The sequence below is a fragment of the Vicugna pacos genome, chromosome 4 (genome assembly GCF_048564905.1).
Source record: "Vicugna pacos chromosome 4, VicPac4, whole genome shotgun sequence".
In the NCBI taxonomy this organism is placed as follows: domain Eukaryota; kingdom Metazoa; phylum Chordata; class Mammalia; order Artiodactyla; family Camelidae; genus Vicugna; species Vicugna pacos.
The window spans coordinates 27,226,004-27,298,092 of record NC_132990.1 but is presented as its reverse complement, the minus strand read 5'-3'; the positions used below and the strand labels follow the sequence as shown (position 1 = coordinate 27,298,092).

Genomic DNA, 72,089 nt, shown 5'->3' with positions numbered 1-72,089 from the left:
TCCCACAACTGGTGACGAACCCACACATAGTATTGAAATTTTTTTCATAATAATTAATGTAATATAAATAATCACTCTAGCTATAGCACTTTGTCCTTTGCCTTCGTTTTAGTTTCAATGAATTAGCCATAAATTCTTGTATTAGGTCTTTGTGTGTTTAAGTGTGTGTGTGTGTCTTAGAAGTTTAAAAATGTAAAGAAAGTAAAAAATGAAGCTATATTGTTTTCTTCCTATAATATTCAGGCGTCAGATCAATAACTTGTACTTGATTTTATAGATTTTCCTATAGATCTCCTGAAAAAGGACAAATAATTCAACTTTTGACTTTTAAAAATATATAATCCGTTCTTAATAAATATGTAACATAGAATATATAAAAATTACTGTATAAAAATTATACTTACCTTTTTTGAGTATCTTTTTTCTCATCATATTTTAGGGTAATAATATTTACTTATCTATGTATCTATTCATTAATACACCTCTTTCATTTTTTCCAAAGTTTTATAATATACAGTATTGGCAGAATCTTTAGAGCGGTACCAATGCAGAGAAGTTAAAATGACAGGCTATATAATTTCATATAATCACTTTGAAGTTTCTAATAATATACTTCTGGAAAACAGATATTGAAATAAGTATTTGAATTTTAGTTGTTTTTAAATGTGTTATGTAAAAAGAAAACAAAGGTGGTTTATTTCCAGAGATTGGAATAAAATATTGCTGTACTAATAACTTTTTTCTTTTAGAATAATATTTTCATAATTAAATCAATATGGAGTATAGAAGGAGAATTGTTTCTTGGAAACTGGAATTTTTAAAGAAAAAAATACTCTCACTGGATATCAAAGTGAAAACACAAGAATTATATGATTTTTTAAAAATGTGTTGAATTTTTCTAAATTAGTTACAGACCCAAGGTATTCTTACAAAGAGTTGGGCACTGCAAATACTATATTCTCACCCAACTTAATAAAGAAAGTGTTTAGATCCTAAAATACTGAAAAGTATAGAATTTCAAATTTCTTTTTTTCATGTCTTTAATCCACCACCATCCGGTATTTCCTAGAGAAAGTACTTTATTGTTTAAAAGAATCTTAAAAGAGAACCCATGTCTACTTAATTTTATCTCTGTCTAACTGAGGAAAATGTGATTGTACAGAAACTATCCTTGGTTTTTGATTCTGTGGAAGTTAAAGTTGTTAACTCTGGTGATTGCCTTGGGGTGTCAGGACTGTGTTGCTCACTTCAGGAGCTAAGCATTAGGTGGTGGGCTTCCTGTCGCTCAGTGTTATGTCAGGTCAGATTCTCCCAGGAGAACACACTAGAGCCCATCAGATGAAAGTACTTTTAGATTTCTTCACTCAGGGAAGAAGAGTTCCTAGTGAGCCCACCCAAGCCTTGAGTCATTCAAATAAATTACTTTAATTCTCTCCCACCTCACAGGCACTATACCTAAATGCCTTGAATGAGAGCTATTAATACTGAAGCACTTGGTGACCAGGACACTATGCCCAGCCACGTATTCTGAGAACTAGGTCTCCAGGGGGCAATATGTATACAGACAATGATGGGAGTGGCATCGCTAGAGGTGTTTAATGGAGCAGTCTCACATTGCCTCTATGAGGCTTATCAAGAAGCATATGATAGAGGGACTTTTATTACTGATTTGTGTATAAAAATCACAACAGAATGCTGCTACCAACCTTATAACAAACTATATGAACAAAAAAAATCAGCTTTACAAATATCAGAGAGATGAAGATTAAATAAAAGAAAAAAATAATTTAAATTTCAGAAATTGGCATGCCCTTCCTAGGAGAAAAGAGACCCCCACGATGCTGATTTTATTCCTGGTAGTGTGTCCAAATGAGGAAAAATTCACTATACATGGGTAAAGGAGGAACAAGCTAAATTGTAATGAATGTTTAATGTCCATGCATGGGCAGGTATGAACAAATGATTCAAATCTCAATGAACCCCAGTCTAAAAAGAAGTCTGCAACCATTTGTCATCATTCCATGGGCTTTCCTCTTGTGCCTGAGAGTGGGATGCTGAAGCCCTTGAGGCCTATGGGAAATAGTTTCCATACCCCAGTGGCAATATTCTAATCAAGTGGAAGGCAAAACCTTCCTTGGCGAGCAAGCATGGGGGAAGGGCAGGACAAGCTATCAATCCAAAGTACATGACTATTCCCCAAACTGAAGGCAGAGAGCTTTTTTGAGTGCAAGGCAGCTGCCCACTGAATGCTGGAGAAGAGTAAGTGAGATGTCAGAAATACTACACCAATAGTTACAGAGGTCATCTTCTAATTAAAAGGCAATGACCAGCCAAAAGATGAGGATAGTGAAAGAAATCCAGATCTCTGCAGGACTGCAATGAGTGTCTTGTAGCCGTTCTCTGAAAGGTCTGTGTGTGGCAGGAAAGCTGAATGTTATGGCTTAAATTGTGCCCTTTCAGCAAATGCATATGTTGATGTCATAATCCCCAGGATCTCAGAATGTACACTAGTTTGGAAATAGAGTCATTGTAGATGTAGTTAGTTAACAGAATGAAACCATACCAGAGTAGAATGAGCCCCTAATCCAATATGACCAGCATCTTTATAAAAACGGGGAAATTGGACACACACACACACACAGAGGTATATGTATACTTGCACATACACAGAGAAGGCCATGTGAACACGACAAAGAGATTGTGGTGATGTGTCTACAAGCTAAGGAATGACAAAGATTGCCAGTAATCTGAGGGTAGCTGGAAGGGAGATGGAACACACTCTCCTTCACTGTCCTTAGAAAGAACTAACTCTGCTGCCACCTTGATCTCAGATTTCTAGCCTACGGACCTGTGAGACAATAATTTTTGGTTAAGTCATCTAGTTTGTGGGAAACGAATATGCTGAGATACATTCTTCTGGGGAACACTGGGTCTTTACTCAATGAATTGCAACTGTCATCCAAAGGACAAAATGAGTCTCCTAAAGTGCAGGAATTCAGGGAACACCTCAACAACTCAAGATGTAGATGTGTAGACTGTAAAGGAAGAGGGGGGAGAAAGAGAGAGAGAGAAGGAAAGAGAAAGAAGAAGGAGAAGGGGAAGAAGGAAAGAGAAAATAAAATAAATAGATCTTCTATTGTGAAGAAAGCTCTTTCTCAGATCCCACATTATTTTGGAGGCACACTTATGTTCTATCCCCCAAAGTATTTGAAGCTGATGATGAAATAACTCTTAGCTGAAACTAAGTGCAACTTTCTCTGTTACAGATTAGATTGACTCAGATGTCCTTACTAAACATGATATTTTATGAGGATAGCTATTTTTTAATTTTAATTTAAAAAATAAGTGATATTTAATTTATACTGTTCTTTTCAGCACAATATCCAATGTGCAATTATAAAATATATAAGATATTTGTAGATGCTTAATTATGGATGTCCGAATATTCAAGAAATGAAACATTGAAAAGAGAAGACCCAAAGATGACCCAGCTGTGAGAATTACTCAGTAAGGCCTTTAAAACAGCTCTAAAAATAGGCTACTAAAATATCTACTAAAATACTGGACAACATTCAGGAAGAGATGATGAAAATCAGTAGAGAAATTGAAATTATAAAAAAAGAGAATCTAATGAAAATATTATGAATGAAAAATTCACTTGAAGCATCTGATAGCAGAATTGACCAAGAAGAAAACAATATCAACAAATTTCAGAGAAATTCAACAGCAATTACCTCAATTGAAGCATACACACACACACATACACAAAGTGCCTGGAAGAAATGGAATAGAACAGGTAAGATCTCAGGGAAGTTATCAACTGATCTAATATTGGTATAATAGAGTACCAGAGGAGAAGAAAGAGAATGGGACAGAAGAAATATTTGAAATGATAATTACCATGATTTTTCTAAAATTAATATAAACCATTAACCAAGAGATCTAAGAAGTGCAGCAAACCCAAGCAGGATAAATACCAAAAATAGGGACAATATCGTTAAAATGCTGGTAGGAAAAAATGACCACATTATTCTAAGCACAACTGAAAAATCTTTAAAATTGAAGGCAAATTAAAAGTATTTTAGGCAGTTAAACTGGAGAAGCTGAGAAAATTCATATGCAGCAACCCTAGATGGCAAGAAGTATTTAAAGAATTTGTGCAGGTGAAGGTAAATGGCATCAGATAGGAATTCTCATCTTTATAAAGGAATGAAGGGCATGATAAAAAATAAATATAGACAATTATGTGATATATATACATTTATATTATACATACATGCATAACAATATACACATATATACAATATTATACTAATAACATTAGACATGCATGTACACAGATGTATATACATATACAATTATATGTTATATGTATATGGATAATATAGACATGAATACTATTATGCTAATATACCTGTATGCAAACATTCATATAGGTGGTTACCGATTAAAGCAAAAATTACAGCAGCGTATTGCAGAGGTTTGTAGGGTAAGTTACAGGGAAATATATAAATACAATAAAAGAACAAAGTTCATGGAAGTTATATGGTATTTACTGTTACAAGGTTCTTGCTTTGTGAAGTAATATATTATCATCTGAGTGTAAACTGTGAAAAATAATGGTTAAATAATGTAATCTCCAGAGCAATTACTTTAAATAACAGTAAGAACAAACGGTAAAAATTCATTCATAAAGTGGAATCACAAATTTTAAAAAGTATTATGGTAATAAGTGCCAAAAAACACTTAACAAAATTTAACATCTATTTAAGAAAAAAACACCTTAGAAAATTTGGAATAGAATGCCATGTTATCAATCTTATAAAGGGCATCTTTTTTTTTTCAGAAAGACTTATATAACATCATATTTAATAGGGAGAATTGAACACTTTCTCTTAAGATAAAACAGTACAAGGATGACCACTGTTACTCCTTCTATCCAACATTGTACTGACATCCTAGCTAGTGTTCAGGAAGTGAAATAACAAGCATAATATTAGAGAAAGAAGTGAAACTATTATTATTAGATTATATATCTTATCATTGCCTCACAAAAGACAGGGCTAACACCCCACCACAGATTTTGTTTGGATGTTGAGACTTATGATCCCATGCATGAAGCGTAGATTAATACATCAATTAAAATGTGTATTAATTACACAATGAGTCTTCCTGGGTGAAGAGAGAAGGCTTCCAAGTAGATCCATAAATGTTAGAAAACAGGTGGAAGACACTGGCTCTAGTTTTGATGCTGGTTGGGAGGTGGGATCAGGATTTCCATGCTCTGGCAGAAGCTTGTATGGCTTTGGCTTCTACTTCTAGCATGACTGAGGGAGTAGGAACTCTGAAACTTTCTTATCAGCTGTAGGCAAGGTGGAATGAAGGGGTAGGAGGCTCAAAAGCTATTAGAAAACTAGAAAAATTAACTCAGACTGTTACAGATACATTGAAAACAGTTGGAATTCAAAGAATTGACTAGAACTGATAAGTAAATTTGGCAAGTGCTACTCAGTATATATATAGCAAGTGGTCTTCAGGGACAGAATTATCTGACAAAAAATAGACTGAAAAGAAATGCAAGAGCATCCTCTATGGTGAGTATACCAATATCCGGAGTTTTTGCTTAGTGGACAAATAGTATACAGCTGTCCAAACTTACTGAACTAAATATTTACAATCAAGTCATTTTACTTCATGGAAATAATACCCTAAATACAGTACAAGAATATGGTATATGGACATATAGTCAAATCTCTGCATACAGTAGTTCTATTCTATTAACTTGCCTTGAACACTGAATTAGCAAATACTGAACTATTGATCCTAGGGGAATGGAGGGTTAGGTTCCTGTGAACTCTGGTCACATTTTGGTCAATGGATCAATGGACAACCTCACTGTATGTGTGTTTCTGTTAAAGGTAATTTATTTAATATATGTTGTTGATTCTTTCTGACCTGCACCTAGGACATTAGCCAGCACCTCAGCACTGAATGTTGGGGACATTTTACACAGCAGATCACCAATAAAAGCACAGAAATGTGGAAAACATGGTGCTAAAAAGACCATGAAAAGGACACTTGCTTAATTCATGAGTGCTGAAGCAAGAAGTCTCTTGTTCATTCTCAGCTGGAACACACACACTGAGCAACTCAAAAAATTTTTTTACCACTCTGTGCATATCCATGAATGACTGCAGAAGTGTCCATAAGTATTAATTTTGAAGTTACAAATACATTTTAGCAAGTAGGTGAATTTGCCTACTTGGGATCCATGAATAATGAGGATTGGCTGGTGACAAAAAACATACAAATGGAATATGTGACTACTGCATCTTTTCAATAGACTGTAAGAGAATTCTCAGTAGATGGCTCCATTTTGATTTGCCCTTGTTGAAGATGCAGACTGCATGAAGACTATTGTTTATGTTGAAATGGTACCAAAGTGGTTGGAAGTGAAAGTATAGTTTGTATGAAGGCTTTACCAATAGAATTTGGAACAGAAAGTTATCATGGTTCTCCAGGGACAACTTTCTTCCCCATATTTGCTCAGTTTGTCTCATTCTTATTAATAATGAGCTCAAAGTTCTTAAAAGATTTAAAAAATTTTTTGAAAATTTTTTTAATTTTATTTTTTATTGAAGTGTAGTTGATTTACAACATTACTTTCAGGTGTACAGCAAAGTGATTCAGTTATAAATATACATACATATATATATTTTTCAGATTTGCTTCCATTATATGTTATTGCAAGAAATTAAATATAGTCCCCTGTGCTATACAGCAGGTCCTTGCTGTTTTATATATAGTATCTATCTTATATTTAGTAATGTGTATCTGTTAATCCCAAACTCCTAATTTATCCCTCCCCCACCCTTTCCCCTTTGGTAAACATAGTTTATTTTCTATGTCCATGAATCTATTTTTGGTTGTGAATACATTTAAAAATTTTTTTATTTACAAAACAAATGTTATTTACAAGTCAAAGTGTGTTTTAGAAATCATCCCTCTCTTTCTCTTTTTTATCTACAAACAACATGTTGAGGTGAAATCTGAGCCCAGGATATAGAATAAGGCCTTCTTAGGCAATTAACCACTCAGACCACTGTTACAGTCTCTCCTTTCTTTCCATTAAATGATACTCTATCATAAAATCTGTTTATTATTGTTGTTATTTATCTGCTTGTTTTGTTCTTTGTGTGTGTGTGGTTTTTTGTTTGTGTGTCTGCCAGTTTAGTTGGGTTTGCCTCATCTTTCTAAAAACACGAAAGATCTGATTATATAACCTTCACCCAGAACAACCTGGGCTAATTACAACATCAGTTGCTTTTCTAAGGAATATTGTGATCTGTCAATCCAAAGTGAACATTCCAAGACAAATTGAATATTCAGAACAATTTCAAGATTTCCTATTCTCATTCCATTTTTTTAAGGGAAAATGTAATTTGATCTTCTAACAAAACTTGTTTAAAAAATAAAATTTAACCTTTAGTGGGGCATCTTTTCTGTTAAAACACTCAACTACTATGATAAAACTATTCAAACTACATTAAAGAATGAAACTTTATATTGATTGTTGCCATTATTTTAAAAGCTTCTGTTAAATAGATACATAATATATCATCATTTAAGCCTTGGTCATAACACAATAAATTGATTAGGAATTGGGATTAGTGGGCAATAGAAACTTGGAATCAAATAATGAAATAATCTGGCTCAAGGAAGCATTTACTCCCTATATTTCTACATTTATTGTCTTCTTTCCTGTGGTAAGGCTCCAATGCTATAACAGAAATAATAAACTTAGTTAGGAAATTATATGCATTTCTCATAGTATAAAGATGAATGCATCATGCAGAAGTAGTATAATATTATTTCATAGTCCTGATATATAGTCAAGTAAATTTAAGTGTTGTGCTTTTGGCTCTCTAAAATTCTAAAATAAAAAAGTTGAAATTACTCACATTAAGAAGGTCAAAATGTCTGGAGGATCATTATTTTCTTTCCTCTTAACTAAGCCTTCATATTAGTTTACTTTTTGGCCAGTGATGGAAATAGACTGTAGTGCTGCAAACTCCACTGAGGCCAGTGGATGAAATTGATTAGGAAGAGTATTGCAAATTCCACACTGGAAACCCTCTTAAGGAGTGTCATGGTGATAAATGCTAAAGCTTAAGCACCTTCAGGATTTTCCCTGGGGCTCAACAATTTACTTAAAATTCTGAGAGGTTAGATGAGTAAAGCAAATGTTTTTAATCTGTGATAAATTCTACATTCTCTCCGAAATGGTCCCTTGTTAATTGTCTTTTTTTCCTTGTCAGTATGTCTGTGCATTCTAGCTTTCCTTTAATGTGAACTTAATCTTTTCATCAGTCATAATATATGGGCTATTTCTCTTGGACTGCCTCAGTTTACTTCTAAAGGGGTTTCATGCTATTGAATCTTCCATATATTCTCTCACTCATTAAAAACAGCAATAGCAACAATAGAACAGCAACTAAAACAGAACAAAACACAGCAAAATTCCTATGATTCTTTATGTTTATTACCTAATGTATCTGTCTATTATCAAAAGAATGTTTGCTATCTGGTTATCATCTTCACTAAGGATTCCTATTGATATCAAAATATATGATCTCTTTATAAAGTGTTTAGCAATTTTGTTTAATCCTGTGCCATGTGAATCACAATAATTTAAAAGCAGTGCCACAGAAAGTAGCCTTACTAGGATTTCTTATGAAGCAACCAAGTACTAAGAATTTGAACATGGAGAAATTGCTAAATAATTTACTTTAAATCAATGCCTTGGAGTAGTATAGCTAAATATCAAAATTTGCAAGCCTTGGGACAATGTAATGTATGGATTTAGAATTTTCATGGATCTGGAATTTCTGACTAAGCAGAAAATCGTGGAATAGAAGCAGCAGCTGCAGCAGCAAGACCAACACATTTTTCACCCATTTCGTCTCTGGGAGACACTACTGAGTACCAACTCATGAAATCCACATAATGAATCACGAAGAAATTAGTACATTTTTGTACATGTTAGGGTTTGGCAATGACATTTTGCTATCTAAATGCAAAAACAGTAGTATAATATCTACTACTTTACAAGAGTTTTATCTCAAAAAAACCCCACAAATAACCTAGATACCCAAAAGTCTTCCAGAAATCTTGTTACCAGTAAGTAGTTTAAAGATGTTTGGGGATTTAGGTATTTAAGAATAGATGAATAATCAATTGCCAAACATGTCTGTGGCTTGGCTCCAGCAAGCTGTGAATGTGATGCTTTACAAGGCAAAGAGACTTTGCGGATGTAATAAAGGTTAAGGACCTTACAATAGGGAGAGTGGCCTGGATTATTCAAGGTGGGGGTGTCCAGTGTAATCACATGAGCACTCAAAAGCAGCTGGGAAAGGAGGAAATCAGTGAAACACAGCATGAGAGTAGTCTAGTGAGAAGCAGCAGGCAGGGACATCAAGGAGATTATACACAGAGATTGGTTCCAAATGTCATTGTTGGTTCTGAGATGAAGAGGGCTGCCTGCATGAACTGGGGAGAGGCCTCTGGAGCTGGAGTTGGCCCCTGACTGGCAACCAGAATGAAAATGAGGATCTGTCTTTTAACTTCAAGGAACTGAATGCTGTTAACCATCTGAATGAACTTGGAAGCACATTCTTCTCCAGATCTTGAAGAAAGGAATGCAGCCTAGCCAACATCTTGATTTTGATCTTATGAGAACCAGAGTAGAGGAACCAGGTGAGTCCCACTGTGCTGAGACTCTTCCATGTAAACTGTGAGATAATAAATGGGTATATTTTAAGCCTCAAAGTTTGAGACAGTTTGTTGTGGCAGCAATGGAAAACTATGAAAGCATAGAGATATTGCAAATATTTTATGTAAGGTGTTATAATGGACTAATGCTGCTGGTGGATGTAACTGGTGTTCCAGGTTCTTGTACCCTCCCAGAAAGAATTCAGAGACAAGAGGTGGTAGTTAAAAAAAGTAAAGTGAGGATTTATTAAAAGATGGATAGTACACGCTCAAGGGGAGAGCAGGCAGGCTCAGGTGAGCAGCTGCCCTGTGTTTCTTTGGCAAGTTAGTTACATAGGGTGTAAAAATGAATGGGCAGAATATTCACTGGGGAGGGAAGGGTTTGGGGTCATATCTCCTGATTATCCCAACTCCACCTTCCCAAAGGGAGGAGGGATTTTTGTCCTTATTTAGTCTGGAGCAGAAGTGTCATGGTGTCAGTGCATGATGGGTACTTCTAATCTGGAAGGCTAATTTTATTGAAATGAGGATAGAATGAGCAAAAGGTTGCATTCAGACACTGAAAATTTCTGCCTTTCCTCACTTTTCTTTGTCAGTCTCCAGGCCACTCATCACCCCAAAAGGTGTGACCACTTATCAGCCCGAAGGCTCCTGCTTTTCTTTCTCTGCCCAGGGCCCCCTGGTGCTTACATGATGTATAATTTGCTGCATTTGGCCTGCGCCCCTCCTTTCTGTCCAATTTCTGCAATTCGGTCTGTGTCTCCCTTTTCTCTGCTCATATTTAGCTATCTGCCTGCTGTAGCATTTTTCTCTCAAGGAGTCTGGACCCTTAAAAATCTTTTAAGGGGAAAAGGGACGATGGTCAGTCTTCTGTAACTACTTCAAGCTGAACATGGACGTATCCCTCTCTGTGGGCCTGTTATGGAAACGACAGGCCAGTCAAGAAACAAGCACCACTTGGAGGGTTGGAGTACTCAGATGTATTACGCCGGCGGGCTCAGAGGGGCTTCTGCTCTGAAGCTCTGAGCACCTTCAAGACGTGCGAATGAGCTTTTATAGGATAAAGTACAAGCTTGGGGTATTCGGCCAATAGGCATGGAACAGCTTTAGCAGCACTATCATCACAAAAGTGGAGGCGGGGAGGCAGCAAACCAACATTCCAAAGCCAGATATGTATCTTTGAAAACCCAGCTGGCTAGCAAAAAACATGAACAGCAAACCAACACTAATTAACCTAGATTTACAAGTTAGTCCAGCAGAACTCAGATCAGTATTCCAATACTTAGATTTGTGACTTATCTTGTTAGCCCAGCCCAGCCTCTCCTTCACATTCCTAGACTTGTGAGTTATCTTGTTAGACCAGCCCGGTTTTTCCTTCACAGGCCCAGATCTCCTTGCTGTCTGTCAGAGGTAGGGGTCTTGGGGTTGTTAGTAGTGGCAGGGATGGAGAGTGGGGAGTAGGAGGCAGAGGCCTTGTCTAGTGATGTAGATGGTCTTCATCTTCAGGTGGGATGGGTTGGAATCCTTGATGCATCATCATTTGAAGATGAAGTTGTTGTATTCTAGAGGGTAGAAATTTTACTAGGTAGTTAAAAATACAAGGACCAAAGAGAAAGATGAGAAATACAGTGGCTGCAGGGCCTAGAAATGGAAGAAGCCAGGTATATCCTGGAAACCATCCCTTAAGGGTCTCAGTCCATTTGTTTTCCTTGTTTGTACCTGTGGAGCCAGGAGGCCTGTCCGTAAATTTCTTTAACATTTACTTCTACTTCTTCTGAGACATTAATATATGTGCAGCATGTTTTATGACTGTACAAACCCCTCCTTCGCTTGTGTCAACTGAAGTAAAAGCACAGCTTAAAAGTTGAGAGATAGGTTTTATTTGGCGGACATTTCTGAGGATTCGAACCCCTTCGAGCCCGGGATGACAGCCTCTCAGATCGCTCTGAGGGACTGGTCTGAAGAGGTAGAGGAGGAGCTAGGATATATAGGAGCTTTACAACAAAGACCAGATAGTTGGAACGGTAAAAGATTACTTGTTAACTAAAGAAAACCAGGCATCTCAAATTAAAGAATTTAGCACTTTCTATGTATGGGAGGAAGCAAACATTTGGGCTCATTGAATTCATTCCTCTAACAAGCACCTAGCTATCTAGGACCAGTATCCTGTCCTTTCTTATTCTGAGTCCCCTCAGGGTGCACCATTGTGAGTGGCTGCAGAGACTGGGCTGCAGGCTTGTCTTCACAGTGGGGTGGCAGCAGCCGCTGATGATTTGATGGCTTCAGCATTCTTTACGATATGGTCTGCAGTATTTTTCATTCATACTTGTAAGTAGATAGTCTAGGGCTCAACGATTGTCAAAGACCACCCCTGCCAGAGAATCTAGGGACTTTAGTAAGAGTGTGAGACTGTCTCCAGTTTTTTTAAATGCGTTATCCAGGGAGGAGATCAGGTCCCTCAAGGTTGTCTCATTGTAGGCAAATCCTCTCCAAGGGGCAGCTGCATTCAGGTCCCTATAATTCCTGCTAGTACCAGACCAAAGGCCCTTTTTGACTCACGTGGGTCACATTGAGGATGGTTATTTGGGCTGGAGTGACAGTTCCCAAGGTGCAGTCCCCATAGTGAAGTGTGTTGTCTAGATGTGAGAGAGCAATGGCTTTGGTCATTGTAAGGTAGCTATCTGAGGTCCCACATAGCCATAATAACCCAGGTGGTGCTGGTAAAACTGTGTGATTGGTTTGGTTATAGAGCTGGACAAAAGTTTTGGGAGGTGGGAGACAGTTGCAGAGGGGTCCCATCTGTATGTGAATTTAATTTCTGGTTTGGAGTATCCAGGAGGGGGTCTGTAAAGTCAGGGAGGGCCATAGTAAGGGGATGTCTGATATAATAGCCAGCACAAGAAGCTCTGTTGACATTAGTTTGTGAATCGTCATTGCATACATGCGTGTTGTTAGGAGTGCAGGATGATGTGTAATGAGGCTGGCCCACTGTATCACTCTAGTTTATAGGCTTAAAGATATTCAGGGGCAGGCTTCTGTTAGAGAGAGCCTCTAGGACTGAAAAGGGGTCTATGTTTCCTCTGTGAGTATCACTGTAACAAGGGGTGTCGCCTAGAATTTGATTGCAAATAAGGGAAGTTTTGGTGATATTTATAGCCTCTGAGTAGGGAGGTGTGGTGTGGTAACAAAGCGGAGAGGGCCTCTCCCATGCAATAATTAAAGAGAAACCTTGTCTAGAGTAATTAAAAGAAGACTGGTTAAAAGTCAAGAATACTGTGTGGTTGTTGACTGGGTGGGCCTATTCCTAGCCCATCTTATTTCCTTGTCTGTGTACTGAGGTGAAAGTGGGCTGGGGGTTGGTATATGGGGGAACAAGCCAGCTTGGGTTGAAGAGGTTTTAAGAGCTGCTTTCTTTGCTGTTCTGTCTGCCAGGTTATTTCCTCTTACTATGTCTGAGTTTCCTTTCTGAGGTCCTTTGCAGTGGATCACTGCCACCTCCTCAGGGTCTTGTACTGCATCTAGGAGCTCTAAGATCTCCTGGCAGTGTTGGACTGGGAAGCCCCATGCAATCAGGAGTCCCCTTTGTTTCCAAATGGCAGCATGAGCATGTAACACCAAAACTGCATATTTAGAATCTGTATAGATATCAATCCTCTTGTCTTTTCCTAGTCTTAGAGCTCAAGCTAGGGCTATAAGCTCAGCTTTCTGTGCCGAGGTCTGAGGTGGCAGGGCATCCACCTCTATGATGTTATGTAAGTCCACTATAGCATACCCTGCTTTCCAGATGCCATCATGTATGTAGTTTTACCTCCATCAGTAAACCAGGCAGCATTGGGGTCCTCCAGGGGCTGGTGCCTAAGATCTGCTAGAATATACCTGCTCGATGGTCTCATTACAAGAATAAGCCAGTTCCTCTGAGCTTTCTGTTGGCATAAGGGTGGCTGGATTTAAGGTCTGACCTACTTTAAGAGTTATTTCAAGAGAGTCAAGAAGGAGGGCTTGATATCTGGTAAGGTGTCCCCCAGTCAGCTGTTGATGCCCTTTAATTTCTGATACTCCCTGTACCTGGTGTGGGGTGAGCACTTCTCAGGGCTGGCCCATGGTGAGCTTTGTGGCCTCTTCAACTAGCAGGGCTGTGGCTGCTACAGCTCTCAGACAGCATGGCCATCCTCAGGCCACTGGGTCCAATTGCCTGGAGAGATATGCCACTGGCTTAGGAATTGGCCCCACTTTTGGAGTGAGAACTCCCAGGGCTGTTCCCTAGGTTCCCTGTTTCTGAGGAAAACCAAGTAAAGGGCTTGTTTAGATCTGGAATCCCCAGGGCTGGGGCGCTAGTCAGGGCAGTCTTAATCTGATCAAATGCTCTTTGTAAATTTCCTGTCCACTCTAGAGGCTCCATGTCTGGTCCCTTTAAGGCCTTATACAATGGTTTTTCCTTGTGGCCAAACCCAGGGATCCAGATCCTACGAAACCCAGCTATTCCTAAGAAGGTTCTGAGCTGTTTTTTGTGTGTGTGGTGGCTGTAAGTGGAGGATTGCCTCCTTGTGCTGGGTCGTAAGGGCACGCTTTCCTGGGCTTAAAACCTGTCCCAGGTAGGTAACCCTAGGAGGAAATTTGGGCTTTTTGTGGGGATACTTTATATCCCCTGTATCCCAGGAAGTTGAGCACCTATACAGTGTTTTGGTTTGAAGCTTCCTTTGAGGGGCTGCAGATAAGGAGGTCATGTACATACTGTTATAATGCTCCCGTCTCCAATTTGAGTTCCCTTAGTTCCTTTGCTAAGGCATTGCCAAACAGGGGTGGGCTATCCCAGAATGCCTGAGGAAGGATAGTCCAGGCATATTGTTGGGTTTCATTAGTGTTTGGGTCTACATTAGTATACTTTCTGAGGGTGTCTTCCAACCGAGCCTGAAATAGGGCTGGATTTTCATCTAGGCCCTGGGTGATCTCTTTAATCTTATCATAGTTAACAGGTTTAATTATATACCATTTCATCCCCTCAATAAGCCAAAGGACCATGTGGTCCCTTCTAGTGATGCCGGGCTGGCCTGGCTGATAATCCCAATTGGAATCAATTAGAGGCACTGCTGTCATGCCCACAGGGTATTGATGAGGTTGGGTGATGTGTAATCCGTCAGCATATGTTTGAGCCTGTGCCCAGATACGGGTCTTCTCCTCAGTGGTGCAGCAGTGGGAAAGGACAATATTTAGGTCCTCTGTGTAAGATCAGTGCCTGGAATTTTTCAGTGAACAGACTGGGATCTTCTGAGAATTGGCCCAAGCAAGTGCAACACTGTTTGAGGTCAAAGAAAACGGGATGTGGACTCTGATAATTCCCTGAGGCCCACCTGCTACTTCCTGGAGGGGGCAAAGAAGTTCTGTTTGCCCTTTCGGTATGGAAGGGTAAAGAGGCTTATAGGGTGGAGGAGGGGCTGAAGATGGTGAAAGAGTATCTGGGCTTGGGTCTTCTGTCTGGGGCTTGTGTTCCTCCAGAGTTGCTATTATAGGGGGCTTTTGTGTAGCCTGAATGGGTCACAGCTGACAAGGTTCCCTTACATAGGACTTGCATAGCTCCGGGTTTTCTTTTAAGGCCATAAAGGCCTGAACATAAGGAACTTCTGTCCATTTTCCCTGTATTTTGCAAAAAGTGTCTTACTGCAAGATAATATAGTTGAGACTTGCATTTTTTGGCCAGGCCTCATTGTCCCTGAGTTTCTATTGGGGCCAGGCTGTGTTAGAAAAGAAAATGAGCTTTTTCCATTTTAAAGAATCTAGAGAAAATTGGTCTCAGTGACTCAGAATGCACCCGAGGAGTGTGCCCTCGGGGATCAGGGAGGTGTTTCCCATCAACCGTTCAGGGAGAGAGTGCTCCTGTAACAGAAAAGTAGCATTAATGTTAGGAGGTCCTGTGGGGACTCCATAAGACAGGACTGGTTCCAGGCGTCCCCGTCCACCTAGTCCCACTGACCCTGGCCAATGTGGGGATAGCAGTTCTCCACATGGCAACCTGCCGTGCTTGTCCCAGCGTCCTGGGAGCTCACTGTGTCCCATCCAGGGTCCGCGGAATCGGAGACGGGTGAGCTTCCTGAAGGCCCAGTGGGATAAGCTCTTTCTTTTCCCAGATCTCAGCACTCCAGTCCCCACTTCTCCCTCCTACATGCACTCCATCCAGCGGGCACAGGGCTGTGCATGGGGAAGGGGTATGGTGGCGCGAGGTGGAAGCATCACGCCTGTACTGAGGGGGGATGGAGGGCCTGGTATCCCAGTGGGTTTTTTTTTTTCTCTGTATGGGCCCCAGGTGGCAAACGCCAAGCACAGTGTCAGTGGGGCACAGCCAAGAGCATGGCCCTGGCGCCACAGTCCTGTCCCACCTCAAGAGTGAGAGGCAGAGTTGGAGCGGGCATAGACCCCAGACACATGAGGTACCATGGAGGGGTCTGTGAGATGCTGGGACCCTGTGTTGTGGCAGGCAGAAAATGGTGGCCCCAACCCCACCGCAAGGAATCATCCCCCACCGACACCAGGGACGTGGTCCCAGTGAGCAACTGTGGCAGGAGGGAGCTCCCATGGGGACTGTGGCCTCAGCCACTGTGTGAGCTCCCTTACAGTCTATTTACAGCTGTATTTATTTTCAAACCCAGAGGGCAAATATCCTATAGCTTGCTTGGGTCTTTAGCTGCCTGTGAAAGTTGCTGGGAACTTTCCTTAACAAGCCCTGTGCATATGTAACAATGAGAAATAAAAATCTGGTGGCAAGGTTTGGGAAGTGCTCGGTAAATTCCTCCTTCCCCCATCCCTTTTCACAGAGTAAGACATGGAAGTGCAGTGAGGAGACAGAAGCAAGGAGAGGAGACAAGGATAGTTAGGCAAAGGTGCACCAATAATAGTCCTACAAGGGTAGCCGCGTGGAGGGGTCAGTGCTATGCTTTTAAGTATGCACCTAGAGAATGCGGCATGGAAATTGTTTTTCGGTGGGCAGACAGAACTATCATCTCTTTGGTCTGATCCATCATCCCCTCACCCTCACAGGAGAGACTTTTTCAGTGGTGAGCACCCTAGAGGCTTTTATGTACTTGATTTTTGTTGACATTTTTGTGGCAAGAGATCAGAAAGAGGTGACACATGATAAGAAAGTAATGGAGAGAGACAGTTAAGTGCCTCACAAGTGTAAGGGAGGCAAGAGGCCTTGGCTTACCAAATCTCCTAATCTTCTGGCTGCAGCGCCAAAGATGTTGCTAGTGGATGTAACCAGAGTTCCAGGTTCTTGTCCCGTCCCAGAAAGGATTCAGAGATAAGACGTAGTGGTTAAAAAAGTAAAGTGAGAATTTATTAAAGGATGCATAATACACTTTCAAGGGGAGAGCGGGCAGGCTCAGGTGAGCAGCTGTCCTGTGTTTCTTTGGCAAGTTAGTTACATAGGGTGTAAAAATAAATGGGCAGAATATTCACTGGGGAGGAAAGGGTTTGGGGTCATATCCCCTGATTATCCCAACTCCACCTTCCCAAAGGGAGGAGGGATTTTTGTCCTTATTTAGTCTGGAGCAGAAGTGTCATGGCGTCAGTGCATGATGGGTACTTCTAATCTGCAAGGCTAATTTTATTGAAATGAGGATAGAATGAGCAAAAGGTTGCATTCAGACACTGAAAATTTCTGCCTTTCCTCACTTTTCTTTGTCAGTCTCCAGGCCACTCATCACCCCAAAAGGTGTGACCACTTATCAGCCTGAAGGCTCCTGCTTTTCTTTCTCTGCCCAGGGCCCCCTGGTGCTTACATGATGTATAATTTGCTGCATTTGGCCTGTGCCCCTCCTTTCTGTCCAATTCCTGCCATTAGGTCTGTGTCCCCTGTCTCCCTTTTCTCTGCTCATATCTAGCTATCTGCTGGCTCTAACACTAGTGCCATAAATATTAGCTATAAAAGGAGTAATACCATTAAGATAGTAAATGAAATAAAACATGTTCTTAATGTGCATTGAAATAAGCTAGCTGAAAAAGACTTAGAAAAGTAAGAAAGCTAATTAAACAATATAATAGAAGTTATTCAGAATAGCATTTTAGCTATATTCCTGTGGCTGTGCATTATTTGATAAATGCATATCAAATATTTATTGTTTTTATCAGTATCTGAATGATGTGGTCACAAAAGTGTAAAGGCTGATGTGAACAGGAATATGGAAATTCATGAGTACAAGTATAAACAGCAATCTGTATCCTATAATATAATGAGGCAGAGCTTTGAAATTCTATATATTTTTCCCAACTTATGAGCTGTTCCATTTTTTAAAATTTCCTTTGTATGTTTAATTCTCACTTATATACTTTGTCCTTGGAACTCATTTTTTGTTCCCAAAGGCTTTAGCGTTTCATGTGGATAGCATTCAGAAAAGAAGGCATTGTTTGTTCTGTCTATGGCTCAGTAATTTATTTTAAATGTCCTTCAGTTATACAAGAGAAAAAAATCATTTTGGGTCCTCCTTCCCAGGGCTGCTATTGTCACTCAAGAATGGTATTTCCTTCTTCAGAAGCAAAAAAAGAATGTTTAAGTAGCATGGTGCAGGTTTACAACTCCCTTCATGAAAACCTACACAGGAGGTCTCTTTAAGAAAGGGCTTGAAATGGATCAAAGACTTAAACATAAGACAAGATACAATAAACCTCCTAGAAAAAAATATAGGCAAAACATTATCTCACATACATCTCAGAAATGTTCTCCTAGGGCAGTCTACCCAAGCAATAGAAATAAAAACAAGAATAAACAAATGGGACCTAATGAAACTTACAGGCTTCTGCACAGCAAAGGAAACCAGAAGTAACACAAAACAACCACCTACGGAATGGGAGAAAATTTTTGCAAATGAAACCGACAAAGGCTTGATCTCCAGAATATAAGCAGCTCATATGACTTAATAAGAAAAAGCAAACAACCCAATCCAAGAATGGGCAGAAGACCTAAACAAGCAATTCTCCAAGGAAGACATACAAATGATCAATAGGCACATGAAAAAATGCTCAATGTCACTAATTATCAGAGAAATGCAAATCAAAACTGCAATGAGGTATCACCTCACACCAGTCAGAATGGGCATCATTCAAACGTCCACCAATGACAAATGCTGGCAAGGCTGTGGAGAAAAGGGAACCCTCCTACACTGCTGGTGGGAATGTAGTTTGGGGCAGCCACTGTGGAAAACAGTACGGAGATTCCTCAAAAGACTAGGAATAGACTTACCATATGATGCAGGAATCCCACTCCTGGGCATATATCCAGAAGGAACCCTACTTCAAAATGACACCTGCACCCCAATGTTCATACAGCACTATTTACAATAGCCAAGACATGGAAACAGGCTAAATGTCCATCAATGGATGACTGGATAAAGAAGTGGTATATTTATACAATGGAATACTATTCAGCCATAAAACTGGCAACATAATGCCATTTACAGCAACATGGATGCTCCTGGAGAATGTCATTCTAAGTGAAGTAAGCCAGAAAGAGAAAGAAAAATACCATATGAGATCGCTTATATGAGGAATCTAAAACAAACAAACAAACAAAAAACATAAATACAAAACAGAAATAGACTCATAGACATAGAATACAAACTTGTGGTTGCCAAGGGGGCAGGGGGTGGGAAGGGACAGACTGGGATTTAAAACGTAGAATAGATAAACAAGATTATAATGTATAGCACAGGGAAATATATACAAGATCTTGTGGTAGCTCACAGTGAAAAACAATGTGAGAATGAATATATATATGTTCATGTATAACTGAATAATTGCGCCCTATGCTGAAATTTGACACAACATTGTAAAATGACTATAACTCAATAAAAAAAAAAAAGAGCTTGACAAAATGTTGCAATCAAGCATTCCTGTAAGTTGCCTAGTTCAGTCATTTTTCTCAAACATAACACTCACCCGAAAGTTCTTATACTAAGATTACAAATGTCTATACCATTATGCTCTCCAACTGAGAAGTTATTCTCTCAAAGATGTGATTCACAGATTGAAAATATTTTTATAGGTCTGCTTCTACGTTGTCTAGAAACAAAGAATGCTCCTAAATACAGTACAATGATTAAAGTTGGAAAATTTAATGTTGGATAAAATAGTTCATTAGTGTTTATTTTTACTTCTTTTCTAATAGAAGCATTTTAGGATAAATATTTTTTTGATAAACTGGATCACCTTGGTCTTACAAATTTTGATATGAAGTGTTTAGCTTAAAGTTCAAATTATTTTCAAATATCCATTATGACTTCTTCTTTGGCCCATAAGTTCTTAATTATTTCCAGTTTTATGGCTGTGTTCATTACACACTTTTTCAAAAATTTTTGCTGTTTACATAGTGGCCAGAGTATCTTATATGTTATCAACTGCTCCAAATGTGTTACTGTTTGCTTTATGGTCTATAATGCACTACATATTTGTAAATGCCTATGTGTACTTGAAAAAAGTAAGTATGCATTTTTTTCCTAATTATTGAAGGAGGAGACTGTGTGTGTTAATTTGGTCTTGATGATTAATTGTATTATTTACATTTTATACATCTTTGGCAATAATTTTATCTTTGAAGTCTATTATTTTAAAGAGAGATGGTGCTGAATTATTAAATTACATTTATTGTTTATCAATAGCTCTTATGGGCTTGTAAATCTGTCACTATTTGCTTCGTATGATTTGAGGTTACATTATAAGCTTTATACAGGTTTGAATTTAATTGGACAAGATACCCTTTAACTTTAATGATTATTTTTGTCATCAAGTTTATTTAATCTGAGATTAATAGCTTCATTTGATTTTTATGTATTTTCCATATATATATATATATATGTACTCTCAAATTCTTTTGTTTGGGTCCCTTTGTCTATATATGAGTACTAGTCAAGGTTATCCAAAGAAACAGATCCAACAGGATGTAATTTGTCTATCTATCTATCTATCTCCCTATCTATCTATATCTATCTACCTATCTATTATGAGGAATATGGAGTCGAGAAGTTCCACATTAAGGAGGGAAATTTTCTTTAGTAAGCCCACCAGTTTAAATGTTAATCTCATCCAAAACAGACCCCTCGGAAATATACCCAGGATAATGTTTGACCAAATATCTGGGTACCCTGGGGCCCAATCAAGTTGACGCATAAAATTAACTATCACAGTGTGTCTCATAAGTAGTATATGGATGAACATTTTTATTCAGTTAATAAAATTAGTCTACTTATATCTATTTTATATTGATACAATTGGATTATTTCTATTCTCTTTTGTGTTGCCTTTGCTACACTTTTTTTTAATTCCATCTCTTCTTTTTTATTGATTAAACATTTTTAAAATTTTTATTCCATATCCTGTTACTGATTTCAAAGTTAAATACTCTGTGAGGTGTTATCTTCAAAAATTTATCCTAAGTACACTTAACTTTAATTAAAACTGATTAGTATAACTTTACCTTTGATTACAAATTATACAGATAACAGAAGTAGCGTTACTATCCATAGTTTACAAATAAAGAAGCTGAGACTGAAAGAGGTTTGGTGGCTTGCACAGTTCATAAATGACAGAGTTACAGTGTAAGTTCAAATTTGTTTCAGTTTTAAAGCACATAATTTGCATGTGTATGTCTTTCTTTTGTTTGTTGTTTAACTTCCTTGGCATTAGACCTGAGTTGTACTTTCCAGATTGATGCTGAAAATAATGTCTGCCCTACTTACTTCATAACTTGATATAGGAATAATTAGGTAGTGTATAATAACAAAAATTCTGCAAAATTTAAGATGTATGATATATATCACTACTCAGATTATCAGTGTTGCATTTCTCATGATGATTATTGTGAAATGTCTAAATTCAGTGGTTCAGTATTTGAATTTAGTTGGGAAGATAGCTTGTATATACTTCTACGAGAATGCCCAAGGATGCCCTGTTGGAGGTTCTAACTGAGATTTAAAGCACTCAGCCAGCTATGACAGGATAGTGGTTTCTAATATTGCATGGAAACCACTGGTATATTCACTGAATCGTAGCCACCAAAAGCACAAGTTCAGAAATGACTTTCATTGTCTTCATTGTTTGTTGGATAAAGCCACCCCTCATAAGGGACCAGGCTTATTTGTATGTAATTCATTTGCTTGACCCAAATGGTGACGTCTAAATGTAATTGCAAGATCAGCCTAAATTACCCCATGCTGTTGTGGGTGACTCACATGTGCTATACTATACACAGTTAACAAGAATAAAGCAATATTGAGTTCAAACATTTTCCGAAGAAGTGAGCACACAGGGCACAATTTGGATCTGGATTCACAGAGAATGATCATTAAAACCACTGAATATTTTGCACGAGTAAGGATTTTGGTATTGGGCCTGTGGTGTCCATGTTACTATGGCAATAACTATTATCACTAGAGCTAATGCATTTCTGACCTACAGTATTTAATAATACCCCTCCACCTCAAAGGGATGTAATCAACATTTATTAATTTTTATAAAGCATTGTCAACTTTAAAATGCAATGTAATGTCTAAGTATTAATATTTCTCAGTGTACCTTAAAAATAACTGTATGACAAAATTTCACATACCCCATAGCATCATTTAAAACTTAATATCTTAGATACTTGTGCTTTTTTTGGTCTTCCTTTTAAGCAAGCATCTTCAAAAAAGAGCTTTGCAATTTCTAGTCCTTTACTTATTTCAGCTTTGCATTCAATACCTTTTTATCCCCAGCTTTTCTTTATTAGGATAAAAATAAGAATACTCTTCTGAAAAAAATATAGGTGCTTAGTCTACTTTTGAAAAACAAAATAGAAAATGTAGCATTAAATAATAATGTCATTATACATTACAGTTTTGCTTTAATATGTAGGTGCCGTTCTTTATCCCAGAGAAAACAAATCCTCTTAATAAATTACTGATGACATTGGTAATTCATATATTAAAGAAGAGTGTGTTTGGAACCTAAATGAAATTCTACTTTAACTACCTTGTAGGAATTCATGGAAATTAAACTGTTACAGAGTCGAGCATTTGGTTAATTTCTGTAAGGTTTAATATACTTAAATGTATATTTGAAACCTGAGTAATGTCAATTTACGAGCATCTGTTTAAGGATTAGCTAAACTAGCAATGATCTTAGAAGTTTTCCTCATTGCCAATCGCTAGGCATTAAAGATATCAGCACCAGTTTCCAAATTTCTGGCCAGGAACCCAGAATAAATGTCAAGATTACTTTATAGCAGACCAAGATATTAGAGAATCCTAAAAGACCTACAGTTGTGAATAAGAATATCTCAGTTCTTAGCATTAACTCTGTGTCTAGCCAACACAATGCCTTTGGAGAAGTCACTTTGGATCTGTTTCTACCACTGTACAATGGAGTTCATCTTAGAAGGTACTCATTTGTACCTTGCAGCTCTAAATTCAAGGGATTGTGCTCATGGAATGAAGAACAGTAGGCAAAACCCAGAGACTGAAAGATAGAGGATAGCAAAGGAGTCTAGATTCAAAAGGACATTGACCCTTGACCCTGTGACCTAGCCACCACATCATCTGCAGGTGTTGCTGGCAATGCATTTCCAGTCGAGTAGGAGACTGAGAATACTACTGCTGTAGCTGTTCTAGCACTCATGGGATGCAAGACTAGGGAGCTAAGACTTATTTCAGTGGAACAGTAAGAACAGGTTGGAAGGATGGAGGTGATCAGCAGCCTTGAAGAAGCATATACTGGGTGATCTGACCATTCTGTAATTGGTTTTGCAAACTGTGGTTTCGTCACCAGTTGTGGGTTCTGGCCAGCAGAAGTCCCACCGAGACAGAATGAATTACTCAAGACTCTGGGGAAAAGTCAAGAGAGCGAGAGGGAGTCGGGAGCCAACTCCACGAGCCTCTCAAACCTCTCATATTTATTGAATACAGTTGAAGCAGGAATTTAGGGAAGGACAGGGTGGGATCACAATGAGTACAAAGGCTTTGTTCATTGTTGGTGTTTGGCTCAAGGTCAGAAGACCCTTTTTGGTGAATCATAATCGTGTTGAGCCTTTCAGCTTATCAGGGCGGAATGTATGAGAATCAGCTGCTTAACAAGATTTTTTTTGGACTCAAGCGGCTGTGCCTGTCTTAGGTTGCCCCCTCAGGGGATCTTACCCGTCATTGGCTAACCAGCCTTCTCACCTCTGAGTCTGCAGCTTTTTACCATTCCAGCCCAAGGCTGTTTTGGGGATAGAAGACTAACAGCAGGCACGCCCAACATTCATAGCCATAGCCCGGGGCCTGGGTCATTGCTAAAACCTCAAGGCAGTTACTAAGCACGTCTTCTTTAAGGAGATAAGCGGCTGGAATTGTTACAATTTGTTAACCCAATCATGGGCTCCCACAGCAAACTATAACTTTATATTTCGGATTGAATCATTAACAATTTTCACTACCATGACTTTTTGTTTTTCTTGTTTTACCAAGTTCATATTTGGTTCAATCATCTTAAATAAAAGAATGTGACTATAGGATGTGTTTCTGAAGTAAAGTACTTTATGCTTTATCATAGATATATGTAAGTATATAAGTATATATACATAAAACAGGCCACAGTATGATTAAGTATCAAACAATCACAAAATTTCAGCAATACACTGCGTATTAATATTAAATCATGTACTTTTAGATGAATTTATAGTTGGCTCAATTTACTAATCAGCAATCTATGCTTGGCCTAGTCTCACTTTTGTGAAAAACTGGATCTAGGTATGCTCAGCTAAGGGTGCCTTTGATTCACATGTGTCTAATCCCTATTCTTTGAATCAGTGGGCTAGTCTGGGCATATTCTTCTCATGGAATTGGCAGAGCACGTGGTATTTAATAGGTAGTATATGTCCTCAAACTTATTCATTTTTTCAGGATTGGCTTACGTTTTCTTCACCTTGTATTTCCCAATATAAACATAGGAATCAACTTGTTAATGTCCAGAAAACTCCTGTCTGGGTTGGTTTGAATTTTACTGAATCTCTCTGTCAGTATCAAGATATCCAGTGCATGAACATAGTATATATTTCCTCTTATTTATGTCTTCATTAATTTCTATAAGTAACACCTAGTAGTTTTAGAATACTGAATAATTATTTAATATTTCTAATGTTTTATTAATAGTATGTAAAATAGTTTCTCTATTTTGGAATTAACTAGTTCTTAGAGTGTGTACATTCTTTTTGAGTGTTTTTGCAAACAGCTATGTTCTAATAATTACCCTTTAATTTCTTTCTCTCCAGTTATTTTATCTTTATCTTTTATTTTTCCCTTTGTTGTTTTACATTGGCTAGGATCTCTGCTAAAATGATTAACAGAAGTGGAAATGACAGGTTCCATTCTCTTGTTTCAAGTCTCAAGGGGAATAGATTCAGTTAGTCAGAATTAAGTATGTTTCTGGTAATATTTTTGGAACTCTCGTATTACAACTGTATGTAAATATGAAATACATGTGGTAGAGTGAACAAATGTTATGTGTACATTATTAATTTTTACAAAGTGTACAGATTTATATAGTAGCCTAATAATTCACAATACCAAATATTTCTAAATCCCCAAAAGCTTTCATCCTACTTTTCAATTTTGCTAAATTTTATTTTTTATTGAAGTAGCGTTGATTTATAATGTTAGTTTCAGGTGTACAACAAAGTGATTCAGTTATACATATACAAACACATATTTTTTTCTTTTCAGATTATTTTCCTTTATATTTTATTACAAGAAATTGAACCTGGTTCCCTGTGCTGTACAGTATGTCCTTGGTGTTTATCTGTTTTATATATAGTAATGTGTATCTGTTAATCCCAAACTCCTAATTTATCTCTCCCCAGCCCTTTCCCCTTTGGTAACCATAGTTTGTTTTCTATATCTGTGAGTATGTTTTTGGTTTATAAATAGAATAGACTTTGGACTCTGATACATGAAGAGAAGAAGACAGGATGATCTCAGGATCCAAAAGAACAATACAATGATGAGTTCCCTGGTCTTTCTTTTTCATATATCCCAAAGTTGAAGATGAAGAAATTGGCAACCCAGAAACACTACAGACAAAAACGCCCAACAAAACTGCTCTCTCTAGCTAAAGATAAAGAAAGGGGTAGCTTAATAAGATAGAAAATCTTTAAATAAAAATTGCTCTACTTCAGCATAATATAAAACATTTAAAACAGCAATAACTCAATTATTTAACACTTAATGAACTCATTAGTGACTATGTTTGTTTGTAGTATACAGTGATCTTGTCCATTATCAAATACAAGTTGTGATTCCTTTTTGCACATCAATGATCATAAAAAAATTAATGATACTATAAATACTACCTTTGCTGGATGCAGACTGATGACATCCTTGGTGCCTAGCAGAAGTACAATCTGAAATCTAGGAAAGGCCAAGCCTCAGGGAAGAGGTGGGGAAGATGATAATAGCAATGCACAATATTTTTAAATGCCATGAACAGCAAATAGAAGGCTACTGGGAGGAGATAGTAACTGTGTTGCTATCTATATGCCCTTTTTGTGGACTTTAACAAAACATGCTTCCCTCCTAACATGCATGCAGGTTGATTTTAGCAGAGTTTTATTCAGACATTGAATTTTAGAAAAAAATATAGAAACTGTTTTGCTACTGTGAATTTCAATAGCAATAGTAAATGTATTTGGGGCGAGTGATTTTTATTATTATAATTTATTTCACCATCTTTGCCCAAAAGTATTAATTGTTCTTATATCCTAATTATGAACAAGTGAAAAATGGTTACTTAAACAGTTAATATAATCAAACACATTTGCATTTGTGCATCACTAATCCCTGGTTTAGATTCCCTGAATTAATTTTTGACGATGTAACTCAAACCAATCACTTATGAGTGGATGCCCTAATGAATTCAATATGCTTATGGTATATAAGTGAAAGAATTTTGAAACTAGAGTCAGAAAATGGAATTCATTTTGTGACACAAAACTTCCAAATTTGAAAAAGTCTTTAAAACTTTTGGAGCTTCTGTTTCTTTAGTATTGACCAAGTCATTTCTGGAAATTAGAGAATTTTCATGGCAATGAAATGAAATGAAGTAAAGTGTGTTTTATATTAGAAAATACTAGATGGTACAACATATTAATTAGAATGAAGACAATGTACTTCCAGTCATACATAAGGTGTGAATTTAATGCTTTTGTATGCCATTGACTCAGCTACTTTTTGTCTTAAGCCATACTGCACACCAGAGATGGACAATGAATTTTAAATGATTTAGAAAAATCATGCATTACCTACCATCTGTCTTGCTGGATGACCTAAGAGGTATTGCATTTATTTTACATGTTTTTATGAATTTGAACTCTAAAAGATTCAAATATTGGAAAGTTAACATCTTAGCACTGTGTTAGGCAGAGTTGCATAGAAAGAAGTATAATTTTAAAAATCAGAAGATTTTCTATTTTTATTTTTCACATTAACCTCAATAATTCTCAATCATGAGATGTTCTCTGACTAAATTACTACGTTTAAAATTTAATCAGATAACTATATATATATATATAAAGTTTTCTTAAAGAGATTTAAAAACATTCCCCATGAAATTTTCTTTTAATCATGCTTTAGTCATTCGGTTATTTTTTTATGTTTTTCTTAAAAGGCAAATAAATTTGTATTTGTAGTATTATCTCACACATATACTCAAAAATGAAAATTATGGAAATTCCAGTCAGTCAACTCTAAGAGATATGACTTGTCATAGCCCTGAAATCTCTTATAAAATTTATCCTGCGCTAGCAAGATGGAGATCATGTTTCAGTACCTGCATCTGATTTTAGAAGCCCATTCTCCCCTGGCTTTGAGCCTGATGACAGATATATGGAATCACATTTTTCAGGTATGGCTTTAAGAATGGAAGCAGAGGAAAGACTCTTAAATCCATCTACCTAACAGGTTCACTCTTAATTGAGAATGCCTCTGCTTTGAAATTCAGAAGTTTGGTTATTACTCCCGAGTCAACAGCAGCACAGATGCATTGTACTAGAATTTCCTCTGTTTCTTTTATCCAAAACAATCTTACTGTGCATTATTGTCCAGCACCACACTTCTGTAACTTAAAAGTGATTTACAGTTTTATATTTGAGAAACTAACAGACAACTGCTTTTAATAACCACTATCTATTGGAATGGTTATTATTTTCTTATTTAGATTGTTAAAGATAAGCTTATAATGACTATAGTTTTCATCTCAAGTAATGCTGATTTTGGCATTAGTGAAGTTTGTCTATTTTGTTGTTTTTTAAAAAGATTGGTTGACAATTAAATTTTGATAACAATGCACTTATCGTATTTTACTCATTTAGGGAAGAAAGTGGCAGAAGACAGACATAGTTATGTTGGTAACCATAAATATTGTTTTCCAGGCATTTTTATTATTCCGTTACTCCCAGTCATAGTGTAGAATTGTTTCATCAGCTGCCTTGTATTTGAGTTATGTATGTAGTTATAAGATTTGTTCTCGCCCATGGTTTGTGAGTACAGAGTGGTGCATGTAATTTTCAGGCTGGATACTGTAATTGTCAGTGTGAGACAGTCCAGAACTTTTTTCTTTTGGCCACTATACTTGCAACTCAGCTCCTCCCCTGTAACAGTGCTTTTTTGCAGATATGGCAAATGATTGGATTAGTAGGTTAGAGTTGTAATGTTTTCCTTTGTTTTTTGTCATTTGTTCATTAACTGATTATTTTTCACTTCTATTATATTTTATATGATACTACAGTTTGTGTTTTATAAAGTATCCAACCATTCAGTGTGGAAATTTCTGAAGTGAACTTACGAGATAGAAGAGGAGACTTCAAATTCTGGGACTCAGACAGTTCTGGTGAGGTGAGTGACAGATACATAATGAAGAAATAAAACTTACTATTGGTGTGTAAAATTAGGAAGAGTAAAATGCTAGAAAAAGCATTGAAAGGCTTCCTTTTCCAAAAAGTAAAAGAAATCAGTGTGTGAATAATATGTCACATATGCTGAAGAAGTTTTATACATTAAACTGAAAAACAGTAGGTCCTTTATCTGGGCTGATTAGTCAACAGATTTCACCAATAAATATTATGCTGTAACATTAACGAAATCTGTAAGTGATGGTGAAATTAAATTTTTCTGTTATAAAGAGCTGACTGAAATCGGCAAAGGCCAAGACATACTTAAAGTTTATCTTTATATCAGACAATAAATGTTCTGTCTTAGAGGAACTATGTTGACATTTATACTGATGTTATCGATCAATGGTTATTTCCATGAGAGTTTTTGCCTCTATTGAAAAAAAAAAAAAGAAAATTAGGAAATTCCGATGCATTCAAAACAAATTGTTTTCTTGACAGAGAAATGCCGTTGCATAAATGGTTAGAGGTAAAATGAAAACACATTCTGGAAGCTGCTGCAAAAATAATCATCTTTATTAAATCAAGATCCATTTATTTAGCAGTGTTTAAAATTCTGTGCAAAAACATAGGAAAAGAACCTCAAAAAATTCTTAGGACACAGAGAAATCCAGTATTAACAGGAAAAACTCAAAGGGTATGTTTTAGTAAAAAAAAGAAAAGTGATTAAGGGAGTACTTTCAAGGAAATGATACGTTAAAAAATGGACAGGTAGCATAAGTGAGGAAAGAACTTTTTTATTCTAAGCTAGTGAAATTGAAAGGCTGTTCATTACAACAGTATAATTTAGCTCACATGATATAATAAGGGAAAAAAAAAAAGAACAAATGTGACCAGATTATGTTTCTAGCAGAGCAGCACAATGGAAGGAACAGTCTTTCATATATAGGACAGTATGTTATTTTAAATAGAGGAGTGATGAAAATGTTAGAATAAAACCTGGGTCTTTACAACTAGTGACACCTCTAGTTTTCAAGTTTATTCTTAGACAAGTGAAAGAAGATTTTCATCAGTGACCTTAACATTAATTTGAAATTTCTCACATCATTTTATTTTTTAAATGTTTTGCCTTTGGGCTAAGGAAATACAATGAATTATAACATCCATGACATATTTCAAGTTCCAGAAGTAATTCAAATAAATAAATATTTAGAAACAAAAGCAGAGTGCTATCACCTAATATAACTTCTAATTTAGAAAAGTTTTCCCCAAGTTAAAAGCTACACATCTCTTTATTGAAATTCATAGGCAAGCATAAAGGGATATTGAACCATAGATCATAACAGAAAATGTGGAATTACAGAGAAGAAGGTGTGGTTGCGTTCAAACCTGTCTGGATGGTTAGATATGTTACTTTCAAAAATGAAGTATTACCTAGCTGTGATTAGTTTCACAAAGCCATCATGCTTAGTAAACCTTCATAAATTCTAAAATATACCACACCATTAAAAAAAAAATTTTTTTCCCCTCCTGCTTCTCCCAACCTACCCAATATATTCTTGGAATCTACAGTTTTTTTTTTTTAATTGAAGTATAGTCAATTTACAATATTGTGTTAATTTGTAGTGTACAGTACAGTGATTCATTTATACGTATATATCTATATTCCTTTTCATATTCTTTATCATTATATGCCATTATAAGGTATTGATTATAGTTCCCTGGGCTATATTTAAAATTTAATTTTAAATATAATTTAATTAAATTTTAAATTGCATGTATGTCTAAGAAAATTATGGGATATCAGAGAACAAGTATAGCTTTCATAGGTGGTGATACACATAGAGATTTAGAGTATTCCAAAGTGCTTTGATTACCTGAATATAGACACTGCTGAGAAGACATATTTCCAGTGCAACATATCAATAGATAAGTAATATAATGGTCACTTATTTTTTTTCTCTTGATTTCTATATTGAAATTTCCTTCTTGGTTTTTAGAAATGCTCATTTCATTAAAAATGAATACTATCTATCTTTTAATATATACCTTTGAAAATTGAAGAAAAGGAGACAAGATAGGGATCTTTTCTCTACAACTTCTGTGGGAACATTATTTAGATTTGGCCAAGTGTATCCCCTAATTGAGGTTCTGTTAAGCAAGTGATATAATGTGATTTTAAAAAATGGTGGTGATGGTGACATTAGATTCTCATTGATGGTATTATCATCAGATAATAATGCTGAGGTCCTGTCCAAACTTTTTTTGCTGCTTATCCTACTTTGGTTCCTACGCAGTAGTGGAGCCCAGTCCAGTTAACCAGTCACTCCTTTTGCTAACAACTAAGAAATCCAAACAATATAGTGCATATTTTAAAAATTCCTAATAAAAACGAATGCTAGAGCTGTGAAAAACAAAAAGTAATTCAGAAAGACAAAACATAAAAATAATAGATCTGAATATTCACACAAGCAGAATCCTTTAACCTCACTAATGGCTCCACAAAAATCTCTGACAACTAGTCTATAGAAGTACCATAAAAGCATATAGTTTACTATGTCACAGCTATAATTATACACTAAGTCACTCCACTTGTTTAAACCACCAGAGACCTACTGTTGTTTCCGCACAAAGACTGAAAAATCTTTAATTCTTTTCAGGATGCCAGCACATAATGGAGTTGGGCTCCGGCTTTATTTTTTAATTTTTAGTTATTATATCAGGTAGTAAATTTTAAATTACATGTAAATTATGTTAAGATAATGCTAGTTATTGTAAAAAACAAACTCAAGAATCTAGTATGGCTTAAATATGTTAGGAGTTAAGTTTTTACTGGTATATATTCTAAAATGTGTGTTCCTGAAACACTCCAAAGAGTGATTCAGGAACCCAGACTCTCTCCTTCCTGGGGCCCTCTCTTTTTCTACAATAAGTCAGGAGAGGGAAAAAAGAATTATATATATAACTGTGTGTCAAAGGCTTTTATACTCAGGCCTAGAAATAGCTCAGGCTCAATCTACTAGCCAGATTTCAGTAATATGATCACATCTAACTGCAAACAAGCTGGGAAATATAGTTTAGTTGTGTTTCTAGAAAGAAGAAAAAATTGGTTTGATGAATAGCCTGACAGTATACATCACACAGTAATCCTATTTCAATCAATCACACTATCTCCAGAATGGACATCGTAAAAATGCAAATCTACACATGTTAAGTCTCTAAACTTAAAAATTTTAATGTCATTCCACTGTCCTCCACATGAAGTCTAAACTCAATAACATTATATAGGAAGTCCATTAAGGTCTTCCTTTGATTCCATTAAGAATCTTCTAAGTTCTTTTGTTGTTGTTGTAATCATTCAGTTGTTTATTTTTTAGATTCTACATACAAGTGAAAACATACAAAGCAAAGATGGTTTAATGTCCACAAATAAATCAATGTGTTACACCGCATACACAGAGAAAGCATTTGACAAAATTCAAGCTTCATTCATTATAAAATCTCTCAACAAATTTGGTATTAGCTCAATAAAATAAAGGTCATTTATGACAAACACACAGTTAACATCATACTCAACAGAGAAAACTCAAAGCTATTCCTTTAAGATCAGGTATAAGACAAGGATGCCCCACTCTCACCATTTCTACTTAACAGAGCATTGGAATTTCTAGTCACACTGATTAGATAAGAAAAAGAAATAAAAAACATCCAAATTGGAAAGGAAGAAGTGAAACCATCACTATTTGCAGATGAAGTGGTACCATGTATAGATAGATAACCCCATAGATTCAACCAAAAACTTTAGAACTGTGATCTGTCCTGGAGAAAGTTCCATGTGCACTTGAAAAGAATGTGTATCCTTCTATTTCTGGATTGAATGTCCTGTAGATAACTATTCAGTCTATTTGGTCCAATGTGCCATTTAAGGTCACTATTTCCTTATTCATTTTCTTTCTGGATAATCTATTCATTGATTTAAGTAAGGTGTTAAATTCCCCTGCTATTATTGTATTATTGAAAATTTCTCCCTTTATGCTTATTAATATTTGTTTGTAGATTTAGGTGCTTCTATATTAGTCATATATAAGTATTATAGCATCTTGGATTGAACCCTTCATCATTATATAATGCTCCTCTTTGTCCTTTATTATAAACCCTCTTTATAATTCTACTTTGTCTGATGTAAGTATGCTACCCTATTTCATTTCCATTTGCATGGAATATCTTTTTCCATCCCCTCACTTTCAGTCTATGTGTTTCACTAGCTCTGAAGTGAGTCTCTTATAGGCAGTAAATGGATGGGTCTTGTTTTTTATCCTATTAGCTGCCCTGTATCTTTTGATTGGACCATTCAGCCAATTGACATTGACTTCTTTCTTTTTACTGCATGTATATTTTTAAATTTACATATATGTACTGTTCATTGTTTCTAAGAACGTTTAGAGCTTTAGCTTTTTAAACTTACATAGTTATCAAAGGAATAAAGCCAGCCACAAGATAAGAATTAATTCAAAAAGATACATACACCATGCTATTAACAGCAACATTGTTTGTAATTGCCAAGATACGGAAGCATCCTAAGTGCATATCAATAGTTGAATAGATAATGAACATGCAGCATATATATATATATACATATATATATATGTAATAAAATACAACTCACCCATAAAAAAGAAGGATATTTTGGCATTTGCGGCCCTTCATTCACTTTTTTTTCCACTTCAAAAACCAGAATTTTATAACCAGCATAAACATTTCCATTACATTAAAAACATCAAAATATCTAGAAATAAACTTAACCAAGTAGGTTACCTATACTACAAAAACTGAAATGACACAAAGAAATGGAAAGATTTCTTGTGCTCCTGGGTTAAAAGAATCAGCACTATCAGAATGGCCACACTGCCCAGAGCAATCCACAGATCCAGTGCAACCGCCATTAATACACTCACAGCGTTCATCACAGAACTAGAATAAACAATTCCAAAATTTCTAGGGAGCCACAAAAGACCCCAAACAGCCAAAGCAATCTTTTGTAGGTATTTTCCCCCCTTTCTTCTTTTTGTTCTCTTTTCTTATGGTTTGATGACTAGAGAAATTTCTTTTATATTTGTTGTAAAGCTGATTTGGTGGTGCTGAAATCTTTTAGCTTTTGTTTATCTGTGAAGCTTTTGATTTCTCCATCAAGTCTGAATGAGAGCCTTACTGGATAGAGTATGCTTGGTTGTAGGTTTTCCCCTTTCATCACTTTAAATATTAATCACACCACTCCCTTCTGATCTGTAGAGTTGCTGTTGAAAACTCAGCTGATAACCTTATGGGAGTTCCCTTGTATGTTATTTGTTGCTTTTCTCTTGCTAATTTTAATATTTTCTCCTTATCTGTAATTTTTATCAATTTGATGACTATGTGCCTTGGTGTGTTCCTCCTTGGGTTGATCCTGTGTGGAATTCTTTGTGCTTCCTGGACCTGGGTGACTGTTTCCTTTCCCAGGTTGGGGAAGTTTTTGGTTATTATCTCTCCAGAAATTTCCTCAGGTCCTTTCTCTACTCTTTCTGGGACCCGTATAATGCAAATATTAGTGTGCTTCATGTTGTCCCAGAGTTCTCTTAAACTATCCTCATTTCTTTTCCTTCTTTTTCTTTTTTCTATTCTGTGGTATTCATTTCTACTGATCTGTCTTTTAGCTCATTGATCCGTTCTTCTGCCTCATTTAGTCTATTCTTGTTTCCTTCTAGTGTGTTGTTCATTTCAGTGATTTTATTCTTTAACTCTGTTTGGGTATTTTTTATATTTCCCAACTCTTTGCTAAAAACTTCACTCTGTGCATCTATGCTCCTCCTGAGTTCTCTGAACAACCTGGCCATCATTACTTTAAACTCTTTCTCAGATAAATTACCTATCTCATCATCACTTATTTCTTCTGGGATTTTATCTTGTGCCTTGGCCTGGGAGATATTCCTTTGCTGCCTCTTATTGTCTATCTTTCTATGTGTTGTGGATTCCTTCCACAGGCTTTGGGATTGTTGTTTTCTTATTTCTAGTATCTGCCCCTGGTGCATGAGGCTGGACTAGAGGCTTATGCAGGGTTCTTTGCAGGAGGAGCCAGTGCCTGCCCACTGCTGGGTGATTCTTGGTCCTGGACCTCTGGTGGGTAGGGCTGTGTCTAGAGGCCTTTGTGGCTTAGGAAGTCTGCTGATGGGTGTGGCTGTTTTGGCCTGAGGCTTCCCTACAGGCTGTTGAGTGGGGCTAGGTCTTAGTGCTAGTGATCCAGTCAAGACGTCAGCCTCCAGGAAAGCTTATGTAGATGAACACTCCCAGAATGTCCACCACCAGCTTTTATGTCTCCTGGGTGAGCTGCAATCATCCACCATGTTCCCAGGAGACCCTCCAAATCCAGCAGGCAGGCTTGGCCCAGGTTCTTATGAAATCACTGCCTCTGTCCTTGTATCTGGTGCACATGGGTTTCCGTGTACGCTTCCCAAGTGAATGGAGTCTCCATTGCCCCCAGTCCCGCAGGGCTCCCGGAGCCAAGCCCCACTGGCCTTCAGAACTGGATGTGCTGGGGTCTCCTTCTCTTCCCAGTGCTATAACACAGGCTCAGGAGCCTGACGTGGGACTTAGAGCTCTCACTCCTGTGGGAGGGCCTCTGCAACTTGACTGTTCTTCAGCTTATGGGTGCCCGCCCCGGGGGTCTTGGCCCAGTTATAGCGTGAGCACTCCCCTCCTACCGTCCTGCTGTGATTCCCTCTTTATGTTTCCAGTTGCAGAAGATCTTTTTTGCTGGGTTCTAGTGTTTTATTCCAATGGTTGCTTAGCGTTCAGTTGTGGTTTTGTTCTAGTCATGAGGAGAGGCAAGCTTGTGGTCCTACCACTCCACCATCTTGACCAGAAATCTAAGTGATCTCTTCCAAGTTCTTTAACCTCATTTCCTCTGTGCACTAAGTTCCAGCTATACTAAACTAATTAACTAATCCACAAATTTGTAATCTACGTCCTCAAATCTGGCCTCTTGCCTATTATTTCTAGCTGAAATGACTTTACCCTCTACCTCACCTTACAAACTCCTATCTGTTGTTTACATTTTAATTCAGAATCACCTAATCTAGCAAACATGTACAGATTCTGTTTACACTGCATCACAGTTCTGTGTGTAATGAGACAGAAATGATCACTTTTAGAGTGTACTCCAGCTCTCTCTTCTTCCTGCCCACTAAAAAAATTCTAGGTTTACGGCTTCACTTACTTACCTGCTCTCCCCTTTGAGATAGAGTTTCATCAACCAAGAATGGGTCTATGGGCTTATGTGAATGAAATCAGAAATATGTATGAAGGTTGAACATGGAAAAATGATAGTTAGGCAGATTCTCCCAAGAATATCAGAGAGAAAGAGAGACAATTTCATTACCCAAGTACTAGTAGATGATAGATTCATGCCATGTAATGAAAGCAGCAAATTTGGAAAGGTAGGGAGAATATGGCAGAGAGATGGCAATAATGAACCTGCTGCATGAGGCATGAGAAACCCTGACGAGACTAGGGTATTTGAAAAGAGATTGTTGTTACCTGTGTTCTTGGAAGTTTCTTCAATGGTAGGAAGGAAAGTAAATATCAGAATTAATGTTGATATTACACTTGTTTGGAAGGAAAACCACTTTGCAACTGATCAACACAGGTCACAATTTCATTCAAGCTGGACTTGGTAACTCGTCTTTCTCATTAGACAACAGGGTAGTTGAATTCTAGGGCAGTGCCTACTTGAAACTCATAAATCTCTCTGATTCAAAATAACAGCCTTTAAAGGAGAACTACTATCATAGGTAAAAGAAGAATGCAAATATATACATGATGGTCTTAAAGCTAGGCAGAGGTAGAACTACATGTACAAAGAAAAATATAAAGACTGACAACTATTCATGCAGTATGTGGGAAGCTTATATTCCTTTATTCCTCTTTTCATAGAGGGGTGGGAAATTGCTCCCTCTCTCTAGACGGGAGTATTGGAAGAACAGTATAGTGTTCTACTGGAATACTATCAGAAGAATAGAATAGTATTGGAAGATTACCTGTAGTCTGGCCTTCTTTGCTCTTCACCACAGAAAGATTGACACATAATTGTTGAAACTGAGCCAAGGCTCAGCTTGCCTAGTTAAGCCATGACTACTCTCCGACTGGAAAATCTGTCTGCAAATGATACGATTTTCTTCCTGCCCATGTTCTCCATGCAGTAAGCGCTGCGAAAGATTCAGGGAGAAATTCCAAAATACTATTTTGCTTTTCTTGAGGCATTAAGAAGAAAGAATAGAAAAGTTAGTTTTCTTTGGATGGATATGGGCTACTAGACTGAGAACAATGTGGCTGAATTGTAATTCTCATTCTTGCAGGCAAAGTTCCTCTCTCTCGTATAAATAGAATTTGTAGTTATGATTAGCAATGTTTTGTTGTAATAGAGTCTACTATGTTAATTCTAATCCTCAGCAACTTTGTTTATATCATATGGAAGAATAAATGTTTTAAAAATAAGTAGCATGACATTCTGCTTATGAAAGAAGATAGCTAGCTGTTTCCCCATCTTGCCTTGTAGACTACCACACCCCCAATTCTCAATAACTTAAGCATTAAAAGTGTCTTTCATCTCCTGTATCACATAAAATGAGAAATTGTCCAGCTACTCCTCACTTCTTTCCAATTTCTGATTTTTCCATCTAAGAACTGAAACAGTATCTAGAGTGTGAATTGAAATAAAATTGAAAAAGAAACAAGTGCTCTTTTTTCCCATATTGAGGCTCACAATTTTTTATGTAATATAATTTTATTGCCCTAAACCCAAAGTCAATATTCAAAAACTCAAGATTTATTGAGATAACTTGCTAAATAGTTATGATGATTATCTAACAAAAAATAAGAAATATAACCAAACTTATTGATATTAACTATTGACTTGTCTGAAAAGCATTATGAGAAAAGTACTACTTTGGCACTAATCATATTATCAGAGCTTGATCTAAGAATATAATGATGAAATTATTTGATACTATTATCTGATAAGAGCAGAATTTCACATATTGTTTTTTTTTACAGTAACCTCACCTATATGAGATATTTGCAAATATTCCAAAATTGCTTGCATTCCTATTCCCTCTAATATGTGTGGATATGTATCATATAATTGCAGATAACTGAAATCATATAATTGAAAATAAATAAAATATTTATTTTCTATTAATTATATATCTGTTAAAATTTACATAGTGCATAGTACATTTAGTTATCCCCACTCAAAAATATCAAAACGTATTTTGTAGTAACTAAATTCTTTTATTGGCTGTAGTCTGACTTATTTTAATTTGTTAAATTCTTTTCATATGTATTATTATGGTATGCTACATCACCAAAAAAATTAACTAAAAGGATCATGATATATTCAAAGGTATTCAGAATGTATTTGTACAGAATTTAATAACACATGCCATCCTCTCCAAATGCAGTCCCACTTTTAAAAAGAACTACAAATTTTTATACCACAGCAAAGGTAAATTATCACCAGTGTAACAGAATTGTGAAATAGTCAATAAAATTCAAAGGTTAATTTTAAAAAAGATGAAAGTACCCTCTATTATTTGTGATAACACTGCTAATGCAGAATGAGGCTGTTAAATACAAAGTTGAGTACACCCTAGACTGAGACTTGTTAGAAAAAAAGATGATGTGCAAAATGACAGAGTTTAAAACTACTTAATATTCTTATATGCTCTCCCATATATAAGAGCTACACCCAGTGTTTTGAGAGGAAAGGTAAAATTTTGAAGTATCTCTAGGCTTCGGAATCAGACAAACCTGAGACTGAATGCTGACTGTGCCTTATTGCTTAATTTTCATTAACTTAACAAATAGTTCCCATCCACCTTCTATACCTCAGAAGCCTGTAATAGATGCCAGTAAAAGAAATGTGAGCAAATCCAAGGAAATTTTGTTATTTATGCTCTCTAAATGTCATTTCCTCATAAACATTTAAATTATAATAATTAAACTAAAATTCTCTAATACTTTAGTGTAAAATAATATAATAAAATACCTATAGCTCTCTATGACTACTCTATTAACATATACAAAATTTTACAAGTAAAAATAATGCTTCAGAAAAGGATTTCACACATCCTAGACATCAAAGACTTGCACAGAGTCAAAGTTAGATTGTAAGTACACTGTGATCGCCTCAGTTAACCCTCTGTTAAAAATGAGAAGTTAAAAAGGAATTGCAGTAAAAAAAAAATAATAATAATAATTTACTCAAGTCTCACAGTGATTTGACAGGTAGTAAAAATAGTAGCTTGAGATGTGTGAATATGTGTATTTTGCATGTATGTGTGTATATATATACATGTATAGTTGTCTGTATACATTGAACACATCTCCTCCATCTCTGTTGTTTGGCCCATGCTCATCATTATGTATGGAAGGCTCAAAAGAAAATGTCATCCTAAATCTCAGAAAAGTTAAGAAGTTTGACCAAGATGAAACAAAACACACAGTAAATTACAGAGCCAGTAGTTGAAGCTAATTCTAATCCAACTCAAAAGTGCTTGACTTTTTCTGCTACGCCACTGAACACTAATGACAGTTTTGGCATTAGTTGACTCTCAAATGCTTCTATCACATGGATCGCACACTTTTGGATTATCACTAATGACTATAAGGAAAGTAAGCAACTGGGAATTAGTTGAGGGATATAGACAAAAAAAAATTAGAAAGAGGATAGTGTGAAAAACTGCAATATACCTTTATTTAGTTAACTCTTGTTTTTTCTATTGCCAAACAGTCCTATCACGAAGGAATAGTGGGCTGCCAGAAGTTTCCCCACCTTATCTTCTGCATACATCTCTGAGATGCTCATTACATCATATTTGTCTTTTCAAGATAGTCTTTCAGATTCATGTTAAGCAGAGGGCAAACTGGTAAAAGACATTTTGACTCATTCAACAGATAAAAATCTAGCATGTGCAAAGCCCTGCAATATGACAGAGAACCATAATCCAGAATTTAAAGCTTGTGGGATGTTAGATATTAAATAAGAAATTTAAAATAAAATTCAATGACCAGTAAAAAAGAAAGAAATGTAATAGAATGAGTGCATAAACGGAGAGATTTAATCTAGACTGGGTAGAAAGGTTTCCCAAAAAAGGAGAACGTGTAATTAACAAATGAGGAACATGGTAGTGGGAAGGAAGTCTTCAAACAAAGACATGCATGCTCAAAGGCTCCGTGTAAGGAGGAAGCTTGACGCCACTCAGGATCTAATTCTCTGAGACAGAAGCACAGAGAATGAAGGTAAGTGTGTGCACTTGCAGAAAAAGAAATGAGCTAGGTTGTTCAAGGCCTTGAGGCTATGCTGAAGATTTTGCTCTTAAGAATCAAAGGAAAGTGTTTGAAGGGTTTAAGATTGTATCAATGTACTTTTGTTTTTAAAACACTATTCTGGTAAATAGTTCAGAGAAATTAATGGTGGATGTGATGGGATGGGATGCTTCTTAACTCTTTGGAAGAGAAATAGTTTTGTGAGGTTTGAATTAAAGCAACGAACATGGAGAAGACTATGTATTTAAAATACATATAGAAGGTAAGATTGATAGGACAAGTTTATGTATTATACAGAGAGCATAGACAAGAGTGTAGTGTTAATGGTGAGTCCTAGGTTTCTGCCTAAGGAGTATATTTAAAGTATCATGAGTTTGTATTTAGATATATTTGAGACCCTTGAGACAGAGTTTCAAATTTAATTCCAGGGAGCCAATGATGAGATGGAGATTAATATGCAGATTCATATCTGGGATGCACTTGGAATCATAACCTTTGGGAAGGAAGGGAGCAGGGCTAGATAGAGGGGAAAACTGGCCTGTGGAAGTGCATTCTTAATGAAGGCCTCAGGACACACCACAGGGAACTTGAAACTAGGATATATGTTTAGTTTTGTCCTGTGTTGGGGGGCAATGGGAAGGGCTTTATATCAGTTCCACAGGTTTCCGTGGCTGTCTGTCATTTTACCTCCCTTAGAGTTGGACATTTTGTTTCCTCCTGCTTCTACAGGCCGTCTTGCATAGCATATTTGCACCACCTCCCAGGATTGTCATTGCATTAAATCTTATATCTTAGGCAGTGCTCCCATATTAATAAATCCTTCCTAATCCAACCTTCTGTCCTGCTCTACTTTCATCTCACCTCCTCAGAATCTGGTCCCAGGGGTGCTCACTGGGGCCTTGCTGGTACATGCTGTTTAGGAAGTACAGCTCTTCTGGTATACGGTCCCCTTCCTTCTCTTTTGGGCTTGGTTACTCCTGGATGGGTGATGACACCCACAAGATCTTAGTGATTGGTATCCACTGCATCACATTCAAGCGAGGGGTGATGTAGGGAAAATGGAGGCTCTCAGGCTCCCTCACCAGACATCTGGTGCCCAGTGACTCAGCTATGTTATCCCACATGCACAGAACCCATGTAGTGTTATATAAGCATGATTTGCACTGTGCATGTGCATTGGTTAGCTCCCAGGTAATACTTGACCGTGTGGCCTTATGAGTCCTCTGTTATTGCACATTGAACCTGCAGAAGCCTCTCTTTTGGCTAAGCGAGTGTGGTATGCCCATCCTGGAAGGCCGCTGCTCCCGGCCGCTGCTCCCAGCCGGTGGGTTATCAGCTGACAAGACATTGGCATGTATCTTACCTGAGGGATGGGACATGCCACTAGAAGCTAGCTTTGCAAATCTGTATGGCACTTGATATTTCAACAGCCTCCGGGGCGGGGTGTGCATCGTTGTGCGATCTGATTGCTGTGTTTACATTTGAGATACTCACCATAATGTCAGCCAGGCTCTGATGGCCTTGGGAAAAACGACAGCTATTAAACTCCTGACTGGAGACACACTCCAAAAATGGTGGGGATCACTGACGTCTGAATGGCGCTTGGTAATAGCCATTTTGAGAGGATCTGCTTATATATTAGTGGCCTGCTATTGCAGTCTCTATTGTTGCTGTGGGTTATGAATGCAGGGATCCACCTTCCTCACGAAGGGACCATCGCGGAAGACAACACACATACTGTGAGGCTAGTGACCCTGAAAGGGTGGAGTGTAGGGAAAACCGAGTCACTTAGACTCCCTCTCTGGACATCGGGTGCCCAGTGACTCGGCTGTGTTATCCCGCATGCGCAGTACCCGCAGTAGCGTTACAGAAACGTGGTTTGCACTACGCAAGCGCACTGGTTCGCTCCCAGGTGATAGCTGGCTAGGCGCCGGCTTTGTTTGCTTTGCTACATGAGGCGGCCGGGCCTTGCCGCCACCCCCGCCATTTTCTCCTACATACTCCTTCCTCCTCAATACAGGCCTGTCAGAGATACCCACGGCTCCGAGAGTGTTCCTCCGTCTGCCCGAATCGCGAGTGAACCTGCGAGGCTGTGAGCACTTGCGATACAGGTGGGTGTACTGCTAGTCTTTAAGAGGGAGGAGTGGAAATTCTCCTCAGGGTCAGAGTTCAGGGGAATCTGGGAATCAGGATTTTCAGGCACATCAACCCTGATACTCTCATCCCTATGTTAGGGTCACATTTTTTCCATTCCAGTTCCCTAATTATGGCATAGCAACCCAGCTATGCTTTCTTTGACTTCCTTTGTGTTTTCAGTTATGATTAAGCCGGAAACTTCGCCTTCAGCTTTCTGTATCTTCAGTCTGCAAGAGATGATGGCCTCTTTACAAGCTACCACGGAGGTTTTCTAGTGTCATTTTTAGCTTTTAATTGCTGACGAATCACTCCTACTCTTTATCTGTTACCAAAGCCTTTGATATCATTAAAACTAAGTAACGGCCGTTAAATTCTTCTCTCCTAAGTATTGTTTTCTGATATTTCACAAACACTTGCCACACCAAGCAGCTAGTGTCTTCTCCTTCAACAGAGCATTATCCTAGTTCATCACGGGGGAATGTTTTAGCAATTGCCCACATCTTGTGTCAGACACTAAGCTTGCTCAAGGCAAAAAAGCTATCTTCGTGCCAGCTGGGTGAGGTGGGATTCAGCTTCAGCATCTGATCTTAGTATCGGTTTTACTGGGCCACACCAGGTGCCAAGTGCCACAGACTGCTCCACTGGAAGCAAGCTCTGAGATGGCAAACCACCAGTGGAAGATAAAGGAAAGAAGCAGGACTGGGCAGAAAGAAAGGTGGCCTTGTGTTGTAGTCTGTGCAGAAAAACTCAGCCAACCCCTCCGCTGCTGGATAGGCTTTCACTGTTACCTCCATACAGGGTGAGAGGGCTGGGCCCTTACGCCCTCATACAACAAGGGATTTTTCATGAGCTGCCCTGGGTAGATGGAAAGGTCTCGGGCATGATGACTCCTTTCAGCTGAATGAGTTCTTTAAAAGACTGACAGCTGAGGCTTGTCTGCTGCTTGGCTTCCTGGGAGTCTCTCCTTCCTGGAGAATCCCGCAGAACCTCATCGTGCCCTTCCTAGCAACTCAGCTAAGTAGGATAAGACAACTGGCTGTTTTGATTTGAAATATCAGGAGGAGTATCTGTTCTGGAGATCAGTGTAAGTGAATTATTTGTGTACATATGATCAGTAAAGCCATGACCTGGTTAAACTACCTAGGGAAGGAGTATACTCTGAGAAAGAAGGGTCTCAGACTAGGACTCAGAAAATCCGACAAACCCAGGAGGGCAAATTTGCAAAGTAGAGCAAGAGGGAGATTCCAAGAGAGAAATTTAAAGTTATTCCCCTTGAATTCAGAGATTTTTCGTTTAGATATCCTTTCCTTATGCTAATATTGTTAACTCCTGTGAGATATGTGGGTGGGCACTTAATAATTTGGGGTTCACAAAACTTCAGAAACAGAAAAATAAAAGAAAGAAATACTTTATTTACCTCAGGGGAAAATAAGGCTTCATTTGAAAGAATATGAATAAGTTTAAAAGGTGGAATAATCATATAAATACAGAATAAGTATAGTACCTTTCAGTGACTTGGAACTCGAAAGTCCAGATCTTTATTTGAACAGATGAGAGGGGAAAAAAAAGATTAATATTAATATAAAACAGATTATATTGTTGCTTGAAATAGACATTCTTAAAATTCTATTTGACTGCAAGTTAAATATTTTCCCAGCATTTTTAGAACAAATGGATTCAAGTCTTAGAGAATTCAGGAAAAAAAATGGATTCACTATTGGTGTGTCTTCAGATTTCAGTAAAAATATAAATGAGGAATTCCAGTTTAAAGCAAATGAATGCATTTTTATCTCACAATCTAATACAGCTACTTTTAGAATTAAGGGAGGGATATGCTTACCAAATGGATGGGATACTTTTGATGGACAATGTAGACGGTTTTTATTTTTTATTTTTGCATTATCTGTTATCTGTATGTCAGATATATATTTTACATAATTTTTAACTTTATTTTGATCTTGTATACAATACCTTTTATACATGAATATGACTTGTAACTTTTATTTTGTGATCACTGTAGTTTCACGTATAGTTTTATGGAACAGTACAGAGAGATTACATAGCTGTAATACAGTATCACAATTAGGCATTTGAGTACAACGCACTCAGTTTATTTAGATTTCAGCAGTATCACTTGCACTCGTGTGTGTGCTGTGCATGCATGCATTTAGTTCTATGCAATTTTATACTAAGTTTTTTAACATCACTATTTCTACAAGTATATGTAAATGGATTTTGTATTGACCTTTGAAGCTGAGTTGAATTTCTTTTTGAAGAAAAGATATATAGAAATAAACTCTATTTAAATTTGATGTAATCCTATAATTATAAAAAGTAACTTAAAGAGGACTTACTGAGAAAAAGGGAAAAATGTCAATTTATAATAGGTAGAGATATTATTCCAGGATGTCTCCCTTCAACTTTTTATGAGACATCTGTGCAAAAAATATAGTATTTTAAAGAAAGGATGTATTTATGATGAATGCCTATATTTCAGTATCATTTTAGCATTTGTTATCATTTTAGTCATTGCTGTTAGGTAAAGATGCTCTGATTTTTTAGTTTTCTAAGTCTTATATCACTGCTTATGTAAGGAGCATACATAAATCCACTCTAGATTGTTCAAACAGGTATCTTACATATTGTTTTAGTTTTCTCAGGAAAAAATGAAAATGTAAAATTTATTTCTTGATACATTTCTCACTGCACATTTTGAAGGACAGAAATAAACATTCCTACTTTTGTGTGTGTGTGTGTATGTATGTTTGTATGTATGTTGTGTGTATTCACATATACATATGCACATAGACCACCTACACATAAAGTTTAGTAAATTGTTTCTTTATTTCAAGTGGAAGTCACTGTGTATGTGTAAGTACAGGGTATAATTTTCTGATCAGAGTGCATGTGCTGAGTCTTGTTACTTAGATTCTATTTAACTACTTTCAAGCAACCAAAATATTTTACATATATCTCACAATACATTCTCTTTCCTTTGTTCATATATGACTGCTACTTTTCCTGTTCTTAATTCTTTGGAAAAACACAATTTTTTAGACAAAAATGAGGTCTGTAGATTTTATGTCAAAATAATAGAACTTCGATTATTGAGAGCTTAGTCTACTAAGAAACTTGCATCAAAATGTTTTACCATCTTACTTCCCACCTAAACCACAGGTAAAAACCGAACACACTTTTGTGCTTACCTTACCCACCATGTAAAAATGTAAGGTAAGAAGTAGAGAAAAATAATTCTATTTCTAGTGAATGTTTTCAAGACTTAAAAACTAAATGAACTAAAGAATGGCTGTAGATTAATAATACTAATCTAAATTCTTCTTAATTCACAAGTAAATTAAAGTTACAAAATTGTGAAGAAAATCCTTAACTGCATTCAACTTAGATTCTTTTCAGTTGATACATATGGAAAATATTTATTCATAGTATTTTTTTGTTCAATATCTCTAGTGATGCTGTGTAATTTTGATATGGTAGGTAGTTTATTGTATCTTTGAGATGAGATGGAAAAGGAAAACATTCAGAAGGTGATTATTTTACCTTCCTTTTTAAACTGGCTTATATGAACATTACTACCATCAGAACTTGGAAAACATTTTAAGAGTTGAGAATCTTCATACAATATCAGGATATCATCGTAAGGAGGTTGTGCATAACTTTAAATTATTTCCCATCTTCTATAACTGCACATTGTTTTAAATATCCAATAGGATATTTCTTAATGTAGTCCATAAAAATCATTAATACACAGATGAAGGGTCAGGTTGATATATATTTGGAAAGAATTTTGGCTACCATTCATGTTTACATAATCTCCTTTCCAATATCCAGGCTCTGTTACATGTCAGTGAACTAAAATCTTTTTCAGAACAAGACCCCCTAGCAACTAAATATTTTGGAAGTGTTTTTCTGCGTTATTGACATTGTACTTGTTTATACATTGTTAGTAATCATGTGTTGCTTACAGAGGAGATTATATAGGATATAAATACAGATTTTTATTCAAAATTATTGGGGAAAAATCCATATGATTCAAAAGGAAAAGCAATTTAAACATTACTGAGTTATGAAAGGGCTTTACAAGTAAGATTTAAAAGAACACGAAAACATAATATAAACCAGAAAAAAGATATTATTCACTACTACTGTAATTATTTTGGATAATGCTGATTAAGTGTTTGCTAAGTTTTAATTAGCTTACTAGAATAAAAATGCTCTCTTAAAAAAACATAATAGAATGTAATAGGACTGAGCTTTTGTCCTATTGATTTTTGCAAAGGAGTAGATGCTTTTGCTACTGCTGGGCTGAAGCTAAAAGTAGATCTGAAAATAGTATGAAATTCCACTGTTCATGTGGATGAAATCTGAGTTTTAATTTTAATAACTTCAAATTAAGAAAATGGCATACTATTAAATCATGATATTATTAGGGTTTTTTTTTTTTGTAATTTGTATGTCTTCCTACTCTTGTGAATAGCTGGCAGGAAAACAAATGTAAAATTTAGCACAAACTGTATTTAACTGTGTGAGTTCTGATGAATTCATATTGGCATGTTTTATTTTAACAAATAAATACTACAATAAATACTGTATCTTTGATTGTAATTTAATTCTTATGAACATGCAATGCTGGGAACTCTGTTTCTCCTTTTCAGTATTGTGCTAGCCATTTCTCTTTCACCGTTGCTGTGCTTTTGTTTGGTTTGGTTTTTGGGGTCTTTTGTGGGGGCAAAGGAGGAGGAGGGTTCTGAGTACTCAAGAACCTTAATAAAAATTATTTAAAATTAATAGAGCCTTAAATGGAAAAATAGGGTAAAACTGAAGTAAGGTGAAGGGAGCTCTTTCTAGCTGGGGAGTCCCCTCTGGGCTCAGAGAAATGCTGGCATCAGTGCTGGGATGATGTGGGCAAAATAAAGGTATTTTTTGCTTTTTTTTAGGTAGTTATTCTCAAGTTTTTGGTTCTACAGCACTGCTGAAGTTTAAGTGGATTCCAAGTTTAAGTTCTTGTTTGTGGTTAGCTAATTGTTGATGTTTGTGTGGAGATGGAGGCTGGAGTCTACTACTCCACTGTCTTGGTGATGTCAGTCTTCAAATTTCCTTTTTCTAATCATCCTACCTTCCTCCCATCCCCAATCCATCATAAATCCTGACAACCAGCAATCTGTTCTCAATCTGCATAATTTCGTCCCTTCAATAATGTGAAATCATAAAGTATGTTTGGAGATTTTGAGATTTTTTTTTTCATTCAGCATAATTCTTTAGAAATTCATCTAAGTTGTTGAGTACATCAATAGTTTATTCTTTTCTATTGCTGAGTAATACAGATGTATTACAGTTGGCTGAACTGCTTGCTCATTAAATAATGTATGGGGTGTCTACCGTTTGTGGCTTTTATGGAAAGCTTCTTTGAACATTTGTGTACAGGTTTTTGTGTGAACATAAGTTCTCATTTCTCTGAGATACATACCCAAGACTGCAACCGCTGGGCTGTATGTTAACTGTGTGCTTAGTTTTATAAGAAACTGCCTGTTTTCCAGTGTGCCTGTGCCATTTTTCCTTTCCACCGGTGATGTATGAGATATTCAGTTTTTCTATATACTTGCCAGCATCTGGTATTGTCATTCTGATAGGTGTATATGGATGGTTCATATCTCTAATGGCTAATGATATTGAACATTTTCTTATTCATGTGTTTGCCATGTGTATACACACTTGGGGGGAAATGTTGGTTTGTGTTCTTTGCTTATTTTCTCAATTATTTTTTTGTTAATCTTCTATTTCCTGTGTTTCTCACTTTTTTCCCTGAGAATTACAACACTGTTTTTTAGGATTCTGCGATGATTGATTTGTGCTATTTTTTTCAAACTATTAAACTGCTCTGTATCATTCTCCTAGTGTGTGTGTGTGCGCACACATATACACACTTATGACAGCCTACTGCTATCCCTTTACCACTTCTAGTGAAGTATAAAAACTTTAATTCCATTATGGTCCATCTACATTAGCCACTTTTTAAGGATCATTGCTTTGAATATCAGCCGTTATTTTAATTTTTATTTCTATTGTCAAGTATTATTTAGAAATCTGTTGGAAGTGTAGTCTATTATATTTACTCATACCTACACTCTTTCTATTATTCTTTCCCTCTGCTCCTCTGAGAGTTCATATTTCATCATTTTCTTTCTGTTTGGAGAACTTCCTTAGCCATCCTTTAACTATCCTTCACCTGAGAATGACTTTATTTCCTTTGAGAGACTGAAGATCCAAACAGACTGAATATCGAAACGAACAACAGCCAAATCATATTTTAAAACAGAACTCTCCCCACAACCTCCGATGATGAGTACAAGAAGCCAAACTACAATCTCGGTAGCAGACAGCCCGTGTCAGGACTTGATGAATAAATAAGAGCTTGTATTTTGTTTTTTGTTTTTTTGTTTTGTCGCTGCTTCCAATGTAGGACCAAGAGGTGAAAGCCAAATGTGTTCCTCTGCGATCAGTTAGCTTTCCTCCAGCTTCCCCATTTCAACTGCCTCTAACAGCAAACCTGAAGGCTTGCCTTTTTACCATCATGCAGTTTTTCATTTCCTCTGCTTGCCCCGGAGTTTCGCCACATGTAGTGACGGTGTCTGACTCCCTTGCTATAGCAAACTGCAAACAAATAGCTTTGCTCGTTCATTTGAGTGGTCGTCATGTATTTAAACATCTTCATTTCTGAAGAGTAGTCCTGATGGAATTAGCAATTCTCATTTCTTTGCTTTCAGTAACTGAAAAATATTGTGTCACTTACTCCATGGTTTCAGATGAGAAATTTGCTGTAATTTGAACTATGATTTTCCTATAGGTAATATCTTACCTCTCTGGTTGCCTTCAAGGTTATTTTTATTTAGTTTCAGAATAAATTTTGCTGTGTCTCAGTATGGATTTATTTGAATCTATCCCATTTGTGGTATTTCTCAGTTTCTGAAATCAGTAGGTTTATATATTTCACAAAATTTGAGAAGCTCAGCCATTACTTCTGCCAATCTATTTCCTCTCCTTCTGAGACCGTAATGATATGAATATGGTTTATTGCTGTCCTATTAGTTCTAGAGGATATATTTTTAAATTCTTTATTCTCTCTGATGTTCCAATTGGGTGTATTCTACTGATCTGTCCTCAAGTTCACAAATTATATCATATGTCATCTCTACTACTGAACAGACCCAGTGAGGTTTTTCTTTTCCAGTTACAGTGTTTTTCAGTTTTATAATTTTCTTTTTATTCTTGTAACTTCTACTTATTCACTGAAATTTAAACATTTTCTTTATTGGTCCCAATGTGTTGCAATTTCTTATTGAAACAATTGAGATTGTAATTTCTTGTTGAAACATTGTTAGGACGGCAGCCCTAAAGTCCTTGTTGAATAATTCCACCATCTGATTATTCTCAGTGTTGATGTAAATTGTCTTTTCTCATTCTAGTTGTGTATTTTAAATTTTTTTTCCTGGTTATTTTATTTATTATGTTAGGAGACTCTGGATCTTACTGAAGTCTTGTATTTCAGCAGTCAGTCACTCTGTTTAGGTTTAGCATACAGGATCTGGCATATTTTTATGAGGTGTTTTTGTTTTGTATTGTTTTCTTTCTTTTTTTTTTTTTAAAGAAGTATAATTGATTTACAATGTTATTAGTTTAAGGTATACAACATAGTGATTTAAAATTTTACACTTACTCAAAGTTATTATAAAATATTGCTTATATTCCTTGTGCTGTACATTATATCCTTTAATCTTATTTATTTTATACCTAGTAGTTTGTGCCTCTCCCTTTCTTCTGTCTTACACCTCCCCCTACCTATCTCCCCTCTAATAATGGTTAGTTCTCAACATCTGTGAATCTGATTCTGCTTTGTTACATTAATTTGTTTTTTTTCTTTAATTTTTTTTTTGATGCCACATATAAGTGAAAGCCTATAGGATTTGTCTTTCTCCTTTTGACTTACTTCAGTAAGCATAATACCTTCCAGGTCCATCCTTATTGCAAATGACAAAATTTCATTTTAAATTTTTTATGACTGAGTAATATTTCATTGTATATGTGTGTGTATATATTTGTATACATTATCATGTATCACATCTTCTTGATCCATTTGTTGGTGACTAGGTTCTTGTCCCATCAAAGAAAGAATTCAGAGATGAGATATGGAGGTTAAGAAAGTCAAGTAGAGATTTATTAAGGGATGGATAGTATACTCTCAAGGGGAGAGCAGGCAGGCTCAGGTGAGTGACTGCCCTGAGTTTCTTTGGCAAGTTGGTTACATAGAGTGTAAAAATGAATTGGTGGAATACTCATTGGAGAGGAAAGGGTTTGAGATCATATTCCCAGATTTTCTTCCCAACTGTACCTTCCTGAAGGGGGGCGGGGTTCAGCAGTTGTTTGTTTGTTTGTTCCCTATAGGTGACTTATAGTCTAATAGTGCTGTGGTCAGAAAAGATGCTTGATATGATTTCAGTTTTCTTAAATTTACTGAGATGTGCTTTGTGGCCCAGCACCAGCATATGATCTCTCCTGGAGAGTTCCATGTGCACTTGAAAAGAATATGTATAATGCTGCTTTTGGATGCAATGTCCTATATATATATTAAATCTATCTGGTTTCCATATTGATTTTTTTTTTCTGGATGATCTATCCATTGATGTAAGTAGGGTAATAAATTCCCCTACTATTGGGTTACTGTCAGTTTCTCAGTTTGTCTCTTAGTTGTTTTATGTATTTTGTTGTTCCTATACTGGGTGCATATGTATTTATAATGGTTATATTTTCTTCTTGGATTGATCCCTTGATCATTATATAATGTCCTTTGTTGTCTCTTATTACAGTCTTTGTTTTGAAGTCTATTTTGTCTGATAAAAGTACTGCTACCCTGGCTTTATTTTCATTTCCATGTGCATGAAATACAGTTTCCCATCCTCTCACTTTGTTTTTGGATCTGAAGTGAGTCTTCTAGGCAGCATATGAATAGGTCTTGTTTTTTGTATTTATTCAGCCACTTGATGTCTTTTTATTGGAGCACTTAGTCCATTTATATTTAAAGTAATTGGTAGGTATGTACTTATGTCATTTTGTTAATTGGTTTGAGGTTTTGGTAGGTGTTTTTATTCCTCTCTTCTTTGTTCTCTTCCTTTATGATTTGATGATTATCTTTAGTATTATGTCTGGATTCCTTTCTTGTTTTGTTGCGTATAGTTATTAAAGATTTTTACTACTTTTGTCTTTTAACCTTCCATGTAGCTTTACCATCTTGATTTACCTGACCACAGGTCACCTAGGAAACGTGGAAACCAGTGAGTTATATATAAGACATAGAACACTTATTCCCACCTCTCTGGACAACATATATAATACGTAATAGTACATTCAAATCTTAGTTTACACTCTTACATATGTTACCAAATCAATTCTACTTTGAAAATGTAATCTCCAGTAGAATTTTCTGGAAATTTCAAGGAAAATTTTATCATCCAATAAAATCTCTGAAAGTTAACATTAAAACCTATGTGACTGTACCCAGTGTTTGCATTGGAGGAAAAAACCCACAAATATTGCTCTGGAAAATTAATCGTTCAGCTTGTGGCCTAAGCCTTTGTTTTCTAATGATATAGCCCCTATTTAAATAGCATCATTCTTCTATTGACATATTAATCTTTAAATGATGTGTTCTTACTGAGAGCTTTCAGTACCACATAGTTGAGCTGTTGTCACAATTCATTTAAAATCATGCTCTCAGTAGCCTTAGGGAAACGCCATTTCCCAACATTCTAATTGACATGGTTTTCTAAGTATATTTATGCATTGAACTGAACATCCCATTACACAGTTTAAGTATGTTATTAAAAAATGCATGTTCTTAATAAATGAAGTATAATATCCAGGAAGAGGGAGGTAAAGAAGAAAAAAAAAGTTAATATTTGGTATTTCTAAGTCTTGCTGCGTCTGTGTTTCTTAATGTTTTTAGTGGAAATATATTATTAGAATATAGAATTATCCTGCCTTTTAGTTGTTGAGGGGGTCAAAATGGTGGGGGGGGGGAGAAGAAGGAAAGAAATATTTCCTTACGACTGATAGAATGGTAACAAAAACATAAAGGATGTTTTCATTTGATAGCCTGAGAATTTGCTCTGCCTGTCAAATTTATGTCAAGTTACTATATTTTTGATGTGATTCTCTAAAATGCAAAAGGTAAGCATAGCCTATTTACTTTTGGAAAATTTGAAGGAATTTAATAAATGCCATTTGGAGTTTCAGAATTATGTAAAACAACTGTTTACAATTAGTCTGCAATAGAAAGTGTTCATTATATTGTGATGAGGTATAAAGTAAAATAAAGTTGTTCATTTTAATGCCATTTACCACAGGAATGAATTGTTGACATCTAAAAATAAACTTACTTCCTAAACACAAATCTCCCTCATACCACATTCCCATAACCTTAGTTGGTATTACTGAAAGATGCTGAAGCTGAGGTTTTAATAGTGCTGGTAAGATGTAGCTTGTGTTTACTCTCTTTTAAATATTCTTTCATTTTATCTAAGTACTCTGCAAAAAAAATGAAACTGGCAAGGTTCATTTCTTAACGGGGAGCATTCAGCAATCTAAAACAAGTGGGAGCAGTGGTGTATAAAATGAATTAAAAGGCATTTCTGGCTCCATAATTCAGCAGAATCATTTACTTCTTGAACATCCTTAGTATTTCAGCCTAAGTTAGTGAAATACGAAGCCTCTGGAGGTTTTACAGTTTCCATCTCTTGGTTGCTAAGTTTATAGTTCTTTAAAATTTGGAAAAATACAGAGTAGTTTTAAAACTAGAAAAGCAAAATTACATGTGGAAACAAATGCTTTATGTATCTATACCTCATATATCTCGAGTTGAAGAATATATCTCCTATACTAATTTTATGCAAATTCTAAGGAACTAAAGAAGTAAAAAAAATTATCTATCCATGATTAAATACATGCAGCCAACATCAGATTACTTAGATATATAAAGCACACATGAACAAATCTAAAAAGAGAAAATGACAGCAATACAATAATAGTAGGAAACTGAATACCTTACTTTCAGTAATGGATAGAACATCCAGACAGAAAATCCATAAAGAAACAGGAGACTTGAACAGCACTAAATAGACCTGGCAGGCATGTAAGGAACTTTCCACCCAAGAAGAGGATAATACACATTCTTCTCAATCACACAAGGAGCATTCTCCAGGCTAGATCACATATTAGATCATAAAACAAATTTATTAAAGCATAAACTGTGATTGACATTTATCTACTTTAACACTCCAAGCCTAAAATTTACCTGTATAAACTACCAACTTACTTTTGTAAGCATCTCTGCAAAAATTCCAAAATATATTGGAAAGGAATAAATAAAACATAATTTAGTCAATTTTTAAATGAATGTTTCATAGAATACAATAATAGAATATTTTGTATCATGCTAATGATTTTTGTCAGTGTTAGGCATGCTGTGAAAATGCTGTACATTTCTACAGAATTGTTCTTGTTGTACCTTTTATTTAGTACTTAAATTTCATAGCAGGAAATATGTTGTGCTCAGTAAATGTCCAATTAATTATTGAATGTTATACCAAAAAGTTGAATGTATTCTAATCTTGCACATGCACATTTGGGGACTCCTACCCTTGATATCCATAATAACTAAGTGCTGCTAGTGGTTTCATTGAGGATACTGCTCTACAACTATTAGAGAAAGTTCAGTGAAAATACAGAACATCTATAGCTAGCACTGAATCTGTCATGTAGGACATTTATGCCAAATACATAGAGAAGCTAGTGTAATTCAGAATGTCATGAACAAAACTACTGAATGGTATGCATAAGAATTAAAAGGAGAGATGGAAAGAGGATGCATGTAGTTCAAGGTACTGTCAGCCTAAGCAGTTCAACTGGCCAACTTCTGTCTTAAAGGTAGATAGATTGCTTCTAAGGAAAGGAAAATGCTACATGAGAGCCACTGTAGGCAATATTTTATCTATCAGTTCTTAATAATTACCACTTCTTAGAGTTTATAATCCTTTAAAATTTGGAAAAGTATGGAGTAGTTTTCAAATTAGAAAAGCAACATTATGTTATGCTATATATTTTTAAAAGTGGTTTCTGTCCATCTGTTTTCATATCTGAAGTCCAGATTAGAAAATTAATTGGGATGCTTGTGGAAACAAATAGTTGATCATCTAAGGGCAAAGATTCATATTGCATCTCTGTCACTGAGGTTTCCTGAGCAAACTTATCATGATGTAATGAGCCAGAACTAATTCCATAAGCAAGATAAATTCTCTTGGTTAACCTGTATTTTTTACAGCCACCAAAGTTAACGTCATGAGCTCATGCACTTCACAGCTGTAATTTTTCTTATAAAGGTACTTACAGTATTTAAGCAGATAGTATAATATATCCAATATCTAATAAAATGTGTGTTTTAATGTAAAAAGTCAGTGGGTAATAAATAGGATATTTTTGTAAATACTTTGCTTAACTTCATTATCTTCCATCTATATGGAATAAAACGGGAACTGCTAATAGCATCTGAACAGATGTGCAGGGTACAGATGTTCAAACTGTTTTTAAAGTTGTTCAAACACCACGGTAACCAAAATACTTACCAATAAAGGACTGTAAAGTCAATTTAGTCAAATTGCTAAATTTGACTTTAAAAATCAGTGAGCTGAAATCCAGGGAAGATAGGGGCCTTCCTCAGATACGTAGTGGAATTGTAATACCAGAATACAGGTTTCCCGATGGATAGGCCAGATCCTTTTAAATTTTATCATTCTCACAGGATTGCTTGGAAAGTAATATTAATTGAATAAATCCCTTATTACATGCATTTTAAAGTTAGATTTCTTCATATTTAGTAAACTTTATTAAATCATACTGGTAGATGGATTAAAAGAAAAAAATCCTTTGTCTTAATGGAGAAATCATGCCTATTAATACTAAAATAAGGCTTGAAAAATCTCCTTGTGTGCTTTCACTAAGTAGGTTTAGTCACTTTCTCTAGGTAAAAAATTTCTATGTAAAATAAAACCATAATTTTCCACTCTTCAGAAGCAAATTCTCAACCTTTTGATATTCATAGACTTGCTGGATGAATTTCTTTGCTTATTTTATTATTTTTCCTTTTTTTTTTTTTGCTAGTTTTTAAACATCTTTGAAGAGTTTCCTATTGGATTATGAAAGGTTGAAGATTACCACTGTGCTCTAACTAGAGGTTTTTGAATTTTTTCCTGGAATTTTTCATACACTGTTGTTTTTTTTTTTTCCACTTTTTATTCCCTTTGTTCTAACCTGTTACTTCATAAATCTCCACTAACAAATAGATAAACAGCAACTTAAAAATACTCCAGCATAGATGTGATTTTATGTCAACTCTAATTTCACTGAAACATAATTTCCCAAAGTGCTGACATGGAGCTGGTTTCACTACATTAATTTAATAGAAATGAGTAAAAAACAGCTTGAGAGGTGTATTTTACTAGATACTATTTTTTGATAAATTACAGGCTGGTTATACTTTTATTTCTGAGAGTATAGTTATATTTTTCCATTTTTAATATCTTTAATTATCAACCCACAGAGGGTAAAGAAACTAATGTTTATTGACTCAATATATACAAGTTGTGTTACATGTTTAGCAGTATGATTTCATCAAATCCCACAAAAACCTACTGAAGTCATGTGTATATGAGAGAACTGATTTAAGAATACAAATCTAGTGAATATTTACTAGATGAGAAAACAAATTGTCAAAGATAAATTGTACTGCCTAATAACAGACTTAACCACCTGTGAAGAGCTTAATTCACTAAAATTCAGCATTAAGTTTAGATTTGTCATGAAGCCTGACAAAGGCTTAACTAGAGGTGAGAATCAATAGGTTGATAAAAGGTAAACTTTGTATGCTAAGAAACAAATACTTTATGTATTTAAATGGTGAATCAAGTTAAATTACTATCTTTATCAGGTAGGGATAGATAAGTTAAAGGCCGAAGCATGAAGCCTCACGGGGAGGGCATATTTATTGATTTTAGTTAAGAACACAGGTTTTGAGAATCAAGACAGGGAACAGCATTCACAGGAACTTAGCATGAGTTTCCTTAATAGAAGAAACATTGGACTAACCACATATTCTTTGCAAAGAATACAAAGTGATGTAGTTTCAATAGACTTACAAGGTCTGTCATCGCAGCTTTCTGTAAAGTAGGGGGAAAAATGGACTGATTGAGAAAAGTTACATAATCTGGTAACCAGTTGAGTTAATATAATTAAAGGATACTGAGTAATAAATTATGGACAACTTTTTGGGATAAATCTGCAGAGAACTATGTTTTTAGTCCTTCCTTTTTCAAGTTTTAAAATAAATTACATAAACAAATACATATCTCATTAAATGCATGGAAGAAATATAATTGAGAAAGAAAAAGGTTATTGCATAATATAATTAAGATAAATAATCAGTCATAAGTAATTGATACAGTAATGGAACATAAATATTTAAACTTATATAAAGGTTCATTTCTGAACCCTTGCCTTAATAACATTTATATAAAAGCTGACCTGAGTCTTCACGCCATCCATATTTCTCTGTTCTAAACCAGTTTGTGTTAAATTGTCTCAATTTTTTTCCCTAACATATCAGAATTCATCAGTTTTTTAACATTTTATTGACTTATAATCATTTTACAATGTTGTATCAAATTCCAGTGTAGAGCACAATTTTTCAGTTATACATGAACATATATATATTCATTCTCACATTGTTTTTCACTGTGAGCTACCACAAGATCTTGTATATATTTCCCTGTGCAGTATAATCTTGTTTATCTAGTCTACAATTTTGAAATCCCAGTCTATCCCTTCCCATCCCCCACCCCCTTGGCAACCACAAGTTTGTATTCTATGTCTATGAGTTTGTTTCCATTTTGTATTTATGCTTTGTTTTCTTCTGTTTTTTTAGATACCACATATGAGTGATCTCATATGGTATTTTTCTTTCTCTTTCTGGCTTACTTCACTTAGAATGAAATTCTCCAGGAGCATCCATGTTGCTGCAAATGGCATTATGTTGCCAGTTTTATGGCTGAATAGTATTCCATTGTATAAATATACCACTTCTTTATCCAGTCATCCATTGATGGACATTTAGGCTGTTTCCATGTCTTGGCTATTGTAAATAGTGCTGCTATGAACATTGGGGTGCAGGTGTCATTTTCAAGTAGGGTTCCTTCTGGATATATGCCCAGGAGCGGGATTCCTGGGTCATGGTAAGTCTATTCCTAGTCTTTTGAGGAATCTCCATACTGTTTTCCACAGTGGCTGCACCAAACTACATTCCCACCAGCAGTGTAGGAGGGTTCCCTTTTCTCCACAGCCTTGCCAGCATTTGTCATTTGTGGACGTTTGAATGATGGCCATTCTGACTGGTGTGAGGTGATACCTCATTGTAGTTTTGATTTGCATTTCTCTGATAATTAGTGATATTGAGCATTTTTTCATGTGCCTATTGATCATTTGCATGTCTTCCTTGGAGAATTGCTTGTTTAGGTCTTCTACCCATTCTTGGACTGGGTTGTTAGGTTGTTTCTTATTAAGTCGTATGAGCTGCTTATATATTCTGGAGATCAAGCCTTTGTCGGTTTCATTTGCAAAGATTTTCTCCCGTTCCGTAGGTTGTCTTTTTGTTTTACTTCTGGTTTCCTTTGCTGTGCAGAAGCTTGTAAGTTTCATTAGGTCCCATTGGTTTATTCTTGCTTTTATTTCTATTACTTGAGTAGACTGTTCTAGGAGAACATTTTTGAGATGTATGTGAGATAATGTTTTGCCTATATTTTCTTCTAGGAGGTTTATTGTATCTTGTCTTATGTTTAAGTCTTCGGTCCATTTTGAGTTGATTATTGTGTATGGTGTAAGGGAGTGTTCTAGCTTTATTGCTTTACATGCTGCTGTCCAGTTTTCCCAACACCATTTGCTGAAGAGACTGTCTTTATTCCATTGTATATTCTTGCCTCCTTTGTCAAAGATTAGTTGACCAAAAATTTGTGGATTCATTTCTGGGCTCTCTATTCTCTTCCATTGGTCTGTATGTCTGTTTTTTTACCAGTACCATGCTGTCTTGAGAATTCATCATTTAAAAGCCATCTGGATCTGTAGTTTTCTTAGGGAAAAAATTGATAATTTTAAATTCAACTTCTTTAGCTGATACAGGACTAAAGTATTTTATTTCTTCTCTATTTTTGATAAATTTTATTTTTAGGTGTTTTTCAAATCTAAGTGGTTGAATATAAGTGGCCGTAAATGTTTGAAATAACAAAGAAAAATAAAAGGAGATATTTAAGATTTGATGGATGTTTAGCAATTTTTTTAATTAATATTTTTCAAACTATTCTTAAAAATCTTTCCCTGTATGACTTTATTGGCAAATGCTTTTGTTTCTAAAAAAAATTTCATTGAAGTGTTTGCATGTTTAAAAATTTTAGCACTTAAAATGTGATTCTACTGTCTCCTGATTTCTACTTTTTAAAAATTTGGTGGGCTTAAAAATTTTATTCCACTCCAAGTACCATTTTGGGACCTGCAGAATACCTCCTGAACTTTTCTGGTCTTTTTGGCATCTATATTTTTCTAGAAAATTCAGACATCAGTTTTATACTTGTTCCTATGAAAAGAGTATGTCTTTATCCCTAACTCATTAAAAGATTTTTTAATATTTTAGTATATAATTATATAATTATAATACAATTTTAGTATATAATTATAGTACATAATTATAATATATAATTATATAATTAATAATACAATGTATATAATTATAATAACAATGCCATAGTATATAATAATAATAATATATAATTATATGATTATAATACAATGCCATAATGTTACATTCATAGCTGGAGCATATGCTATTTAATTATGCCAAACAATGTGTATTTCTTTATATGCATATAATTTATTACCTTCTATAAATAATTACTTGAGTTATTATATTATGCTAACATTGTTTATTAATCATTTTTCTAACACTTCTGCCATTTTCCACACTTCCATCATCAGTGTGTGTATGTGTGTGTGTCTGTGTGTCTGATTAATCTGCTCCGAGTTCATTGAATTTTGAAAATCTGGGAGTTTCTGTCTTTCATAAACTGTATAAAATTCTCAAGAACTCTTTTACAAACAATTGCTTTGCCTCATTCTGTATAGTCTTCCTTTCTGGCACACAAATTACAAGTATTACAAACTTTGTCAATATGCTACATGCCTTTTAAATCTTTGCTATATTTTTATTCTCAGGTTTTTTGTGCCTAAATTTTAATTATTTTCTATAAATCTGCTTTTAATCCTATTTTTCAATATCCAAGATTAATGAAAATCACTCAAAATGATAATTTTATATTGTTTTGCAATTCAAGAATACCAATTCTACTTTTATTCTAAATATCTATTAGAATTTTTCTTTAACAATTTATTTTTTCTATATTTTAGTAGTTATTTGAAGTTTCCTTCCTCCTAGTTCTCAAACCTGAACCACTTATCATTCTACTTCTCTGAACAGTAGTTTCCCTTTTTTGACTCTGGTAATTCGTGCCTCAGTCATTTAAATTGGATTTCTGATACTGTTAATGCACACATTGAGGTGTTTGGTAGATGTTTTTCTCCTGAGAGAGATTTTTCTTTTTTTTTCCCCGACTGACTAATGGAGTAAAACTAGACCAATTTTCCTGTTGGAAGGGTGATTTTTATCTATTCTTTTATGGTTTTTACCCCTATTCTTATGGTATGTGAATAGCTTGCTTCTTAATTACTCTGTGTGTCTGGGACTTGAAATCTAACTCTCTCTCTAGGACCAGACAGCTGCTTAAATATCTATATAGCATTTTAGCCTCCCACCTCTTCTCTACAGAAGGCTCTTTGGAGTCTCTTTCTGAACATATTTAGAAGTTTGGAGATTATCATATGGCGATAATGACTTCTCTGCCTATTTTGAGACTCTCACAGGGTGGCTCTTCTTCTAAGCCTTGCTCTGAGCTTTTTGCATCAACCCTCACCTTTTTCCTATTTCAGTGGATCTTTTGTTTTCTCTTGGAGCTTTTTTCTCTGATGTTCCTATGAACTGACTGAATCATGCCTCTCAGCAAGTGTCCATTTTTAAGAGCCATATATTCTTCATTTTCTGCATTATTTGTTCCTTGGTGCCTACAAATATTTATTTTTCTTTTTTTTTTTATAATTTTCAGCTTTTAAAATTTTTAGCACAAAGCTTAATTCAAAAGATAAGCTACTACATGACTGGAACTGGAATTCCTCACCAAACCTAACAATTTATTCTATCAGTGTCCCACCCAAATAGGAAACAACAATCAAAACTCCCTAAATACAATAGAAAGTGAAGCATTTTAGAAAAGAAGACAGTTGTGAAATTTGTGAGGCATTAGACATGTTTGCATGACCAGAAACATCGTTTCATGACAGGGCAAAAGTATAGTTTTGAATTAAGCTTGAAAAATAATGCAGTTAAATGATAGGTATCATTTTATGGAGATTAAAAACAAAACAAACAAAAAAACACCTGAAATTCCTCAGATGATGCCCATCCTTTTTTTTAATCCAATAACAAAGGACGTTGGAGGGGATTCATTGAAAGGCATTTGATCTTGGAAATTGGTTTGTCCTACAGTGGTAGTTGACCCAACCATGAGCATTTTAACCCCTAGTTGCTAATACCATAGGAAACAAGCATATGATGTCTGGTGGTGTTCTTTAGGTAGAAATTCAAAGATATGCTAATTTTGCAACTAAGAGAAAGAAACAAAATAAATTATATTTATGTTTTTAGTACCTGAAAATCTTGAACGTCACTTTGGGATTAGAGATAATGGAAAGAATAGGGTAGATAGACTTCCTAATCCAAACTTAGTAGAAGAATTATCAGAAGTATAAATAATAGATATTTTAAATAGGATAGGATAATAGGATAAATTAGTTTACAACTAGTCTCAGAATTTTCATGTTCCCTTCCCTTACAAATAAAGTTATATAAAAAGAAAGGGAAAATGAAGGATGCTCTTACCTTCGGGCAACTAAATTAAGTGATTCGAGAAGATGCCATGTCTTATCCTCAAACTATCCAATGTTAAACATTAGTTATTTTCTATGATCTCACAAAATGTATATTGACAAGTTTTGATAAATTGCAGAAGGAATGATAGTTTTTATCTAATTTCATAGAACTTTGACATTGTCTCATTTTATTAAATATAACCAACACTATTGGTGCTATTGGGAAAGGCCTAAATGATCCATGTAGCTGTGTGTGCATGAGGTCTGCCTTGCTCCAAAATCTTTCCTTTTGTACTTACAGCAGTATCCTTCCTGCTGTAAACTCATCATGCAACCATGGGGGGAAAAAGCCTAATTCAAGCCTCCTGGTCCGTAGTTAATGCTTCATTAATTTTATTAAGATAAACTGAATACATTGCGAATCCATGCCAACTCACACCGAGATCAGAATAAAATACATCTTTCTAACCCATAAAGGATAGACTGTTGAAATTTTTCCTTTGATCTGGAGTTAAAATTCTTTCAATGTTAAATTTGTCTCACCTGTCCTGTCTCCAAACAGAGAAAATGTGCATTGTCATGTAAACTATTATTATTCCCTCTGTAAAATGAGGAAACTAAAGATAAGAGTGGTCAACCATGTCAACAAAATTTTGCTTGTGGTTGATGTGGGATTTTGATTAGGGTTTAAGTCTGTCTGGATCTAATACCTGGATTCTTCTTGGACAATTTGATAACCTGAGGCTAAAGAAAAAAATAAGAATTGCAGACAAAATGAGGGAATATTAGCTTGATGTGTTCTATATTAGGCAGTTTTCAGAGAGTAGTTTGTATCTTTTTGTATGTGAAAAAGGAAAAGTAAGCTGAAGAGCATTAGCCATCGATACCACAGAAAAAAAAGTCCTCAAGTTGGAAAGGGCTGTTTTCATTGGTGTCCACAGTTGCCGTATTGCCCCAGAGCTCTGCATATTTTTAGTTTTCCTTTTCTTTGTTTCCTCTATTTAAGCCAAGCATCGTCAATTCTGTGAAGAAAGAAAGAACATTATCTCACTGAATTGCATTATTTGAAAAATTCTATGTAACTGCAGGTAGTACAACATGCTAGAAAAGTGTATTTCACGAATTTAAAAAGTAGTTTTGATGTGTACAACTATGTTATAATATCTAATAAAAAAGAAAATTTAGCATTTTATATTTATTTAAAATAGTCTTTTAGCTCTAGGGATAAGTAAATTATCTATCAGCTGGCATAAAAATTTGTCTTATTTTATTATGTATGGAAACCATATATATCAATACAGACTGATGAATTTAAAAATAATTTTGGGCTGCCTCTCTCTCTCCCTCATCTTTGGAGATGGCCTGCACTCTGTCTATGGAGTATGTATCCACTTTTACTTTAACCTAAGCACTCAACCCCCACACCTTGTGGCCTTTCTCTCGCCTTTTGAAACAGCCTACACTCTATGCAGTATGTATTTTTCTAAATAAATCTACCTGTATTCAACTGTGAAAAAAAATGTTTGAATCTCAGTGTGTTTGAAATTTAGCAGATAATGTGGATGAGTAGGAGTTTGGGTCTGTATGTGTGCTTATTTATCTACCTACATGTATCAACATAAAGTGTTTGTGAAGAGAGAAATATACCTATGCATACTACAACGTTTCATAAAAATTTGCAAATATATGATATGAGACAGCAAGGTACAAGGGGAAAAGCACAGATTTTTGGAATTAGATTACTTAGATTTAAAAGTCATAATTCCATAATTTATCACCAATAAATTGCTAGCAAGTTACTTAATACACTACTGAGCCATATCTTTAGAGTCCTGCTATGAAGATCAAATGAAATATTACATGCAAATTGCATTATATATAAAATAAACTACTTTGACATCAAAGTTAATGATCCTGAATAATATTTGTAACATATAGTTATGTTTTCCTGTCATTATGCTCTTTAACTCATTTCCTGACTCTGCAGTTTTTCAGGGTAGAAGGCTAGCACAGCTATTTATTCTATTTATAGCTAAGTTATTCTCTAGCCAGCAGGCAAAGAGAGTTAGTGGCAGATGCTGTCCAGGGAGTTTGTTATACCATTGTTTTAAGTGAGAAGGATTTTAGCTGGAAAGAATTGACGTACATTAAGCAAAGAGTCAACGTTTTCTTACATCCTTGCTGGCAGGATGACATAAACTTTCTAAATTTTATGAGTGCTTATCTTATAAATCATTGATAAAATCTGAAGAAACAGCAAGTTAATGGTTTGAGTGAAAGCCATTGATTTAGGTAGGTAAAAAAGATAAATGATGGGTAAGTAGGTAGGTACATACTTATATACATACATAGAAAGAATGTTTTGTCACTGTTTTTCACTCCAATTACTGTGATTTTTTCCTTGCAGGCTGTTTATAAGTAAGCTGTTGCAACAATTCTCATTTTCCAGATGGGAAAATAAAAGTGCTTAGAATTGTAGGTGACATTCCCAGAACTTCCTTACTAGTTAATAATGAAGTTGCAACAAATTTTCTTAATCAGGTAGAGTAGTATTTCTGTTCAAAATAAAGCAGAAGTGTTTTTTTTTTCTTTTAGAATGCAGAATGAGGCATTCCACAGCTTCCCAAAAGGCAGTCTAAGGAATGAATACTTAATCAGAAGATATCACACCAATGAATAGAAAAGATCCAGCCTCTCGCCCCCATTCTCTGCCCCTTGTAGAACGTACCGTGCAGCCTGGTACAAGAGGTGGTAGTTGTACACATAAGGAAACCAGACGCCGATTTGCAGTCAATCTGAAGAGTGGGCATCTGGATCAGAACCAACACGAAGTAGAGAAAATCCAGTAGGAAATGCCTTCATTCAGTAGTCCTGAGACTATTTTATTAATGCTGAAAATAGCTTTTCAGAAATGTTGGCTAAGCTTAACTATGTCATGTCTTAACTAAGGCAGCTGATGAAATTGGTAATGTCAGAATAAATAAAACATTATCAGAGTATCTTTTTATTAGGAAAATGAAGTTGTGCTTCCCTAATCACCCCACTTTGCTGCCCATTCGCTTGTGTTCCTACGATTGGTGCAATCATTTCAAAGTTAATGGGTGCAGTGTTAGCTACGTCCTGCTTCCATTTACTCCTGAGCTAACATAGACAGCCGGCACTCCTAAATCAGGTGAGATTCAGAGCCCTAAAGTTCCCTGTTCAAATCACAGGAGCAGGAAAAATTTCATAGCATTAATATTTTTGGAAGTTTTTAAAGTCACTCTATGATTAGTTAACAAAGGCAGTTACTGTGTAATGAAGGGGGAAATTACTTTTATTGAATTAGTTGATATTTTTTCTAATTATAGCACTGCAGGTGTTTGTATCTACAGATTGCATTGGTAAAGTAATTAGGTCCAGCAAGTGTGTGAATTATATTAGGTTAAATTAGTTTATCACCAGATAGGAATTTAATGAAGTGGAAATGTATCTTTCCAGGTTATGCACTAGTCATCAAAAGTTGCAATGACCGCTTAATATAACGTTAGGAAATAACAAGCCCAAATTAGGTAGCAGAATTGCCTTAGGACAAATTTCATTCTTTAAGAGACTTTTATTTTTCTTCTGGGAAATATAAATCAAATGATGAATAGTGCAAGTTTCTAATTTTCCTCTATCACCCAGTCACTTAATTTGATGATCTCTTTCTCAACACCAGTTGAGTGTATTCAGACACATGTTGACTCTCCATGTGTTCAGGTAAAATACTCAAACCATTATCTTCTTGATCTAGTTACTCTAGCTGCAAGGGAAATGTAGTCGGATGCCCTAGGAGCCAAAAACAAGATACAAAAAGACTTCTGTGCCTGTTTTTTTCACAAACACACAAAAATAAGACTGGCGTACAATGCAGACTTCTCTAACAATCAGTCCAGTCTATATGAATTAAAAGCAGGTTATACTTTTCCTCTCTGTCATGTAAAAGTAGCACACATGTTCATCATGCTTTCATTTTTTTCCCTATCAGGAAAACCAGATCTAAATTTCATGCTCACTTTAAATTCTCTTAATAAAATCATATGCCAGATCATACGCCAAGATCTAGGCATTAATAAAAGCTAAAATTAACACAAAAATGAACATGTAGACACTGCATTTAATGTCTAAATTTGTGAGTAGACGTGGTATTCTTCTTCCTACCATCCCTTGACTCTACTTTTATGATTTAGATTTTTGTCTTTTAGTTTTTATTCAATGGCTTTAAGATATTTGAGTCTCTGCATTTTATTATTCACCTCCTTAAGGATGTGGATTATAACTAATTTTTTTTTTTACCTCTGTGTGCATGTGTGTTTTCTAAAAGATCCAAATCCCAAAACAATAAGGGAAAAATAAATAAAACATCAGTATAAATCCTATTTGTTGTTTCAAATGTGACCTTTTAATAAACCTTTTGTCTGAACTGGAATGGCTATATTAAGTTGAATGTCCACATGCAAAGATCAATAATATAAGAAAGCTACCAATTAAATGATGCTAAACAAAGCAGCAGATTACACATTGTCAGACATCTTACTAACCTTAGAGGAGTGTTAAGTCTCTGGTAAAATCAGAAGGGAAACAGAAAAAATATGCTCATTAGTACTGCGTAAAGCTCACACTTGAAAAGCCTACACGAGATGAATTTTCTCATATTTAGAGAATGCTTCAAGGAATCACTAAGAAAGAGATTTCCTCTAAATAGTAAGATCAGTTAGAAATGGCTTGGTGGAAGATGAAAACTCATTAGAGCATGAGCTATTTCTCTTTTGTGCTGGTGTTTTCTTAAGGAATTTCTGCTACCTTATCAACACTATGAACTTGAATAAGATCAAATTATGAATTTGAAGCTACCATAAAAATAACTTATTAACCATATACATTGCTGTATGACAAATTATATCTCAATAAAACTAGAAGAAAAAAACCATAGAAAAATCAGTTGACAATACTTAAGTGGATCTATTTCAGCTTTCTTTATTCTGTTTCATTAATTTCTTTGTTTATTCTATCCCCAGTAGCCAACTGTCTTGATTGCTGCAGTTTTTTGGTAAGTTTTGACTTTGAGTAGTGTCAATTCTCCAATTTTATTTCCCTATTTTGATATTGTGTTGATTATTAAGGCCTCTTTACCTCTCCATATAATTGTTAGATTCAGTTTGTTGTTATCCATTAAGTAACTTGCTGGGAATCTGATTGGGGCTGAATCCACAGGTAAAGTTGAGAGGAACTGACATCCTGAAAATATCAAGTCTTCCTATTTCTGAACAAGGAATCTCTCTGCATTTATTTAGTTCTTTGATTTATTTCAACAGACTTGTATAGTTCTTCTCATATAGATCTTTTTCTTAACATTTTTTTATTGAGTAATAGTCATTTTACAATGTTGTGTCAAATTCCAGTGTAGAGCACAATTTTTCAGTTAGACATGAACATACATAGATTCATTGTCACATTTTTTTTTCGCTGTGAGCAACCACAAGACTTCGTATTAACCTGGTATCCTGTGATCTTGCTGTAATCACTTGTTAGTTCCAATAGTTTCTTTGATGATTCTTTCACATGTTCTGCATAAATGAACCTGTTATCTGTATCTTTCATTTCTTCTTACTGCCTTAGCTAGGACTCGAGTATGATGCAGAAAAGCAGTGGTGAGAGGGGCTTTCCTTGCCTTGTTCCCAAAGTTAGTAGGAATCTTTTGAGTTTATCCCCATTAACTATGATGTTAGCTGAAGGATTTTTGTAAATATTTTAATATTCAAGTTTAGAAAGTCCTCCTCTGTCAGTAGTTTACTGAGAATCCGTATTATGCATAAGTGGTAGATTTTGTCAAATGCTTTTTTTGCAGCTATTGATATGATTATTGCTTTTCCTTCTTTAGCCTGTTGATATAATAGATTACCTTTTTTTTTTTTTTTTGAAATGCTGAACCAGACTTACATGCCTGGGATAAATCCTACTTGGTTGTTTTGTATATTTAAAAAATATAATTAATTTACTAACATTTTATTGAATTTTTGGAAGTATCAGTCTGTACATTCTTAGGCTGTTTTTTTTTTTATGTTAGGATAATGCTGACCTTATCAAATGAAATAGAAAGCATTCCCTCTGCTTCTGTCTTCTGAAAAACATTATGAAAACTGATATAATTTCTTTCTTAAATGTTGGGTATAAATCACCAGTGAATCCATTTGAACCTGATACTTTCTGTTTCGGAAAGTTATCAGCTACTGATTCAATTTATCTAGTACATACAGGCCTAATAAGATTTCTTCAGTGTTTTGATAAATTGTTTTTCAACGAACTGATCCATTTCATCTAGGTTTCCAGATTTGTGAGCACAGAATTGTTCATGGTAGTCCTTTATTTTTCATTTTATTCAGTGCAGCTTTTAGTTATATCTCCATTCCTTTTTTTTTATTTCTAATGTTGGTAATTTGTGATCTCTTTCTCTCTTGTTAGTCTGGCTATAGTTTTATTAATTTTATTGATGTTTTCTAAGAACCAGCATTTCCTTCATTGATTTTTCTCTATTGACTTTCTATTTCATTGATTTCTGCTCTAATTCCTGTAATTTCTCTTGCTTACTTTGCATTTAAATTGCTCGTTTTCTAGTTCTAAGGTGGAAGCTTAGATGATTGATTTTAGTTATTTCCTGTTGTCTAATACACACATTCATTGTCATAAATATCACTCTAAGCACTGCTTTTACTGTGTCCCACAAATTTTGATAAGTTGTATTTTTATTTTTATTTGGTTCAAAATTTTTAATTTCTCAATATTTCTTCTTTGACTCATGTGTTACTTAGAAGTGTGTTGTATAAATCTTTAAGTATTTTGAGATTTCCAAGGTATCTTTTTTGTTACTGACCTAGTTTAGTTTCTTGATTATCTGAGAGCAGACATTGTGTAATTTCTTTTCTTTTAAATGAGTTAAGGTGTGTTTTATGGTCCATAATGTGCTCTATCTTGGTTAAAGTTCCATGTGAACTTGAGAAGAATGTGTATTCTGCTGTTGGATAAAGTAGTCTATAGATGTCCATTATATCCAGTTGATTGATGGTGCTATTAAGGTCAACTCTGTCCTTACTGATACTCTGCCTGCTGGATCTATCCATTTCTGGCAGAGTGGTGTTAAGTTTATGCTATCATAGTAGATTCATCTATTTCTCCTTGAAGTTCTACGTGTCAAGTTTTTGCCTCGCATATTTTGTCACTCTTGTTGTTAGGTGCCTGTGCTTCAAAGTTTCTTACATCTTTTTGGAGACTTGACCATTTTATCATTATGTAATGCCCCTCTTTTTCCCTGATAACTCCTTTCTTAGAAGTTGTCACTATCTGAAATTAATGTAGCTACTCTCATTTTCTTTAGATTAGTGTTAAAACAGTATATCTTTCTTTTGATGTGATCTATGCCTTTTAAATTTTTTTTGGTATGGACAACATATATTTGGGTCTTGCATTTAAATTCAGTCTAACAATCTCAATATTTTACTTTGTGCATATAGATCATTGATACTCAGAGTAATTACTGATTTAATTGGATTAATAGCCATAATATTTGTTAGTTTTTAAAAATTTGCTGCCTTTGTTCTTTGTTTCTACATTTGTTTTCCATTCTTCTGCCTTTTGTGGCTATAACTGAACATTTACTATGGTTGTATTTCTTTCCTTTCTTAGCATATGTTATAATTTTTTAAACTTCTTTTAGTTGCCCTAGAGTTAGCAACATACATTTACATTTTATTCAACTCCAGTTTCTTACAGCATTATACCATTTCAGTAGTAGTACAAGTACCTTGTAATATCCAAATAATCTTAATTCTGTCTCATCCCTTGTATCTATCATGAATACCATGAATTTCACTTATTCATACTTATAAGCACACAAATATTATATGTAATAGTACATAACTGAGTACATTATTGCTATTATTTTGAGCAAACTGTTGCCTGTTAGATCAGTTAAGAATAAAAAAAAAAGTTTTTATTTTACCTTCACTTATTCACTCTTTCACACTCAATCTTCCTTTCTTTATGTATATCTCTATCTGTCCTATGTTGTTTTCCTTCTTTCTGAAGCACTTCTTTTAACATTTCTTGGAAGGCTCTATTTCTCCTTTGCTTTTGAAGGATAATTTTGCTGAGTACAGAATTCTACATTGGTTTGGCTTTTTCTCCCAGTTCTTGAAACATTTCATTCAGTTCTCTTCTTGCTTTCATGGTTTCTGAGAAGTCAGATGTGATTCTTACCTTCCTTTGTTTATGAGATTTCCTCCCACCCTTGGCATCTTTTCAGGGTTTTTTCTTTATATTTGATTTTCAGTAGTTTGAAAATGATATGACTAGATGTAAAGGGTTTTCTTTTTCTTTCCTTTCTTTTTTTTTTTTTTCTTTTGGTGTTTATCTTGCTTGATGTTTTTTGAGCTTCCTTGATCTGCCTTTGGTGTCTGACATTAATTTTGGGAAACTCTAAGTCATTATTGTTTCAAATATTTCTTTTTTTTTTTTCTCTCTCATTCTTCTAGGATTCCCTTTATTTGTATATTACACCATTTGTAGTGTCCCATTGTTCTTGGATATTCTGCTCTCCCTTTTCAGTCTCTTCTGTTTGTTTTTCAGTTTGGAAGTTTTCTATTGAGATATGCTCAAGGCCAGAGATACTTGTATCAGCTGTGTCTAGTCTACTAAGAAGCCCAACAAAGGCATTCATGATTTTTGTTACAGGGGTACAGTGTTCTCAGTCTCCAGCACTTCATTTTGGTTCTTCCTCTCTGCTTGTTGACCCTGTCCTAAAGCCCTTGGCTATTAATCATAGTTGTTTTAAATGCCTGGCCTGCTAATCGTAACATCCCTGCTATGTCTGGTTCTAATGGTTTATCTTTCTCCGCCAATTGTGTTTGAGCCTTTTGGTATGGCTTGTGATTACTCCTTGTTACCTAGACATGATGTATCAGGTAAAAGTAGCTGCTGTAATGCGATTTAGTAATGTGATGAGCAGTCAGAGTGGGAAATATTCCACAATCCTATGATGAGGTCTCAGTCTTTCAGTGAGTTTGTGCATTGTACTGTGAGGTATGTATGTACTATGGCTAGAGGGGCTGCAGTTGGGTATTTCCTTTTTTGTGTGGAAAGTTACCCAGGTATAGTTGGTTATATGCCCCACCCTGCACCGTGGATTAGTCAGGATCTCATAATAACTCAGCCAGTTAAGTACAGGTTAATTAGTTCCTCCTGAAGGCTGACTTTATTGAGAACAGGATGCTCTGATATATTTCAAATCATTCCCTTTCCCCCCTGTTTGCTGGAAGCATGAGAGAATTTTTCTCATGTTCACTGTGGGAACCTGGTTAGAGCTATGTGAGGTGAAATGGCTTGGTCCTGCTGAGATTTTTGACATTTAGAGCAGTTCACTCTGAGGCTCCAGAAATTTGTCAACTGCAGCTCTTGTTTCCCTAACCACCATTGGTTATGGGATGCTGCCTCTGTAGTAAATTGTGATTATCTGTATTTGCCTGTCTCTCCAATTTTGTGGGCAGTGGTTTGTCCTGGGACCTCACATTTAAGATGAAGAATCTAAGAAGAGTTGTTGATTTTCAGTTTGTTCAGCTTTTCATTTGTTGTTAGGACAGCTTGGCAACATCTCAGCCTCTTACAGGCCTGGTTCCTAAATTTTTAAAATTATTAAATTCTATAAAAATACGTTTATAAAGTAACAGTAAGGGCCAAAGAGAACCATAACTCAGAACTCTGATTTTCTCCTTATTCAGCATTTTGAATGTATTTGAGTGATGCATATAATTTGAGTGGTAGGAAATAGTTTGAATGTAGTCAAGGATCATGGTCATGTTTTATTTCCATTCATATTTTATTTAATATATTAGTATCAATAAATTAGTTTTAGACTTTCTGGTAAATATTTATATATTAAAATGAATCTTTTACACACATATACACAAGAAAAATCAAATATTGTAGAAATGTAACCACTGTCAAAATCTTATTAAAAAAGTAGAAAGCCCTTTCTTTAAAAGTTAAAGCTTCCCTTCTTATTAAAGTAACTGATACTGTTAAAGACTGATGGAGATTGCTAACGTGGCAGCAGAGGAGAATTGAGCCATTGAAAATGGAAACTTTGAATAAATGCTTTGCTCTTCTAAAATCAACTATGATTTTTATGCAAATAGGCTGATAGAACAGAAACACGGGAAGACTGTGTTCAGAGTGGGAAGGTGTACTGATTTCTCCCCATATTCAAGATCTAAGCAACAAGAGAGTGAATTTCTGTTGTGTCTTGATCTTAAAACATTGTCCTCTAAGGAGAAGAGTGTGTAACCTAATTGATCTTTAATAAAATGTGATCACCTTTTACTAATTTGTTCCAAAGAAGCATCCAGGACATCTTTTTTTTCCCACCTCCTTTTCTCAAATGTAATATTCTCTCTGTCTTGCTTTCTCCTCATGGGCTAGATGAAATCTTCCTCTGACTATATTGGTCACAATATTCCAGAGGTAAGAGGTGGCAAATTTGACAATTCAAAGGCAAGATTTATGGGAGGATTCTGGCAAAGTAAAAGGCTTAATCTGCCTCATCCAACTGAGCTTTTAGCAATGCCTCTTTCATTGAGGTTGCATGATTTTTAAATGAGTAAAGTTGATAATTATTTCCCAACTAATGATAATGTGTTTTATTAGCAAAAATTTTGAGTGGTCCAGAGTTGCCTTTTCATTTATAGTTGGGAGGACTCTGTGAAAGACTAAGAAAATGATATATCAAATTTGC

The 72,089-nt window shown here is 35.5% G+C and overlaps 1 long non-coding RNA gene across 1 annotated transcript; it reads left to right on the top strand.

Moving 5' to 3' along the window:
- The first annotated feature begins 41,950 nt into the window (after window positions 1-41,950).
- Window positions 41,951-64,284, top strand: LOC140695837 (uncharacterized). Its single transcript, XR_012071667.1, has 2 exons — window positions 41,951-42,117; window positions 63,881-64,284. It is a non-coding gene; the product is annotated as an uncharacterized lncRNA (long non-coding RNA).
- Window positions 64,285-72,089: the final 7,805 nt, after the last annotated feature.